Consider the following 71918-nt stretch of genomic DNA (forward strand, 5'->3'; position numbering starts at 1 on the left):
TTGTCCCCTCTCAGTCCTTTCAAGCACTAGATTGAAATGAAATATCGAATCATCCTTCATCCCAAAACCGGATGGAAGTATAGGTTATTTTGGGTAGAAATTATTTGAAAAAGAAAGGCATAAAAATTGGTCACCACTCATCCGGAATCGTTAGCTCTCTTTGTTTGATTATTTATTTTCACCAACCCTTTCTGACCGGAATAAGACGTGGACATCGGACTAAGACGAGAATTCGGACGCATAGGCGTAGTTGAGGCGGAAAATGACCCAAAACGGAAATGAACCATCCTGTTGCAGATGGTAGACCGTCCCGAGAATGAGGGTGTGTGGGTGCGCTTTCAGTGTGTGCAAGGATCGTTTTCCCCGTCCTCAAATGAAAACCCGATGGGAGGTGAGTGTCGAAGCGAAAATGGTTTCTTGCTGATAGAAAAAAACAATCTGAAGACATAAATAAATGGAAAATGCAAGTGGGAAGAAAAAGACTTCCTTCTTCCCGAACGGTACGAACACGAGGGTACGGAATGAAATCTTCAGGCACGTTCCGCAGCATTTCGGGGCGCTCGAGAGGATCGCATGTTGGGACCGGCCTGTTCGTTTCCTTGTCGTTCGTTCAGAGCAATAAGGACGCACAGAAAAACTGAAACTGCTAGGAAGGGAAGGTGACGTTGGTGGACACGCTTTTCTTCGAAGGTTCCTTTCGTCCTTCTGCCGGAGCTTGTACGTTCTCAAGGTTTTTCTTTGCTTAATTTAAATTAATTGCTATAAATGTGGTGGTGTCAAGGAGTGGTAAAGGGAGGCGCAAGAAGGAAAAGGACTTGTTTTTTGGAGTTCAGACTGGTAATATACATTAGCCCGGAATTTAAGATAGAACCATTTTTTCACCATGTTATTTCAGACTGTAGCCCATGGTTTCGGCTCAGAAATGTTTTCTAAGAAAAAGGTAAATTTATAAAATAGAATTTATAAATTTGACACTGAAAGCAGAAAAGAGTGTGTTGGAAAATTGAAATCGAATCATGGTTTTAAAATTTGTAATAGCAGCAATCACAACACACAGCCCTTCCCATTCATCCAAGAAAATCGAATTTTCTTTAATCGTACTACCATCTGTTGTCTGTACGACTTTCCACGACAAAATAACTTCATTCTAGCATTAAACGGGCGCCTACGGCTACCTTCCGTAAGCTCGCGTGGTCTCCCGGTGCCGGGGAAAACCCGTCCTTCGGCAAGGAAAATTTATGTACAGTGCACAATGTATCTAATTTTCCACTTTTCATTTCTTTCCCTTTCGTTGCTCGTCGCAACGTGTGTCGTGGATGGAGCAAAGCGCCAACACGGTGGGAGCAACTGGGTGGGTCGTATTTTTTCCAACGGTTTCGCCTACTTTTCCCTCCCGAAAAGACCCAAACAACCTCCGTGTATCGGGTGTTTTCCATCGGGGTCGCAGTAAATAGCCTCGGCCTGGAGTGCTTTTTCTGATCAACGGGAAGCGAAAGATAAACGGTTTCGGTGTTTGAAAGCGAAGGATAGACGGAGAGGGAGAGATAGAGAGGGAGGCTAGAAGTGGGTCGAAAGGGAGCTCTCTCTGCCGTTCGGGTGAAAATGAAAACGGTGCACACTGGGAATGCTTGTGGTTCAAGAAAAGCGAACGAAAAAGTCGAGGGACCCGGGCCCGGGATATGTATAAGCTTTTCCACCAGTTCGGAGCAATCGGAAAAGTACATTCGAATGAGCAGCCGGTGGAAAGAACTAAAATCAGGATCCCCTGGAAAGTGGGTTTCTTTCCCGGACGAAGAAAAAGGACGGAAGTAGAGTGTATCCTTTTTTCGCTTGCAGAAAGTCATCCTTCGTTCCGCGAAGAGGAAAAGGGGGGAAAAAAGGTTTCCGACGCACACACCATCCCATCGTCTTCGTTCGGTGGTGAAGAATTTCCCCCAGAATGTCGCATTCGTGTGGGCCGGGGCTGTTTGCTGCCAACGGATTGCCCTGGCCGGAAAGGATCAGCATCGGTGAAGCATTTCGCTGCAGCTTACCATCGGACGCGATGAAGGAGGGAGGGAGGAACCCCGTGGAAAGCCCACGAAGGGCAGACTTGCAAGGCACCGAACGAATTTCGCTTGCTCCCTCCCGAAGACCGGAGTAGCTTTTCTCCGGGGCAAAGAAACGGGTCCTTTTTCCGAACTTTTCTCCCATTCGCAGGTCACCCGTGCGAGTTTTCCTTAGCATTGATTCTACCCCGTTTCGTTTGCGTTTCATCCCGGGCTACGCTGTCATTGTGTGTTGTTTTTCTGTGTTTCAGCATTTTTTCCGAAAATTAAAAGACCCGTACAACACCCGGGCGTTCCAGGGTTCCGGAAGGACGGAGAAAGATTAAGCCAAACCCACGATCCCAAAACCGTACCGAAGCGAAGAACCAGCGTGTTCTGATATTAAGCATTCCAGCCGCTTTCTCCACGACGGGGGGACAGAATGGGCGGAAAAACAAAATGCAACGACGGACTGCCTGCAGTTGCTTTTTTTTTGCTGGTTCATCCAATCCCACCCTTTGCTTAGGAGATCCGACTTGTGCGGGCAGGCGGAGAAACGCGCGGATGAAGAAAAACTTGTCCCATTCGGAAGCGCAAAGCATTCGCCTCCGGAAAATGTGCACACTTTTTCGCCCGACAAACAGGAACACTCCCACGTTGCGGAGGATGTTCTAAACAGACGAGTTGTGCATTGTTTCATGTGGAGTGTTCGGAATGGAAATTGTTTTTACTACCTTTCCCAAACCGTGCTGGTTTCCCTTTTACCCGCTTGCGAAGCGTTCGGGAGTGTTCACTTCTAACGACAATCTAAACATTGCAAAAGTAAATGCAAAAATATCTTTCGGCTTCGTATTGCTGCCTGCTACCCTTGTGCGTTGATGGTTTTACGTAATGAATGTAAAGAGCATCCACACTGGACTGCAATTTACTCTTGTGTAGGGTCTCGCCCATACTTTCGTATTAGAAGTTTTACACTTTACAAACAGAATTAGAATTTTCACTTTCGTTTTTCGTTTAGAAGTGGTCCCTCTTTGAATAATTTAGATTTGATTGGAGCGCTTCCATTCACAACTTTAACCTGACAGAAACGTGAACGCCAGTTTTAAAAAATTTCTTCCAACTTTACTCTTTGCTCATCGCTTTGCCCTTTTCATTGCCTTTATTTATGCTCCCCTCAGTAATGCATCGACACGTTGTCGGATCGATTGATTATTGATAAACAAAACTGGCTAATCGATTGCTTTCTTTCTACCATTTTGGTCAGAGGAAACAGCAACACCTAGATATCGTTGGAAGGAAGTACGATGTTAAAGGGCACTAAACTGGCATTAAAAAAAGATTAGAATAGTTTTCCCTGGCGACCTCGTTCTGTATTTCCATTTAACGTTTTTCTGCTCACTCGGTTTAAAGATTTACCTTGGTATTCACTCCGACATTGCCAAGGATTCAATTACCTATTAGCCATAGCATGTACGATCAAAACCGGGTTTTGTTCAAATTGATTTGGATCAACTGCATTACTTAAAAATATTACTTAGAATATAATCTTCTTGCTAGTTTAGATTGCTCTACAAAACTGCTGGTTGAAGTGTAAGGAATTTGATTATTAAGACTGACTGAAAACGAAACTTTGATAGCCTGGATCCGTACAAAAAGCACCACCACCATAACGAACAAATCAAATAATAACATGCATTTACCGAAATTTAATTCAGCCATTAATTTCTTAATTGTACATTAATTTAATTATTTCACATTTCATCTCTTGTTTTCTTTTCAGGTGAGCTGACATCAGTTGTTCGAACACATTCATCCCAGATGATACTCAAGGTTTCTCCAAATTCTCTGGTATGAGGTTTAATATGACATTTTCGTATTATAAATAAGTTTAGTTGCACAATTCTTTGCATAGACCGATCATTACTCGCTTGATGGGGGTTTAATGTAAACAACTCGTTCCTTGTGAGGTAAACAACAGCCCCACGACAGAAATTCGCATTCCGATTGTATGCAAAAATGAAAAACCTTCGCGCTGATCGGAGACAGAAGCAGATTCAAAACGATTTCGATCCGAGCACCGTGACAGTTCCACCTTCTCGTTCAAGTTGAGGGCACCCGAAAAAAAAACAAACTCTCGTGTCATGTCACTTGCCATCGAAAACATGTCGTGTGGATTGCGGTGTTCATTGTGGCCATTTCGTAATTATGCGAACGAAAGGTTTTCTCCCTTCGCTCGCTGTTGATCCTCATTTCTTCACGCCCCGATCCAATGTTCCGCCCCGCTGGTGGAATGATGAATATCGCTCTCTGTTCCATCGCTTGACCTGACCATTTTGCGGCGTTTTCTGCCGGTCGGTTTGCTTTGATTTTACTACTCTGCTCTGCCACTGGTTGGCTACTTGCGATTTGCGAACTTCACTTTGGTGCGCTCACAAGATTGCACGGTATATTAACTTGCCAGCCGAAAGGTGAAAGGTGGACGGAGTTGATGCGGGTGAAGCGATTTTGCTTTGGGGCAAAACAGAAAGATAAATCCTTGTTACGTGTGTTTTTTCACAATGGAGATTCTCAATAAATCGTGCGGTTGCGTGTATGTATTCATGTATCAAACTTTAAAAGATTTTTTATAATTACACTATAATTGCATCAATTGCAAAGAAAAATGGATGGTGAAGGGTCGAATGTTGTAGATCCACCACCGATTTAAATGTGTTTTTATTAAGTTTTTCTTATCATTCCTCAATCGAAGCACCGGATCCCAATTGCAACATCGAAGCACTTTGATTGCAGCACGACTATCAAAGTTGACTTTATCAGCCCACTTTGGACAAAGTGGAAAGGTAAAACATCAAGCGGGGTGGTAAAAGCAACAAAATTCCCCATTGAAAACCACCCCAGCGTGACTAATCGTGTGGGGTTGCTTTTTGGGGTTGTTCTCCGTTGCGGTTCGGTACCAAATTTTTCGCCACGCGAGCCAATCTACTACCAGCACGAATGTGTTTGTCTGCGCTCGTGCTTGGTTTTTTCAATCGTTAAACTATCACGACTGTAGCGCTCACACCCACCCCACAACCGGGTGAAGGGGTGGGGGCGAATGCCTGAAACCACTAACTTCCGATAGCCTCCAAAATGAATCACCTTATAGCCGGTTGACTTCTATGACCTTTTTTCATATGTGTGATGTTTGGTATACACAGCTGCAGGGTGATGCAAGGGGTTATCATTTTGCGTTTCTTTCTTATATCTTCGTTTTTTACTTGCCAAATTAGTTCTTGAATTTAAACGAATGAAAGCCTTCTTCATGGTTTCATTATTTCTACTTTGATCTGTTTATTTCCTCGGTACACTACTGATTAAATTCAAAATATGTTACATCTTGTTGTTATAACCTAAAGTGCAATTGTGTTTATTCTGTTGTTCATTTTACTTCTGTTTGACCATGAAATTCGAATCAAGTCCCGTGAGCCGATCTTGAGTTTAAAAAAAACCGAGTGATTATTTCTAAAGATACTTTTACTAATCTGATCTGTTTCTCTTTATAGTCTGATAATTTTGATCACCACAATCTGGATTAGTTTTTACGATGTAAAATTTAAATACCTAAACGATTCAAAGCGCGTGACGAGAGATATCAAATGAAGTAGAGTGCAATGTATGCTTAAAATCAATTTATCGTTTATGTTTAAATCAAAACTATAAAAAAAGATGTGTTTATTATGCCATGAATGAACACGATATGGTTTTGATGATGTTTAAACTTCAAGGCGTACAAATTTCACTTATTTGTGGGGAGTTGAATCTTCTGCTAATTAAACCATTTGGGAAGATTTTTGGAAGTCAATTAAAAGGGAACTCAGGAAAAAAAACTTTTGACCCTTGTAATGGTTAGGTTGCGTGCCATCAAGATGTGTGTCTGTGCTGTTCGGCAGATCAGTATCACCCAAAGTTGGAAGCAAGCTTTTTCTTTTTTTGTTTTATTCTAAACAGAACTTCAGGACAATGGTTGACTGGATGATTTGATGAATTCAATCTTTTTCGAACGATACTTTTCGTGAAGGTTGCCCTTCTTTCAGAAAATGTTCGTTTCTGTCAACTCAACGATTTTCCGGTTCTGCCTCATTTCCCCAAAATTATGCGTTGGTCAGAAAAAAGGATACCCAAGAAAACTGGACTTGTGACGACCCAACCAGCCTGGATTTGGGTTCCATTTGAAAATTGAGCATCGCGGAGAAAACTCCATACAAAAAAAAACAGCTCTCTCGGACTTAGCCGATTTTTGCGATGCCACTCTAGACGATTGCCGTCCGCAGATGCCGCGATAGTGGCGGAGACCCGTCGCTCGCGGACTTAACCAAATTTTTCGGTCCCGCTCTCGAACATAACCCGCCGCAGATGCCGCGATAGCAAAGGAGTGTCCTTTTTGTGCGATCGAACGAGCGCGACGATGTGCGTGCGGATGTTTTTTCCCGTTCGTACGGCGCATCTCACACGCAGAGTGATTTTGACACATCGAAGTAAACAAAGCAGCACGGTAAGTTCGCTAAAGTTTTTCGCTGATAATTACATATTATTTATACATTTCAGCTGGTAAAGGGTAATATTTCACTTCATCAATCAACATTCAACCGATCAACATACGATTCTGACCAGTTCGCGACGTCATTCTACCGTCGGACGATACTGCATCAGGTCGACGCGCGCCTGCGTTTCCTTGCAATGGAACCTTAGCAGTGAAAAAGTAAACAATGAAGTAAGCTGTGAAGTGTTGTGTTTCATTTGAAGTAGTTGACTTTTTTTAAAAACTCTTTTCTGTTCGTACAGCATCGTGAATTTTATATGCGTATAAGGTGAGGTTTTTCCTTTTTGATTGCATCAAAGCACACCGTCCAGCTAACATGTACAAGGTACAGTTTTGCGAAGAAGCCAAGTCGTGTGTTTCGTTGTCAGATCGACACGCGCATCGACCTGTTAGTTAGCAGATTAGCAGAGGAAACATCGGAAACAATCGGGTAAGCTTTGAAGTGAAAGTCTTCTTAACTGAAATACTCTAACATTACATCGTTGCAATTGTCTTCTGTGTTTCTAGCTTTATGGCCGGTACAAAATCTCCTATATTACTAGCGTTTTGCGTTGGTACATCCAGCGGTTCAACACATACGCACGATAGATCGCGTAGCGTTAGATATTTAACAACGGAACCTTCCGGAAATATACAGGTGAGTCGTAAAGCGAAAGTTTGTTCGTTTTCATAATGTTGCTATTGTTATGTGTATTGTGTTCTTACAGTTCAACTGAATGTTTTCGAATGGTGCTTGCAGGCAGCTAAACGTAATGAACGTACTCATTCTCAATCGAAAAGGAAAACAAGATATCCACCGTATTGTGAGTTTGGTGACAAGGCGATAAAGCTAATTCAGCTCGTGAATCTAGCAGTTCTACGTGTCGGAGGATCAACTATGCAATAAGGTGAGCAATGAAAAAAAATTATCGAACCACATTATTTGATGGTGTTTCCTTTGTCACGGCTTTAGAAAAAATGTATCAAACCCACAATACTTGTTGGTTTAAATCGGAGAATTGTGCTGCAGTGGTGACGAGATGAACATTGCAACACGTGTTCTTACAATGCATGAATATTTTTGAAAAGTTCTCGGTTCAAATAACTCGGTTTTCATTATTACAGGTGATGTTGCATTAAAGCGGAAGTACTGGGCGCAAAAAAAGCGATACTGTGGAAATATTTGTTGAGGTATGTTATGCTATTTATCAAAGATAATCTTGATTTGTTAAGTCAATGTTACTTACACACTGCTATGATTTCAATTTCATTTTAGGTTCTTCTTCTATCAGGTTATCAACAGGAATGATCACGTTGGTCATAATATTTGTAGGGTTACGTGTCCAATTACAACCCGTAAACATATGATGAATCAATCTAAACCTTATCTTATATATTTTTTCAATCATTTTAGGTCTCTTGGGCATCGTTCAGACGTTATTTCTTCGGGCAGCTAACAGGGTGGCATACTTACTTAAAACGTATGTTTTTAACGTGTGTGAATAAGTTTTACTTGATGTGCTGCGTGCAACAATCAGGTTAGTTATATTTCATATTTTTATATTATCTTAAATAAATAGTACTACGCATCTTGGAACATAACTAAGCTATTCTTCGTTCAAATTTAGATCATCCACCGTGTATTACATCAACTCATGTACGATGTACCTGGAATGTTTGACCTAGTAGACAAAACCACATACGATTCGAACGATACGATAAGTATAGTAAACGAACGTGACGGGGAGATCTATGGGTAAGCTATAATTTTATCGCTTGTTTAAACTACGATTAAGAAACGGATCACTGTCTTAATCCACTCTAATTCATAATAGCTTTGCAACCATCACATACGCCTTTGATTATATGATCCAACCACTTAGAGCCTAAAGTTTTTTTTTCCAAATAAGATGCATATTGTTTTATTTTAATTGATATTAACTTTATCATTATCTTTATATTATAAACTTAATAAACCAATTAGACTTGCCACAAACAATTTATCTGAGATGGTTGGAATATCAATGGGCCGTGATAGTATCGGAAAGGTATTGCATTGATATTTATTGAAATGTTATTCTTTTCTTTAAGTTAAATGCTATAAGACAAATTGAATTGGGTAAAACTTTATTTGGTAACTAATATATTCGAAACTTTCTAGATAATTTCTTCATCGGTGCGCGTTTGAAATTTTGGGAATGACCTAATGTCTGGTACTTTCAACAGCACCACTTGGTGATCCTCAACATCATCATAGCGGATGGACGGGCAGATCATATGGTAAGCTATTTCTTATATTTACTATCATAGTAATAAGGATCATACCCCTAAGCTAAGCTTTATAAATTTTAAAGCACCAATTTGCTAACACATTGCTTTCTTTTCACGGGTAAACAGTTTTCATTATAAATAATTAAGTCCGTGAAATTTATGTTGAATAATATTAAAATAGTGGTATTGTATGAAAAGATCAATTAACAAATCGTTAATATCCGATACTACAGGTGATTTCGTGTATCAACTGTGTTTAGTTGATATCGTAAATAATCAATAACAACTCTGCTGGCGTTAATTTATAATATCAACTCAATGACGATTTTTACAGATAAACATTTATTAATCCATTTTTTTTTTTTTTTTCGTTTCAGATTTACCATTGGATGCCGAAGATCGCGTAATACAACTGTAAGCAACCAAAAAATCGGTAAATAAATTGTAAAAAAGGAAATAATTTTCGTTCAGCGTATTTATTCGGCGCACGGGCTAGCCCGTCACAGCTGTGACGTCACAGCCAAGCGTCGGAGTGAAAGAAACAAATACACCGCGGGGAAAAGTAACTCAAGGCCCTGGGGTGCTCGCGCGCTCACCACTGAAATAGCCCGCGAAGACGCTGCTATCGCGGGGAGTTGTCGCTGCCGGCTATTATTTGCCGATAGCCGGCTAGATCCCGCTCAACTCGAGTTTATCGCATTCAAATGGGTAGTTGGGGAGGAGTGGGTGCTCCAATCCATCCGTAAAACAAAGAGAGGTAAATCGTGTGCCTTCATCACCGCGGCAGTATCGATGCTTCGGTGAGCTTTTCCCGTTCACAACGCAAAGCTTGATGATGCGAGGAAAATGGCCCACGCGGACGACCAAGACCACGGGGTGTGCCGTTGGACGGAAACGGGGTACAAATAATGCCTTTCGTTCCCACTTCCCTCAACACCGGCCAACACGATGAGGAAGCTCCAAAAATCGGCCACTACAGGCGGAATGGAAGCGCGCGTGAAGAATAAATTCGCACAATAAAGCAAAACACTCACACAATCCCAATTCCCCGGCCCACGCTGCTCCCATGGGTGGCGGAGGGGGAGGGATTAAAGGGGCGTGTGGCGGCAAACCTCGGGGCCGTTATTGATTGCCACCGACAACGTCGAGCGCAAGCGGGGGAAAATGGGAAACATTACTTCCCCAAAATGCGGACACTTGGCGGTAAGGACGACAGCGGGGCAAGGGGGTGCAAAAGATGATCCGGTGGAAGAAAAAGGAAACGTGCTACCGGAGTCCGGTGCAGGTGAAAGGAAGTTCGTGGGTGTGGAACATGCCGGATAGGAAAAGGACGATTTTCCTCTCCTCGCTCCCTTCTTCGGGCCCACCCCGGTCTAAGATCAAGTGTTGGGGAGGGTGAACGGATGGGGCGCCTTTGTCGGAACGGATTTTGGCCGAGGAGTTTCGGTTGGGAGGATAGGGAGGGGGGGAGGGGGGGGGGCTGCTTTCTCAATTTCATGTTGGCGTGTTTCCTTTTCATGTTTTTTCTTCCTTGCTTTGTTTTTTGCATGACGAAGTTTGGTAGTGGTGAAAGTGGTGGCGGTGTGCAATCATAAATCCTGACTGTATGCATACAGGCACAAACAAACATACACACACACACACACACACACTTTACCACACCTCATTGTGGAAAGGACCGGAACGACAGAAAGGGATGGTGATATGAAATAAGCGTCGCAGAAAGGTATGGCCAAATCCGTCGCACCGTTCGCTTGTTTTTTTTCTGTCGATGTGTGTTTGATTTACGTCGAAGGCCAGAGGAGAGTCGAACAAGGGAAATAAAAGGAAAATAAAGGACACAACCGGGAGGAGAACATGCGAAAGGGCTCACGGAGAGGGCAAGCAGATGCTGCCACTGTCTTCTTTATTTTGTGCTGCTTTTGCTTCGGTTTACTTTTGAGCAATTGGTGTGGTGCCACCGTCGTCATCATCGTGATCGTGGTGGTGGAGGAGAAAAGTAGGAAAAAGGGTCTTCGATGTAGTTAGATGTAACCAACATTGCCCGTATGGAGACGCTACTGAAGAGGATTAACTTGAAGGATATCCTTATTAGATTTTTTAGAACTGTAGTCAAACGGTTGTTGGTGATAATGAGACATTTGTACGTATTGATGAGACACAGACGAAAACCAACGCCTAACGTAAAAGCAAAATTCAGTTGGTTTAAATGCGTCAGCAAATTATTGCCAAATAAATTTATGACCAGAGCGCGAACGAAGAGAAAGGTGTCGCCCCTGTTTTGTTGTTTATTTTTCTCTCTTACACATCGTTCCTGCTTGCGTTTTTGATGTAAAACATTCCATAAAGCTCCACAGCACAAATGGTTGATTGATTCTAATTTCTTTCATTCCATTCCACCTTCACCGTCTCTTCACTGGAAGGCGCTTAGGGGGGAACTGTTATTTTTTGGCGTGTTTGTTTTCAACTGATTTTCGGTCACCCCCATCGAGAATGGTTGTTGATTCCGGGTACAGAGGCACCTCCGTTTTATCATACCTCTTGGAGTTCTGCCGAGAAGGTGGTGGCACTAGAACAATGAATAAAGCAAAACAAAACTAGTTCGGTAGAAACCATTCTGGGCGCCACAAGAATGGACGGCGTTGGGGATTGAAATTACCAATTACTAAGGCGAATGTAAACGGTAATCGGTAAACGGTAATTGGATAATTGGTGTGTTGGACAGTAAAACACAAAATGAATGGGATGGATCACCCCTATTCCTGGGCAACTGTAGACGCCATTCTAGAAACAAAGCAATCGGGCAATGTATTGTGGGATCCATTTGTTTTACGATATTCTCGTACCGCAGGAGGCCTTGGAGTTATGAATCACTTGTAACCATGGAGACCGCTTAGCTAGGCATAAAAGATCGACAAAGATCGCAATGAAAGATTGAATTAGAATCTATGCTAAATCGATTGGTTTTGCCGTTAGTTAATTTGATAAGCGCGGATTATCGAGTCTTTTGAGTATGAGTTGGCGTTTCGTCTTGAGGCCAAGGATGAAAGGTTCAACTGGATCTCCTTGAGACAAAAATACTAAAAACAAAATCACTCAGGTGACTGTTTCGATCGGATTGTCGATTTCTTGTCCCTCAGTCCACCAGCGGTTTGTCGGCAGGGTGTACGAGACTGAGCCAGATAGGGACAGGTGTACTGCATCCAGTGGCAACCCAAGGGGCCAAGCAAGGGGAGCACCAATCAGTTCACAATCACGAGAAAAAAACCCCAACATATCCACCCTCCGATCTGTGCTGTGATCCGCGGGCGCTGGAGCGATTGACGAACTTTTCCTACTCGCCCCGGTCGTTGGAAACCTTTTTTTTCCTTCCTTTCTTTCTGCGCGTTGCTGCCGGTGGTGTGTGGTTGTTCATTTACCGGCCGTGCTGCGCGCAAAAAGCAAAAAAAAAATTAGAAAAAACCGGGGCGAACACCGGCGCACCAGCGTCTTCTGGTGGTGTGTCTCGGGCTATAAATCGAGAATGGACAACGAAACTGAACGGGCGGGCGAACCGGGACGGAGAAAAAAGGTAAAATAATGGGGCAGGCATTTGGGGGCTGGGGGGGAGACGGCGGCCAAAAGAAACAAAACCCAGGCGAAAAGTGCGGACGGAGAAGAAAAAGAACCGCATCGCGCGTTCTCGCCAGCGCGGATGAGGAAGGCAAGGCGGCGGCGGTGACGGTAAAGGAGAATGCGGAGCGATCGAATGGAAAAGCTTGGTGTGAAACGGAACGAAAGGCGAGGGCAGGGAAGCACGCGGGAACGAACGGTCGAGCGAGGCTGATGAGGGAATTGTATGTGTCGCTTCTTTCGGGATGGAAATGGGACGGACGGATGTGAATGTGAAGCTGGGCCACGCCGCCCCGGTTGGTGGGTTGGGAGCTGGTGGATGCGCGAGCATAAACGAACGGAGTGGTGGCGGCGGTGGAAAAGCTGTGGGGAGAAAAATAGACGATCTCTTGAGCCACCCCGGGTTAGCGCTCGCACACACCGGGTAAGGTAGGAGAGAATGATTTTTTATATAATTTTGCCTCTTTTTTCGCGCACGCAGGGTGGAAAAAGGCTGTGCTGTGCCCCGGAGGGTTCCGAAGTGGAATTTATAATGCCAAAACAGGAACATGAAAAAAGCGACATCGTTGTGAGTGAGTGTGTGTGTGTGTGTGTGTCTGTGTGCGTTAGCAGTGTGGCCAGCAGCAGCAATGCGACGAGGGGTAGTGAGACAAAAAGAAAATAAACCACACACAACATCTGCACACCAGGATGGCGGTTGCATGGGCAGGAAGGCAGAGAGCAGCGAGGAGTAAGGGATGATCGGGGTCGTGTCATGTTGGTTGAAGGAAGGCACGGTTGCATGGCGAGTGCGTCGTCGTCGCCGTCGCCGTCGCCCGATGAAGTTCGAGATAGTGACCTAACGTTACGGCAATCGATCCTCCTCTCTCGTTCTCTCCCTTTGTCGTGCAGATGGCAAACCAGCGAACCAGATGCTAGCCGGTTACAGAGAAAGAGAGGGATGGAACGTAATCAAGCGGGTGTAAAGTATGTATAGACCTACCTACAGGAATAAGTATGTTGATTACTCTCTTTCTGCTCTTGACTCGCGTCGGAGCGCACGGCCGGGGGAAAAAGAATAAAGAAAATCGCCCCAAAAGAAGCAGCTAATTGTTTCCCATGAATCGGCCCAATACTTTTCAAGACGATGTGTCATCCGACAAATAAAAACGCGTTCGGTGCAGCATTGATAGAGGGTAGGATTTCGATTGCAAAGTAAACAGTGCTTCCAGTGGCACCCCCACACACACACACACACCCACGCGGTGGGGAAATAAATCGATTCGTCGTAGCAAGCCGATGCTTTTTCATTGTCACGGTTTAGATATTGGACTGCTTGGGTTTTCGCATCGCGTATGTCATCAAGCTTAGCGGGGAATATTTCATTCATTCTCAACACAAGCCGATTGATGTCGTAGATGACATCCGGCGCTCTTGTAACCCTCGGCACAAGTATGGCGGTCAGAAGAATTGGCACACGCATGGTTTTTCGCCGATTATTTCATGGAATCCACAAACGGGCCAAGAAATGGTAACAAAAACAGCACTCTTTGAGGAAAAGGAATGCGCGTTTCTTGCCTTGCGAACGACAATCCGAACGCTCGCTCTCTCGGTCGCGTCCGAAAAAGCGCGTGAGAGAGGATGATGTACATCACACAAAAGGTACGTACCATGCGATATTTCTCGCGCACACACCGCACAAAAGAAAACCCGTACCGGCCCGCTTTGGATCAAAGCCTCCGTTGGAACAACAGCGACCGCGTATTTGCTCTCGTGCGTCACGGGTCCCGGTAGTCCTACATACACAATATAAGTTCCGAGAGGATTTCGATCTCGATAGCGACCGAGAGCAGAAATGGAGAGCGTGCGCGATGCAACACCGCGAGCTCGCCCTTTTGCCAGCAGCAGCAGGTAATACGGCAACACCGGTCGGGTGACAGGGAAAGCAGTAAAAATCGTCCGAAAATTGTTGTTTTGTGTGTTCCACCGTCGTCGTCGTCGTCGTCGTCGCGGCGGCGCTTGGTCAATCCGGTACGGCTGTTTTAGTGAGTGATGAGTGTTGATCGCGTTCAGACGCATATCCCGTCCAGTTCGCCGTACTTCTCTGGGGGTATAAAAACGCGCTTTACTCATCCGCCGGTTCTTCTATTTCACATTACCGTGACACACACACACATAAACGTATAGTGAAAAGGTGCGTGAGTTCGTGCAGCATGCGCCGCTGTTTTCCTTTTAGTTTGGTGTAGGATTTGTTTACCATTTCGCTTCGTTTCGTGCGTGTGCTATTTGTATGCTGGTGGATGCACAGTGAAAAGAAAAGGAAGCGTCAGTGAGCAACGCTGACGCGACGGTGCATTTAGTGAGACGAAATCTTTGTTTCCTCACGCAGTGAGATGCTTCGCCGCGCTGTCTTCAATGGACAGCGAAAGCCGCAAGCAAGACGGGAAGAAGACGGGCAGCAAAGGCTGTTGTAAATTAATTTTTCGTCATTTGCAAACTGCATCTGCCAAGAGCGAGTGTTGGTATTGTTGTTGTGTTGTTGGTGAAGCAGATGAACACAGGAGGCAGCACGGCGTCGCAAACCCCCAAAAGCGAACGCACACAACGCACACACCTTCGATGGTCGTTGGTGGCATTAATGGTTGCTACGTGACGCGCGCTGGTTTGGCGATCGGTTGCAATGCGCTTCTAGTAGAAGGAGGCAAATAAAAGTGCGAATTTCGTGAAAGTTTGTGCCGAACGAGTGCAGAGTAGCTTGCGAGCACATACGGGTGGACAACAATGGTGGCTCGGTCCAGCGCGCGTGGTGGAGGGGGACCAGCACACAGTGTAAACATACGATTGAAAGTTTTTCGTTAATTATCTCAACCTGCCTTGTGTGTCTCCAACCTACGCTAACTGAATCGCCGATTTTTGGTGTGTAAGACGCGCGCACTCTTCGCGTTTTGTGAGGTGCTGGTCCGTTCCGTTCCGTTCCATCGACGTATCATCGTCACCAGTCGAAGACGATGCCTGCCTGGGTCGCTTTTGCTGTTGCTGGTCCTGCTGCTGCTGCTGCTGCTGCTGTTGCCGCCGCCATTACTGTCGTTCGATATATATATTTTTTCTCCCCTGTCCCTTTCGGCTGCTTCCACTCGGCGAACCTGCCGCCCGTCCCGCCCAGCCGTGTGTTCCGTTCCGTTTTGGGTTCGATTTGATGGTGACGCTCTGCTCAGCGACGCTCGGTTCGATTTTGTTCGGTGCTTGGTGCTCGCTGCGCCGCTTTGCTGCCCTTGGTCCGGGTCGTCCCGCGGTGTGTGGTGCGTGTTGAGCCCAGGGTACGTGTGTATATGTGTGTCCTGCATGCGAATGGCAAGCAGGAGAAGAGGGTGCGGTGTTTGAAAGGCCGCAACGAACGCCGCGCCGGTGCTTTAGCCTTTTTGGCGGAAGAAGAAGGTACCCCCGTATGTATATGCTGCACGTACGGTTTCCCGGTTTCCCACACTGCCGTTCTTTGTCTCACCTCTTCGTACGCCCTTTTTCGCTCCTCGCTGCTTCCCTGCGCCCCCGTTGTTGGACCGAAGAAAAGTTGGTCTTCTCATGCTCGCACGGCAAGAAGTCCACCAGCCGAACGTCGTCGACGACGACGACGACGATGGACCGACACCGCCGCGCGCGGCGATGGATCCGTTGATGATCCAGCTATCGAGCGAGACGGGTTGCGAACGTGCCCACTGGGCGTACGCCAGAAAGGGGCCGCAAAATGTTTGTTACTGATGATGTGCGCTGCCAACCGCCAACCACCGGTCCCTCTTGCCTCCGCGCCTTTCTACGGTGCCATTCCATTCGGGGTGGAGCAGCAAACACAGCAACAACGGCACGGAAAGACGTGAACTCTCGAAACGCGAAAGGGGAATACGAAGGGTGCTGCGCGTGGCCCGTGGACACGCGTGTAAATGAACGGCCCTCTGTGTGTGTGTGCGCGCGTGGATTGTGAGATTGCCGTACATAATACGGCAGCAGCAGCGGCAAAAAGCCCACCACATCACACACCGGTGCGGAAGAGGTCGTCGCGCGACGTGGGTTCGGCTGGGGAGGAGACGAAGACGAAGGGGGCAAATAAAAATTGGTTTTCATTTCGCATCTCTCGAGCAAAGCAGGCGGTGGCGGCGGCGGCGGCATCAGAGAAGCCAAGAAGCAGTGCCAAGGGGCGCAAGACGGGCGAAAACGGTAACGCAGGCCAGACCCCCCGCGACCACACACCACCTTCTTCATCGTTATTCGCTCGTGCCAACTCTAGGCGAGAGAACTAAAGACAATGGCGGCGCTGCTGGTGTTGTGTGTGGAAGGGATCAACAACGCCAAGAGTCCGAGCGCAAGAAAAGACAAAAGTTGCACCGTGTCACTCCCCCCCCCCCCTTCCTCCCCTTCTCTTCGACCTCCCTTGCTACGTGTTCTGCCTTTCCGTTTGACTTCCGTCCCGGCCTTCCCTTTTTTCGATGGGTAAAAGGGACCGCTTACATTTATCCGTAATCGTTTCGGGGTGATTTTATACTTGGCATGTATTTTTTTCGTTGTTTTCGCTTCCTTCCTCCTCAGTACAACACACAACCATAGGCATCGTGCGGGCAGTGTGTTGGTGTTTGTGTGGAAAATTGTCAGGGAAAAGGGAAATGAAGCGAATGTTGTGTCCCTTGAGCTTCAGCCGAGGAGTTTTTTGGGCCATGGCAAAACGGTTCAATCACGATTAATTTTTCACGTCACTTTGTGCCATGGAAGAGTCCCATCGTGTGTCAATGTCTCCTGGTTTCGGTTTGTTAGTGCTGCTATATCGTTTGTTCTGGGGTTTCATTCGATTTAAACCCAACATCGAAGCTGGTTTGTTTTGCTAACATTCATTCATTGACGGTCGCATTCCGAGGAGATTGTCGAAGCCGCTTTCCTTATCACGCAGAATTATGTCTGTTGATGTGGGATCGCGTGCAAGATAGCAATAGGATCCTATTATTGTAGGCCGACGGTGTAAACAAGCCTGCAGCTGTTTGTTTATCGTTTGGAGATTTTTTCTTTTAAATATCGCTTCTGAACCGTTCTTTGTTCCCGTGATTTTTAAATTCAAGATTGCAAGATCTCGATTTTAAAATTCATCGATTAGCCATTAACAAGTGATGCGTCGCTCGTCCCGATGGATATTTTCCATTTGACATGCCAAAACGATGCTGGTCCGCTATCGGAAACGTGACACTCGTGAAGAACGCGGGTGGCTCAACACCATTTTGTGCGTTCGGAGAATCTCGTTGCTCCTTTTTCCACTTTTAAATGACACACGGAGAAAAGTCTCCCAAAGGATGGGATAACGCCGCAGCCCCGTTTGTCGATATCCAGGCAGAGGCAAGTGCGAACGTTTGAGAAAAGATGTCTTCTCATTATTGCTCCGGCTGCTGGATGGATCCGATGCGCCCCGGTGTGTGGAAGCAGCTGCGGGTTTTCGTTCGTCGGTGGCGGGGGTGTGGTGTCTGCGTGAACCCCGGGCAAGGAGATCTGACATTTTGGATTTTTTCATCTTCCACACACACACACGCACACCCGCGGCGCCCTGCTGCTGTCCGGTTCAATCATCCCGTTCCGACTCGCAGAAAAACCTTCGTTCTTTCTCAGTCCCCTTTCGCTCTCGCGCTTCTGGCAATCGGTGGTTCATCGATGCCTACTCTACTGCCTCGCCTCTGCTCGACTGCTTTGCGCTTACCTGTACCTTTTTGCACCTTCCGCGCCGCCACTGCCCAGCATCATTCAACCTTCGATCGACCGACGTTCGACGGACTCGCTTCGAATCGAACCGTTCGAATGCTGCTATCCGAGTGCTCACCTGTGACGGATGGGCAACGTTGGGACGGAAAGGAAATGGATCCACCGGAATCGCGGTAGGAAGGACACGACGGTGTCAACGGAAGATGGGGGGGCAGGGCAGAATATTTCTCGATCCGCCACCTGCCCGTTTCGTCTTACCTGCGTGTGCGCGCGCGAACTTACTCTCTGCGGTACGACACGATGTCGTCTCTCGGGTTTCCCCCGGCCGCTGGCCTCACAGCTTCCGCCTCGATTGCTGCGATGAACGACAGAAGCAGCACCGCGATGGACGACGTGCATTACTTTTACCGCCCGGGTAAGTGAAGGAACGAATGGAGGAATAAATAAAAAAAAAACTATCACCGCCTAACCAGGAAACGACTGCGACCGACGACGCCAACTACGATGACGATGAGCTGCTGTACGTTCCGCGTTCGTACATTCCGCCCAACGGTTCGGAGAAATACATACACAACTACACACACACACACACACACACACAAACGCACATAGACGGTCAGAGGAAAACCGGCAGCTGTGCGGGGAAGGAAAACTGCCGCCCTGCGTTTCCCTTATTGACCTCGCGAAACTCAGGCTCCACCGTGTCACCCCCGTGGGGCTATCGTTTCCCCGTGCTTCAATAATATCTCTCGACACTCTTTTCTCCCCGCTTGCCCACCCGCTGTCCACTTTTGCACACTTCGTCGCATGGTCGCCTTTTTCCCACCTTTCCCTCCATTGCCTCCCCCTGTCCCGCGCACCTTTCATTCCGGGAATAATCATCATCTTCAGGCTTCAGTTTTCAGTCACACTTGCACACTTTATGGCCATCGGGACGGTTGTTACCATTTCATCATCCCCATCCGCAGATGACATCCCGTCCCGGGTGCATCGTCGGTAGTTGATTTGGAGCGAGTGTAAAGTTTGCTTTCTCTGGCAAATGCGTCGCCCACTGCGCGATAGATGGAACTCCTGCACGCGAATACAATTTGTCGAACAGTAGTCGACGTGCGCGGGTGAGATACTATTTTCGGACACATAATTAACTGGCCACCCCGAGGGCTAGACTTCGTGCCTGAGGTACACGACTATCCATAAATGGATCGCATTCTATTTACTTTACCTCCTGGTCGTGTTGGTGGCAAGAAAAAAGTTTCGCTTTTCCAGGCAATGAAAAGTTTTGAAATTTTTTACCATCCATCCGAGAAATGACTGATTTTCCCTGAGGGCACCCTTTCCCGAACAATAGTTCCGTTTAGTTTCATTGCCTTCCTTCCGCCATAACGCCGAGTTGATATTTAATCTGAAAATCTGCAAATGATTTCTCGTGGCGATAGTTTTCGCCCATTTTTCCATGTCCCGTTTATCGTTATTCTACTGTGTTTCCAGTTTTGTTTTGTCCTGCTCCGTTGCAGCGGTTGCGAGGAATTTCGAGGGTGAACCACGGTCTCCCGTCGACGGCGCATATTCCGAAAATATTCCATCGGAACACCAAACATTTTTGATTGATGATTCGTTTGTGCGGCGAAACCCGGAGCACATTTAGTAGGCTTTTTTTTATAAATATAAAATGTTGTTTCATTTTGTTCTTGTTGCTGTTCAGGTGACTTTTATTTGTGAGTTGCATCTTTCTGCCAGCATGTTCAAAGAACGATCCAGGAGAGGATGGATGGCGGCTCGCTTGGAAGCAGCACTACGCTCGCTCGTTCTGCTCGTTATATATCCTTGCGGGTGCCTTTTTTTCCTACTCCCAATCCATTTGCGATGCCTTTCCACTTCGCCAAAAACCGACCGACTGGCCGGGTGGGTGTTTGCCGTTGGAGTATTGTTTGTCCCTCTTGCTCGAGCTGCATCAGAAAACCAATTTATCCTTTTTTTTCTTCTTCAAATTTTCGTTTTCCGCCGGGCTTGTTGCCCTCTGCCATCGGGTTGGATCGGTGGCCGTGCACACGCAGGGTTTCTGGATCTGGGAGTTTGGAAAATAACCGGGGGGACACAAAAAACTAGCGAGCGAAAATTCGCCCCGTTCAAGGCGGAGAGATAGTGCGGCCAACCCTGGCCCCGCCTCTCCTTGCCCATGTCCCAGCTACCGCACGAGCTGCTCTGCCGAAGCTCTCTCATGGTGGTGGTTTGTGCAGCGCAATTATCGTTGGGCGTTCGTGCCTTTTTTGTGTACGTTTGCCACTTTTCCCTACAACTAAACCCGGTGCCGCTACTTCTCCATGCGAAAGGGTTCAAAACTATCTCCTTCCCGCTTTTGAGAGAGAAAGGGAAAACCTATAGAGAAAATGGTTTTGCTGTAGCCAAGTTTATCGTTTGCTGCCCGTCGTACTTTTCGGGCGTTGGGATAGTGGAAAGGATCAAATAATTTTTATTGCGGGGCTTTCCTTTATGCTTGCTGCCTGTGTGTCCTGCAGCGCATGCTGTGAATCACTCAGCATTGCAAGGAACCATTGACAAAAAGTGTTCTCCGTAGAACGACGAGTATCCATCCAAGCAACCAACATGATCTTCCAGGAGAAAAGTATGACCTGAGGTTTTTATGTAGAAAATAAGGCAGAACTTTTTTTTCCTGAAGTTATAATGTGTTTGACAAACTTTACCTAAAATAAAAAAATAGATTTGTACATGAACTGCTTAAAAATAGTGCGTTAGTCATAGAAATGGGCCAGACTTACTGGACACTACTCTTTTCAGCATCAACTTGTAATTTAAAGGTACTCTTCTGTTTAATGTCTTCTCGTTCAAGTGGCATATTTTAATTTCCAATATTTCTGTGACAAGTTTTCTTCTAGTATCACCTTCCATTTTGTGGAAAATTAAACAAACATCCAGTGAGGGGCTCTTTCTGTTTTGCACTCCATGCTGCTTATTTTCAATCGAAGTACCATCGATTTCTCGTTGGAAGCTCAAGTGGTTTATGCTGGGAAAGCAGGATGAGGCACAATTTTCTCCGCATGCCCTCCGTCAGACATTTCAATTTTCCAATATGATTATTATTATTATTATATGCCGTTTCGTCGTTGCAGCAGCCATCCCGAGGCGCTGAAGCAAAGGCAAAGTTTTGTGTTAAATGGAAGGACTGGTTTCTGGTATTCAGAGCGGTCGGAACACGGTTGGTGGAAAGGATTTTCTGATTCGCTCCGAATCAGCATCGCCTTCTGACCCGCGAACGGGAAGACCGCGTGTACTGTCACACACATATGCACACACACAAACAAATATGACCATATTCATGCTCGCGATGTAGGGGATAAATGTTCTCTCGCAGGCGCCTCCAAAAATCCCCGTCAGCTTCCATCCAGAGGTCTGGGCATGGGTTAGTTGCTGGTTCTTCAGGCTTTGGTAGATCTCGAATGCCACGCATCTCGTCACGTGTGTATGCGTGTGTGTGTGTGTGTTTAGGCTAGTGCGGGAGGGAAGACTGTGGGTTGGGGGATTGCGAGCGAACAACGCGAGCGAACGACTGAAGCGCGTCCATCGTTAATCTCACCCCGCGCCGCGAGGGAGTAGCAATCGGATGGGAGAGGGGATGGTGGCCGGTGAGAGGTAATACGTGAACGACGCGGCCCCCAAAGCATGCGAAGGGGTCAATCCCAGCAGCAAAAGGGAACGCGCGAGATGGGAGCAGCGCGTTGGAAGAATGCGTGCTAACGAAAACCGACCACGACAACGACAACGACGACGACGACAACGACGCGATGTGATGCGATGCGATGGAGTCAGCAGCAGCAGCAGCAAAAGCGGGCAGCAGCAAATCGATCGTACAGTCAGATATATCCGCGCGATGACGACAACGACGCCAGCGACTACTACGACCACGACGACGACGACGGTTCCACGGTACACCGCTGTCCATATATTTTGCTGCTGCTGCTGCTGCTGCCGTTGATGATGATGCTTCACTTCTGCTACACGGACCCTTCCCTACCTGCTGTCCGTTGCTTTCATCTCACCTTCTTTTCATTTCCATCACCATGCCTACCGCCATTTAGCGCAGAAACGCTACCCGTTCGGTGCACAGTGGGTCACGTGCTGCACTTATTTGCACATTCACTTCAATTTTATTTGTTTCAAACTCGGAGCAATCGATGTGTGTTCGAGCGAACAACGTCTAACGATTAGCAATTGGTACATTTTAAATGATGTAAACTTCTTTGAGGATGTCCTTTTATCCCTTTCACATATCGTTCGACCATAGTCCCTTATTTTGTCCCTACCATACCGACGAACCCTGTATGGCAAAAGTGTGCAAGTGAAACAGTGGTTGAAATAGTCCTTTCGTTGAGGTCACATCTCATCGTTTCGGCCTTCGGTTGTGCCCAGCGATGGCAGTTGAGTTTTGACCGAATTGATGTTCGTGTGTGGATGTGTGTTTATGGCGACATAGGGGTAGACAAAATGTTCTTCATTTGCTAGGTACAAAATGCTAAGAGAACCGAAAAACCGATTCATATTGATTGAATGTTAGATGATTTGAAACTAGTTGTTTGGAGAATGATTATATTTTCTTGTATGACATATTTTCAGTAGTTTCGCACTCAAATAAATCTATCTTTCTAAAAGTCACTAATAGAATTATTGATTCTGTACGCTTTTTCTCTATTTCTGTGATACCATTTTATAGACAGGGCATTTCATAAGGTACAGTTTCTATATCGGAAAAAAAGGTTTCCAGTCTTGGACTGCGCCCAAGTGCCCTTTTCTCTACTGGACTTCGGTCATAGTTGCACCGTCATTTATCCCGCTATTTATTGCAATTGTAATCAATACTTGACGTTCTCGCTCGTTGTCCACTCTGTACGACGGACTTCTCACCTGTCAAAATTCCATACTTCCATCACCGTTCGACGCGTTCCATTCGTTACCGGTAGGACCAGCAGCCCGCGGGACATTTTAACCAGCCTTTTCCCCCACAACCGTTTTTCCTTAAAACCGCGTATCCCATCATTTGACTCCATAGTCCAATCGTTTTCGGGGCGGCATCCAATCCTCGTTTTGGTATTTTACCTTCTAAAATGACACACACGCCCCGGATGCTGGGAGAGCTACTTCTCTGGCAGGGTGTATGTGTGTGTGTGTGGTTTTTTGTTGTACTGTTTGTTTTTCGCTCGCATTGCGGGGGGGACGCGATGTGGAATGCAGAAAAAGAAAGGCACACCACGACTCCAGTAGTGACGACGGGGGGTGGTGAGGTGGTCCATTTGCGGATCTGTGTTTTTTTCTTTTAATGTTTTTTTCTTCACAACCACCATCAATTGCTTTTCTTTTGCGCGTACGTGTGCACGAACGCCGCGGACTCTCCACCGGTGGACGCGGTTGTTTCCCGTTTGTTTTCTTTTTTCGGTGGACATCCATTCGCTCTCGTTCGTGTTCACTCCATTCCCGGCCCTAACGCCGCTCTTCGGCGTGCCATTTCGGTCGCACCACTTTATGTCCGACACCCCGGCCGCGCCCTTTCGTTCACCCCCCGCTTGCCCAAGCAAACACAAAACTCAGTTGGACACGAAGAGATACGCCAGGGAGGTGGCGGGTGGGTTGGGAGGGGTTCGGTGCTCTACCTTTGCGGCTGCTTGCCCGTAATTGCTCAACACGACCCCAGCGCCGTTTTTCTAGCCACCCCCCAAACCACCGCCAGCTTGATGTGACCTCCTCCTCCCTTTAGAGTTGGTTCAGCTCCACCCTGCTGCTGCTCACCTCTTGGCTTTCGTTGGCGTTGCTCACCCATCACGCACCAGTTCACCTTCCATGTCACGTCCTGCAATCCCGTTTGCCGCGTGGTCCCCGGGAGACGCAGCATAAGGAGGAAGGTGCAATCAATATTGGAACACGATTGTTTGTGGACAAGGCGGCAGGAGTCAAGAGGATGGATAGAAGCAGGAAGAGTATCTGTACACCTGTGTGTATGAGTGACACGAACGAAATAAGGGAATATGCACACTTTCTCATGGTGATAGGAGTGAAGAAAGTGTTTTAAAATATTCCCATGTTGACTTGTTAATCAAACAAATGTGAAAAATACCGTACCTTAAACGCGACAGCATATGAGACAGAAGATGTTCCGGGAGTCGAACAACAAAAAATCGATAAAACAATCAGACGCTGGTTTCGGTGAGAGGGTTATGGTTTTATTTTAATCCCTGATTAGACACCATGATCGGTGAAGATTAGTGTATAAGTCGCAAATCAGATTATCAACCATTTAATCAGCTGATAAGAGCCGATTATAGATTGCCTGATATGAGTGTTGATTTACAGGATAATTTCTTTTCCTCCCCGTCATCCCACCCTAGCAGATGTTTGAGGACGTTGGCTCTTGATGATGGCATAAACAGTTCCGTTTGGTATGAGTAATGTTTATGTTTTGTGTGTGCGTCTGTGTGTATTGTTTTGTGTTTAATTCATTTCGTAATGGATTCGCATCCTTATCCATCTGTCGCACGGTGACAGTATGAACAAGTATTGCTATGACATTTCGTCATCGCCCACTCGACCCGAGCTCGATAGATTGCCCACAGACAAGTGCATAGCATCTAAAGCACGGGTGGAAACGGTGACATGGGTTTTTCTTTCTTCCACCGGTGGAAATGCCTGATTTGCATCATCTCCACTCCCCTTTGCCAGCTGAGCTCGACTGCTGGATCCTCAGTTCCACGGAGGAACGCTAGCATCATCTGTCGTTGCGAGTGGTTCAACGGATCGAAAGCGAACTGAAAAACTCCGAACATTCACCGCAGCATTCGGGGTGCTTCCATTTTCCCATCCTACCAAAAATCGCGTGAAAATCATCATCCTCGAAAACTTCGGGGTCTGGGTTCGGTTGCATATTTGCATTCTTCCCTGCGTCCACGGGAACGGTGGTGGATAAGTGAGAAAAAAAAAGGAAAACAACACTCACACACGGCACACGGCTTTTATGTCATCAGCAAGCGTGGATTTGGTTGCAATGCCATTAACGAATGCGTGCTGTCCCGGGGTCCGGGACGTAATCTGATCAACCATCTGTGCGCCTACTTTGTGCTTTTTCTCATTATTCCGGCAGATTCACATACACGCACACAATTTTCGTATACACTGAGGGGGTTATCCCATAAATCAATTTTACCGGCCTATTTTATGGAACAATTTTTCCCCGAGGTGTTGTGGCTGCCGGTTGGTGGGGATTGAAATAATTAAATTTATTCTGAACCTTCCTAGTGTATGATTTGTACGATAATTGTGTCGTCATAGGTCATGCAATTCTTTTCTATCCACTTAGTTGTTGTTTGTCTAAAATATAAATTTTTCACACCTTTTTGACACGACCCTTTGACGTTTTGTGACGTTTATTTAGATCCAAAAATCAGGGGACCAAATTGTATCTGGTTGTCATCTCATCTCATCTCAACACGTTGCGTCCATTTTGGAAGCTCTTTGAGATTTTCTCGTTTTAAAAAACCATCTCCCACCGTTTGGAATTTGCATAAACCCTCGGGTGGAGTACGGGGTTTCGGTTTTTTTGTTCCTACTGCTGCTAAATTTGTTCGTCTCCTTCTCGCCCTCCCGGCGAGTTCGCGTCGATTTCGCGAGTAGAATCGATCGTTTGTCGGTTCACGGTTTTATTTGCTCACTTCCATTTCACCCCGCAGCGGCAAACCACCGTCCTGTTCACCCTTACCCTGCGGTGCCCCTCCTCTACTGCAACCATTTTGTACCCCTCCGAAAAGGGATGATGGCGGTGGGGGTAATTTTCCACAGCCAGCACACGACGACTGCGCGCAATGCGAGCGGGCGACCCCTTCCCGAGGGTGGGGTGTGGGTGAGAAAATACTTTGTGTGTCATCCCGGGGGTAACAAACCACCTCCGGCCATATCTGCATTTTATTTCTTCTCGTCGGTGAAGGTTTGCTTGCTGCGTCGTTGGAGGATGGCCTGTCATCCGTTCCTTCTTCTCCGCTGGGAATGGAAGCTCACCAGCAGTTTCATTTCTCTTAATTGCTGAGCGAACAAATGGCGACGGTTCGATATGTGTTCGATATTTTTTTAGTCTTCCGCTAGACTCGAGTTTTCGTTTGGGATTGCTCCAAATGGAGAAAAAAGGATTTCCTCAAACCATCATCCTGAGCAGTTGATTTTGCTTGATTGTAGAGAGCAGATTGAATCATTGGAACGAGACGGAGAATTACCATATTTGATGAAAAAAAAAAAACAAATAAAAACTGAGCATCATCGATTTTTCTTTAATTCTAACGGATTGGAAAATGTAAACGAAATTAAATGATATTTTATTTTTCGAATATGGTACGGGTTAGGGTTCTCTTATAGTTGTATGTATAGAAAATCAGAGTTTTTGTGATTCATCTTAGCATGCTAGGTTTCCTTCCTTCATATGAAAGACTAAAAATGATTTCTTGTGAGTAATCTTGGCCTCCCCTTTTATGAGCATCGCTGCCTGTCGGTCATTGCTCGGGCTCTATTTTCTCATGACGAGGCGTTTCATAAGACTCTCAGACAAGAATATTGACGAGACATTATACAAAAAAAAAAAAACACAAAAATTGCCCGCTTCCCAGCAGACCGCTAATGCCGTCTAATGACAGCTTAACAATTTTAGCCCAATATTAATCGTTTTTATCTTCGTTCTCTTTTTCTTCGGCAGAGTTGGCAGCAGGTCATCTCTCTCCAACGAATCCCCAGCTCTGGCTGTGTGGCAAATGGTGCAGTAAAACGGATCACCAAGTAGCACTAACAGCAGCAACAGCGCCATCACAGCATCAGCAGTCAGCAACATCGGTTTTGAAAAAAGGGGGAAAAAATGGCGATCACGTTCACACGACCCACCGAGATGATGGAATGATGGCTACGGAAATGGACGTTGTCATACGTGGGGCTTGAAAGATGTGCCTCGATGTGCGATCCGAAGAAGACGAAGCGATTAATCTGATCAACCTCGCGGACCCCCGAACAGCGGCTCGGAGGCGCTTCTGATACGCTAGCAATTATTACTCACGAAGGGCACAGCAAACATTCCCATACACCCGTTCGAACTCCAACAATTATGGGCCGAGGCTTTTGGTTTTTTTTGTGTCATCGCAAAACAATGCTTCCTTACGTATCGCTTGTTCAAAAATAATATTAAATTTTTATACTGGATGAATGAATCAGCAAAGAGGAATGAGAAAAAACGGTTAGGCCAAGCGTGAGTTTCGGTCCTTTCGGCTAGAACATGGTGATCTAAAGCACACGGAAAAGTTTATTTTAAGCACGCCTGTGCAACGGCAGAAGTTAAAGACACAACATTGATAACACACTGCACAGAAGTTGTGTTAGAATGTTGCTTTAAAACACATCCCTAGTTGATTGATAAGAGACAGCTGTACCGCTGAAAATTTCCAGTTCGCTCGAACGAAATGAATCAGCATGTGCTTTCAATTCGCTTTCTTTACACATTCCCCGTTATTAATGTATTATTTTTTCCCTCTCGTTTCCGCAGTGCAGTGACCAACAAATCAGATAATGTACGTTAAGTGTTGACAAAAAGGAACTAGGACACCCAAAGTCCTGTCCTTGCGTGTGTGCGCGAGTGTGTTTTAGTGTGCATCGGAAGTAAATGCATCGGGTCCAAAAAAAAAAGGGAAAAGAAAATCCGATGCTCGTGTGTGCAATTGTGTGATTTTATCGTGTAGTCACCCCCGCCAAGCGAAAAGTAATCAATACAACAGAAAATAAAAGTGTATAGTTGAAGTAAAAAATTGCCATGCCCAAGTTGGTTGGCTGGTGAAAGCGCAAGGCGCAACGGGGGGGGAGGTAGTGGAGAGTGACGTGTGCGCCACCAATCATGTCCATGATCCGTTTCGTACGCCGTAAATGTTACGACGCCGCGCGTTGCGTAAGAAGTGCAGGAAGCCGTGATGGGTGGAAGTGCAGCAAAAGGTTATTGTAAAGCGAAGTGATTTTCAGTTCGGAGAAGCAAAGGAAAAGATCGCATCGAATCTCTCTCCCCGCGCCGCCGCGGCCATGGAGGAGGCCGTGTTGTAAAAAAAGTGTAATATAGGATCCAAAAACCGCCGCAGACTCGTCGCAGTGGTGGGAAGCAGGCAGTAGTAGTGTGTGTGTTGATCGTGCGATGAGTGTGAATCTGTTTCGCGGGTTCAATAAATGTGTATATTCACTACGTAGGCAAGTGGTAATAATCTTATAATCCAACTGTTGTTCACCAGTATCGATCGCACTCGCCCCCGCACGACGTATGCTAAGAATCAACAGTGATCAACAGTGATCTCTATAACCTCACGAAGAACGGCTACAGCGGAGTTTTGAGGTGTTGAGATAAAGTGTACAAAAAAGTTTAAAACTACGTTCGAAAAATTGCTCGGTGGCGCAGTGCAAACGAAGCGCATTCGCGGAGAAAAGACGCGAGCAAAGATCGGCCCCGAGCTTTCTTCCTCCTCGCCATCGAGCCCTAGAGCGGGCTTGATTGCGCTTTTTATTTTGCGGCGCACCGGGAAACACACACAGCCGTCAAAATTGGAAGAATGGATAAGGAGGGCGACAAGAAGGGCGGCGAGAAGAAGGGTGGTGGCGGCGGGCAGTCGGGAACCGGTCTGGGAGGCGCAGCCGGTGTCAACGATCCGGCCGCGCTGCTAGATGCCGCCTCGCTTTTCGGTAAGTTCGATCGCGTCAAACCGAATGTTTAGGTCCGTGAAATGGTCATTTTCGTTAAGTTAATTTTTAAAAGTTCTTTTTCCTGCAGGAAACACTATCTCATTAGTCAACGCTACTTATGTAACACTGAAGTTGAACATAAACTGAAAATGAATGTGTCATAATCCAATGAGGCTCAGGCGTCATAGAAAAATATCTTGCCTTTACTAACGCTCGCCTTGACGCCATTGACCGGCTTTATCAACCCAGTTAACCAATCGTTTAACATTGTTCACGTTATCTGGCCATCGTCGTCTCGCTAAAAGCCCGGATGGCAAAGTGCAACAACACCAGCGCATGGTTGAATGTTTCGCAGTACAATTTAAATGATGCAACCCTCATCCGATCTTTGCAATGGGTTGAATTCATGCTTTCTTTGGGGGCTGACATTACTCCAGACCGTTAATCACCCGTTCGTGTTACTCGCGCTTGTCGAAATGTGCGCGTTTTATCACATTTTTCCTCATCAATTTGCCATTCATCAGTTGTTGTTGAGGGTGGCATAGTTGTACAGCGTTATCAGGAGAAGATCCGGTGCTAGGGGCCCGTTTAAGTTTGTTTGCTGTTTTTATTAAAAGTTTTGCTTCATGTTGCTTGTTTCTTGGTAAATGTTAAAATGCCATACAAAATTGACCGCTAGAAGAAATGTGTGACTGTTTTATAAAAGTATAACCACAAACGATTTCAACCGTTAAAGAAAAAAATAAAGAGTTCGTTGTAAAATTGATTGAGTATTAGTTTATGTAATGCTTATCTCGTGACTAATTCGAATTGTTGGTCGGGTCGAGAAGATGGTATCATGTTTTTTAAAAGCATAAGACATGGTACAAAGTGGATTTATTTTATGTCAACAAATTTAGTGAAATGAATGTCTCGAAGAGGTTGCTTCCATGCTGGACGTATTTTGTTATTCATTTGTGTATATCATGTAGGGAGGCAGTCTTTCGTTAGAAGTGTTTTATCTTGTTTGACAGTTTTATCTCATCACTAGCTACCCTTTCCTTCTTTGTTTGCAAGAGGACAAGTTTTTCACGAGTTCCTAGCTGATACACATCTGCGTACATTGTGCGCCACCCATTTGCACTGATTCATCTGCCCTTATCTGCCACTGTTTTTCTCACTTTCTCTCTTTCCTCTTTCCACCCAACACAGCTTACTGGGGACGCGACCCCTCGGCCATGGCAGCCGCGGCCGCCTCGAACCCGCTGTTCGGTTCGCAGTTCGGCATGCCCGGTGGCCTCGGCGGGCTGATGCCGAACGCCGGCACCGGCTCCGGCAACGGAAACGACCGCTTCGCGATGTCCCACCACAACCAGAACACGATGGCCGTGGCCGCGTCCCAGGCCGCCTCGCTGGCCGGTTTGCACAACAGTAAGTACTGTACCGAGCGTTTTATATTACCCCCGTTTTAATCATCACACCTTATTGGACGGCACTGTTTAAAGGGTTTTTCTTCTCAGGAAAAATCATAGTCATGTTTTATTCAAGTTTATGTTTTTCTCTATCAAAGAATTTTTATTTAATGTAAGTAGATTAAAAAGAATGTAAACAGCAAACAAACAGATTCGTGAAGAAAAAGTTTACAAATACTGCAAAGGTACACAAAGATGCAACAACTGTCGATCAAATTGTAACTGCACAAAGTGTAAATGAGCAAGAATAACAACTTCTTATCAAGTCGCTCAATTAATAGGCAGGAAATGATAACAAGTGAACTCTAGAAAATGGAAAAATAACATTCAACTTAATCACAACCAGTCCATCTGTTTAACGTTGATTGATTATAGCAGAATTAATATAACAAACTCACCCCCGGCTTTGCCACCAAATATCGATGCTTTTCCGACACCGTGTGTCCAATTGGGTGGAAAATTTGGACGGGTCGACACAACAAAGAAGCTGCTCTCCCGGTTTGGTCTAGCAAGGGTGGGAGGGTGCATAGGCTGCCAACCATTTCATACTTGCCACGCCAGTATCAATTGCATTCCGCCAAATTGATCGCATTTGGAAATGTCTGTGCCATTGTGTGTGTGTGTGTGTAGTTTGTCGATGTTTGGCATCGAAAGTCAACGATGCATAATATCGGCAGTTCAATCTCTGCCGGGGTGCATTTTGTATAGGAAGTGCATCGCGGCGGTGGGTAGCTAGCACTATTTTAGTGGCTGTTTGATTTAGTGGGGGTTGTAGTGGTAGTATTAGTAGAAGTGGTCGTAGTTTGAGCATTAAAGTGCACGCTTCCACTTTTTAACTAGCTTCGCTTCGTATTAAAGTGTTGTTGGTGACGTTGAGTTTGTTCCAATAATTTGGTTTCCTTTGAATCATGGTGTCGGTTATTGGTATTTAAAGCAGTTGAAAATTTGAACTAATTTAAAAACCTTGCACAATATTTTCTCACTTGAAAGTACTGTATCAAAATTAGGTAGCAAACATATTTACAACATTCCTTTCTCAATCTAGTTGTTTCATTTATTCGTTGCAAACAATTTGAAGAACATTTTGCTTGGTATGATGAGTATTTACAACCTACCACCCCAATTCCCTTCGGTTCAGTATTCAAAGTTCCTTACATTTTTGCAATAAAACTTTTTTTGCAACACCCCCGCGCTCACCATGGCTTTCCTTCGGCCCATTTAACACCTACCTCCCTTCGGCCCTTCGCGTGCCGAATGAGCGACAAGCGATGCGGAGAGTGTGGAGTGCTTTAAAGTGGAATGTTAAACATGTTGCACCTGTTGCCCGCCGACTCAGCGGCGGTAACATTTGATTCAATTAACGACCATAAGTCCGCATTCACACCGACGCAACCGTTCGGTGGTTAACGCAGCCCGCCGATTTATGGAGTTGGTGGAGGTTCGCGGAATGATATTGAATTCGCCACCCCGGAATGCTAGAGCATTTCATTCCAGCATCATCATCCTGCCGATGGAGGTTGTAAAAATATAAATAGTTACAACCCATCCGGATCGTAATAATCGTAAACAATTGATTCTGCTGCGACTGCTGTAAACAGTGGCGTTTATAGGGCAGCGGAATTTGTTTTTCTTCTTCTTGAGAAGCAAAGAAGCGAGCACTTTACGTGCAGAAAGAGGTCTAGAACGAAGGAAGCATGATTGCCTTTGATTATGTTTAAAAATCTACACCAACGCCATCTAAAGCCAACGCTCGCCCTCCTGGGATGAGTTGTGCAGTGTTTGTCTTTCACTCGCAAAAGCCAACATAATTTGCATACCTTTTAAAGTAAACATAACTTTTTGTACACCTTTGCCTTGGCTGCCCGAGGCCACAGCAGCCTGGCTGCCTTGTTTATGAGCGAACATTCATCCCATCACCCGTTGGCGATTTTAAAGAACAGCTTTCGCATTAGCATAATCAGACAAACGGCCAAAATGGGGCAACATTTATGTCCACCTTTTGACAACTTCATTATTTGATTTGCGAAAGTGTTACGCGCGTGTGTGTGTGTGTGTATGTGTTGGGCGTGGGTTTATGAATGATTAAAGCGGTGGTGTGTTCTAAAGGTCAGTAGGACACCTATTTCGCTCCATTTAATCCGCCACTACTTGCATTGTGCATGATGTTGAGAATTGAGATGAAAGTTTGTGCAGCAATATGCGGCTACGGTTATTACTATTGTTTTACTTCATTCATATTGGCGTGGCAAAATCAGCTTGAAAACCGCTGGGGGTGGTGATAGTGGGTGGTGTGGTGTAGTCAAGGAGATAGTCAGCTGGTCTAAGCGATTGCTGTTGTAACACAACCCGGTCGAGTTAATGTTGAGTTGCGCCAAGTTCAAGGTCACGCTGTTGGTATTTTTGTGGTCGAAACTTGTGTGCGTGTGTTGCCTTTTGTGGTACGATTTAATATGTCTAACCATACAAAATGGTCCGTCTGGTCGATCGTTTATGTTGTGTTTGTTAGCTGAACTAACATATTTGCATCAAAGCAAGCCATGGCATATAACATCTTTGATTGTACTGCGTGTTTGAAAATGTTAACATTGTTTTCTTTTTAGCTAGAAATAGAAAGTGAATGTTACGTTTAGTTGATCCAAAATTGTAGGTTGATCTGGATTCATACCGAACTTCGCTTCAAGTTAACTACTTTAGCCGAAGAATCGTTCGTATTAATCAAGTTAATCTTTTTAGAAGAGCTCCATTTCGGAAACACCAATGCGAGAATCAGGAGCACATTCCGTAATCCCATTTGCTTACCAACGCCCCACGCCCGTGGAGGATGCTGATGCGGTCCTTCTGCGAACGTAATGCGGGGAACATTGTCGGGCATCGCGGGGTCGGCAGCTGCGAGGAAAAGAAAATGTCTGCCAAACGGGGTTCGAGTGTGTACGGCGTGTGCATCCGAGGAATCTAAAACGCGACATGTCGGGTTACGCGGGCGCCCTCTTGCGGGGGGTCTCGGGATCTTCGGAAAAGGAAAAGAATCCCTCGCTTCGATTTTATCGCGCTGCGTCTCCCGTGCGCGCCATCTTTCAGCTTTTGTTGCCGGTCCGACGTGGATGTCGCGGAAGAAAGGGCACGGATGTTAGGAAGGGTGGAATTGTACGAGGGAGAAATTCGAGAGAACAAAGAACCATGATATTCCTAGTGAAGAGAATCAGGTTGTCTTGGTTATCTTTTTATTGCAATGTCCTGCTTGAACACCAGCAGGGAGCAGACGTAGGATAGATTTTGTTGAGCCTCATTGTTTTAGAAAAAAAAGGATATGGTATAAAAATCCTTCAGTACGCGAGAGAAAATGAAACATCCACCGAACACTTACAACCGGCATCTCGCGGTTCTCGCGAAGTGAGAAGCATCTTTTTCGCGAGAATGAAGTGAGATGACGCGGTGAGCAGTTTTTGTTTCTCTTCTCACCGTGACATTCTCTCAGGATTCTCGCTTCCTTCGCGTGAGAGAGCGTTGTGGTGTTTTGTCTCACACATACTACTCCACTTTAAAATACGCTCAAGGTACGTAGAAAGCAGGTTGTACGAGTGCTGTTTTGATGAATCAGGCGAGTTGCAGCACGTGCAATGATTAATGCATGTATTTAAACGAAATCCATTGCACGAGTCCATTTCCATTTAACATACCGGAGAAACAATTGAAACAGAAGTACAGATCATCATCAAATGAAAACGATTTGTGTGTCTGTTTGATCTGTTCTTTCCGTCGGTTGTTAAACGCAATTATGTTGATTATCAGTACGGATTAAATGCTTTCTAGCAAAAAGAGCAATTTGCCGGTTGTGTTGATGATAAGCGGCAATGATTAATAAGTTATCGTTGGCGCTAAAATAGTTTACCTTTGAAGATTTAATATGGCGCTGCGTTTGCTTGGGAAACGGAGAGACATAAAATGAATTTGATTGATTTCTACATGAGGTTGTCATGCTTTTCTATTGAATGCTCATGTATTTCCATCTCTTGCACATAATAATAGTTCCATCTGTTTGTTTTGTCGGTTATTTTTCCACAACTAATTCTACTTTTTCCTTCTTTCTCCAGGTTGGTGGTCGATGGCTCAGCTGGCGGCCCAGGACTACTTCGCCCGCCTGCAAGCCTCCGGTATGGCCTCCCAGCTGCCCTTCTCGCACGACCTGGCCGGAGCGTTCCCGGGGCTGGGGCTCGGCGCGATGAATGCCGCAGCCGCCGCTGCCGCCGCCGCAGCCTCGGGCGGTGGCAGTGGGTCGCCGGGTGGTGGAGGCGGCGGTGGAGGAGGTGGTGCCGGCGGTGGCAACTCTGGCAAGGGTGGATCGGGCGGTGGAAAGGGCAAAAAGCGCGACCGCAGCAGCAACAGCAACAGTAGCAACGCCAGCAATTCCGGTGCCGGCGGTGGAGGCTCGTCTGGTGGCATGTCCGGAGGCGGTATGGGTGGCGGAGGGGGCGGTGGTGGCAACAATTCGTCTTACAAGGTGCGTAAGGGCAATGAATCTAACAACGAAGTGACAGTTAGATGTAAACAAATGTTTCTTAAAAGGAAATGATTTGTTGTTTAATTGTAGACGTGTATAAGTTGATAGAAAAAGACTTCTCGTCATGTAACTCCGTGCTCTTTTCTTATATATCAAGAGGTGTTGCGTAATCAACCTACCCAAAAACTCATCCCAGCACTAACTGAAAATGCCGCGTCTAGTTGAAAATAGCACGCTCATAAAACAATGTTTGCTCGCGTCTCCTCGCTTGGTGCAAAAGATGGCGGACGAAAGTCATTTACCTCGGCAAACGTTGCCGAATTTTCTCTCGTTGTACTTTCGGGACACTCTTGTGTGTGGAGGCTGCGAAAGTGTCTAATGTATATTTGTCATCCGTCCTTTGGCGAGCCCGAGGTACGAAGAGACTGCGGTGTATGTATGTGTGTGCTTGTGCTCTACCGGGAAAGGACTTTTACGCACGGAAAACCTTCGTCAGGGGGCACTACCATGCGCCGCTTGTGCCGTGATGGAAGGGATTCTGATTACGCCAACCACAAGCAACACATTCACCGCTTTCCTTGGGCGTCCCTTTTTCGCTACCCTTCCCCAGGGATGTCCCTTTACCCGCTTCCAGTTTTTCACCAATCGTCACGCAAAAGCAAATCCTCTCAAAAAGTATGGATCAACCGGGTGCCGAAACCGGATGTGGGGTTGGTGGATACCTGATTGCAACTTTGTGCCGACCAAACTTTTCGTCCCTTTTTTAACGGAACACTTTTTCCGTGGCACGTCCCCGTGCTCTCCCATCTTTGTTGGGTGGGCTTTGTTTTCTTCTTTGGCGCATAACTCCCAGCGATTCGACAGCTTTGCAAATTTGATTTGAACCTTCAGACCCTTGAAGGAAGGAAGGAAGGTTCGGGGTTTTCCATTTGGCAGCATTTTCCTTTTCGATGAGGGTAAAAAAAAGAAACCCGGATCTATTCTTCAACCTTTTGCGAACCTACCGGAACGACTTATGCCGGAGCGATCGGTGGGATGCCGGGGGGAAAATAATCTCTCCTACCGGCGAAACATCCCAATTCCTTGATTGGAAATCGTTCTCTTTTTGTCCAATTTGTTCATTATCGAAAAAGAAGCGTTTCCCCCTTGGTGGAATAACACGACGCTATTGATTAGACGCGCTCGAAATTTGGAGGTTTTGGTGATGAAGTTAAATCCCCTTATTTTCGCGATGTCGGCTTGTTGTACTAATTTGCATTTGCGTAAGAAACTGATTGTTGACTTTGAAGGAAGCGCGGGTGCATAAGAAAGTCATTCAATGTTTCTTAAGTACCTATTTTAAGAAACCTGCATAAATGAATTTTTGAAAGAAGTTGCTAAATTTTTATTATCCTTGTTTCCATCATACTAATAAAAACATTTTCAGAAGCTCTATACTAAATAATACGGTTTCGAAAAGCTTTTCTGCTTTGAAAATGAAATATTTTACTAACGAATGCAAAAGGACGAAAAAGCAACGTTCGATCAGAAGCAGCAGGATGGAAAATTAATTTATGAAAAATGTCCTTCGAGGCACGAACGAACCGTCGTGCCACTGGCGGCGGTCCTGACGGGGAAAACCTCAACATCACCGAATTCCATTTCTCGCTGCTTTTTCCTGACCTTTTTTTGGGTTTTGGATAAAATAACTCGCTTTTCCCTTCGGCAAACCTTTTTTTTATTTTATTTTTTTTGGAACGATGCTTTCGGGTAACGAAACGGGGGTATATGGTGTGTTTCCCTGCTTTTTATCCGCGTGTCGTGACATCCTCTCCACCTCCTTCACATTACCAAAAACACAATTATTTGTCCACCGCGATGGGAAGTATGTGTCACACGAATTCGTTGGTGGCAAACATGAAACGAAAAAATAAAAAAAAAGTTCCAGCCATGACCGGCAGAGCTCCATCTCGCTTTCGGATGGAGAAAGGTGTGTATGTAAATTTAATTAGCGTCAGCTTCAGGCCAAAAGGGCTTCTGGCCGGGGGTTTGAACCTGACCGAAAAGCGGGAAACTGTGCACCCGCCGCCTGGTCGGTGCTTTTGGGATGGCTTTTCCGAGTTCAACTTTTTTGCGGTGGAAAAAGGGTACGGATGCAGTGTTATCCTTTCACTCAAGCACGCATATGACGGAAACGGGCCGCTTGTTTTAGATAATTTTATTTATCTGTTTATTAAACTAACTAGTGTTTCATGCTGTTCCAAATATCCTCTTTTCTTTTGAACGTTTTTATTTAAAATATTTCGGAAACATCTACCACGTTCATTTCCAGCCACACGAGAACCATGGTATTGATATTAGTTTTTTCTTCTTCTCCCTTTGCTCATATAGAACTCCTCCTCGCCGTCTGCATCACAAGCCGCAGCCGCAGCCGCCTACAAGCAATCCCTCTACAGTCAAGCCACACTGCACAAGGAGCTGATGGCCATAACGGCGGCCGCCGCAGCCGCCCAGAACCAACAGTCCGGTGGCAATAGCGGCGGAGGTGGAAGTGGCAGCAGTCAGCAGCAGCAACAACAGCAGCAACTCCAACACCACCACCAGCAGCAGCAGCAACAGCAACAACAACAGCAGCAGCAACAACAACTGCAGCAACATCAACAGCATCAGCTCGCCAGCTTGGGCATGTTGAGCGGCCTTGGTGGCTCCGGTTCGATGGGTGGTGTTGGTGGGATGGGCGGTGGCGGAAGTGGCGGTGGTGGATCATCAAAGCAAAAGTCATCCGGTGGTGGCGGCGGCTCGTCCGGTGGAGGAGCAAACTCGTCCTCCTCGTCGATGACTTCCTCGTCGCCGCACGGTGCCAGCCGGTTGATCGGGAACGATTCCATTTCCATCACACGCGGCTCCAGTTCGCCCTCGGTGAACGCCAGCAAGCAGCAGCCGACGCCCAGCGTTACCATCAGTGCCAGCCACGGAGGTCCCGGTTCCTCCCAGCAGAACCATCTGCAAGGCCTCTCGTCCTCTCGCTCTTCGAAGGATGGTGGAGGAGGGGGAGGGAAGGGTGGCAACAGTAACGCCAACAGTGGACCGAGTGCGGCCGATTTGGGTAGGTTCTCGCCAGTGTAATTTAAAATTCTTCTTTCTTCTGAATGATTTGCTGATTAGAAGTTGTTGAAGTTTTACATTTCCATTAAAATATTTACGTTAGAATGAAGCATTAGAATCGTGAATAGAATATTTATGTTATATTGTCCAGTCATATTGATATTGTCCAGTCCATTGACCCTTTTTAAAATAAAATAACACTAATTTTCGCCTCCTTTACTTCATTTTAGGTCTAAGCGCTTCCATGAATGCGCTCAGCACGCTGTCCCAGTTCAACAATCTCGACCTAACGTCGCAGCAGAACGTGACGGCAACGATGAACGCACTAGTCGCGAGCCAGGCCAAGGGAAAAGATTACATTTCGTCCGGAATACTGAGGTTAGTGGTCCAGAGCGAGGTGTATCCAATTTTTCCAAAAGCAGAAACCGAAACTATCGATCGACGATTGGTTCCTGAAGTGAAATGTATCCTCGGTGAAGTCCTGGAACTAGTTCTGTTAGTCCTGGAATGCGTAAAATGAGCAGCAATGTGGATTGATTAGATACCGACTGAATCGAGCCGACTGATTTAAGGCGACGCACGGCCAAGCACGGGATCGATGGGAGGGCCGACTTGTCTAAAGAATTATTTTGTGCAACTATTTGTTCATATGGAAAAATGCCATTTCGTTACATATGGGAAAAACAGAGCCATTTTATTGGCCACTGTCCAGCATTCAGTGCTACTGTAAATGGTTTGGCAGCGGAAATATCGGAGAGTCTGTGTCAATCCTTCTTCCTGGAGACATTTTCCAACCCGCGCAGAGTGGATGGCTCGGGGCTTCCGAGTTCGAGCTGCATCGAAAACAGGTCGCCTTATATTGTCGCCGAACAAAATTGCATTCCACATAAATCGGGGACAAAAAGCAAAGCATAACCATTGCAGTTGCGCCATAACGTCACCTAAATTGGTGGTGATTGGAGTTATGTTCCCAGATCCGTTCCTAAGGCTTTGTGTACGTGGGTTAGGACCGTGCTGGTTTTCCCAGCAAGGGCCTTTTTTGTCTTTCTCCCTGTGAGTGACAAGCAATCAGTAAACTGAATGTAAAAAATCTCCCTTTAAAAAACTACTCGCTGTTCTCTACAAGCATGGCACGTTTTGTTCCAAGCCACGTGAGAAGTCTCCCTTGTTTCCTTGGGTTTTATGACTAGAGCCCAAAATGACCGACCTCGCCGAGGGATGTATTTCGTAAGAGACGACCATATGCTTGTTTTTGGAGGTTGTTAAACGGGGACGGGGAAAAGGACATTAAAACGGGAAGAAAGTTTCTTCTACCAACGCTACAGGAAAGACTACTGCCGGGTGGACGAAAAACTGACTGAGGTGCACGAGTGTTCCTGCCATTTTCTTCCTGCTCGCTATAGCAGATGCGGAAAACCGGAGAAAGACCATCCAGCATTTAAAGCGGAAGAGTGTTTTATGTGTGTCTTTACACGACACGGCTGGTGGGTTGCTGGTGGAGGATACACGGGTTGCCGTTGGTTGTACGCTGCTGCTTACTGGTCTGTAAATCACCGTCCCCCTTGCGACCGTTGCCTCGGTCTCCTCTCTTTTAGTTTGGGAAGGACGAAAAAACACCATAGGCGTGTTCTTCCAGTTCGAACTCGCGCAGAAACAGCTCACCTCCGTACTCCGTACGTCGGTGGGCGGGTGGCCACCAACACCAACTGATCCGCAGCGAAAGGATATATAGAAATGTAAACGAATAAATTATCCCAGCCGTGGGGGCAGCAGCATAGGGTTCGCAATAGCAGCACGGACTTCCCGGAAAGTGGGGGAGAGTATCATCATTGGAAAATTTGGATCAAGGTGGAGATAGGAAGCTGACATAGGGAAGGGTGTACAGCATCCTGCGCCGGGCTTCGCAAACGTTTGGCTGAACACTACACGGCATATTTGATGGACCCAAAAGCCCTGAGCAGCAGCGCTTCCAACTTCGGGTTGGTTTGGAACCGAGACTCGCAGCACGCTCTGCACACTGTCTCCAACATCATCCTCCAGCCATTTATGCCTCATTTGTTACCCTTCTGGTGGCTGGAACTAGTGTGGGTGTAGTGATTGGGAACTCGCGCTCCACTTGTGTGCCCACCGTTTCGTCTCGTCTGCCAGCTCGTTGGCTTCTTCAAAGAATCGGGGGGAGGGAATGAGAATCCCATTCGCGTTACCATCGGACAGGGGGAAAACCGATCTACGTGCGTGTTTGTGTGTTTGCTCGGAAAGTTTCTGTTTTCCACATCTCTGGCAAACGTTACCGCCGTGTTATTCTCTCCCTTCCCCCATGCCACCCTTGTTTAGCTTCAACGAAGTACAGGAATCGCTTGTCCGCAAAATCGATGGATGGAAGCAAGCTTTCCTATCTTTCTCTCTCTCTCTCTCCTCTTCTGGCATGGAAAATATGTGGGAAAAACGGATGCTCCTCATTGGGGTAGCATCGAAGAGGGATAACGGGCCGGGAATGGATTTACTTTTTCCCTAACCCGATGGAAAACGTCCATCGTGTGCCTCGCTTCGTCCTCTTGTGCCTTCCTGGGGTGGTTTTCTCCTCGTGGCCAGGATAGGATCGCTTGCTTGTCTGTGCTTTTCTTTTGCCAGGGTTCTTTTACCGCATGCTAGGAGGTTGTTTTTTCCCCTAGTTGACATTTCGCAAACCACTGGCAGTAGTATGCGGTAGATGGAAAACAAGCAAGAGCATAAGCGAACACCCCATAGCCTGGCGAGTATTTGGTGTTCGATGTGCACTGCGTTGCACTTCCGGAAAGGAGTGCCTAAGGGGAGGGGGGGAGGGGGGTACGCCCAACTGGTGCTTGTGAACTGTGGCAGAGTACTGCTAATGAATGTGAACTTTCGTTCCTGTTGGAATGTCATCCCTGAAATCTTTTTTCCAACCTTCTATTTTCTCCACCCTTAGGGATAACTACGCTTATGTGTATGTGTCTGGCAAATGGTTAGTTTACATCTGCACATAGTTAGTTTTTACGTTGGAAGCCATGGCTCCACCACGGACACACGGTCGGTTCTTTTCTTAGCTTCTTTCTGCGGGTTTTAGAGCCTCTACCGCTCTACCGCTCCGTTTGTCGCTTTCCATTTGGCACTAAAAACCCCGAAAGTTGAGCCTTTCGTGGAACAACAATTTTACCATTACACAACTCTTCGTTTCCAGAGTTGCCGCAACGATTCGTATTTAGTGATGCAATTTTTTTGGACACCCGAAAGGATAGCGTGATTGTTGTTTTGGAGTGTACCATACTGCAATTGTGTTTGTACTGGCTACTGGACCGTTCGGCACAACGGAGGCATCGCGGGAAATGGTTCAATCGATGGATACCCCTTACAAGAAGGAGTAAGGAATGGATTTACTTCCTTTTTTAAGTGACGTTGACTGGGAGGTCGCCATTAAAACAAGGAAAGAGTGTCCAGTGTACTCTTCCCTTCCGAATCTTACGTAGTATTTACGACACAATATCCATGGTGTGTCCCGCAGGACAATCTGCAATCGGGAAGAGTTTTTGGGACAACTCGTTCGTGGACACTGCAATCCCGGTTTGGATTGTTGCCAACAAGACAAACCATTTCGCCGTTTGCACCAACAACAGCCTGTCCGGCGTTTTGGCCTGGGGATTTTGTTGCGTAGCACTGCAATTTCTGTCCATTACCAAAAAGGGCGATGCTTTGTGTGTGTGTGTTTTTAATTTCGTAAGAATGTGCCAGTTATATGGGATCAGGAAAAAAGGCAAATCCGGGGAAATTATAATCATAGTCAATTTAAAAACGTATATTTATTTCATGAAAATATAGTTTAAGAATCAATTAAGAACAAAATTATGTCTAAATTTGGTTTTGGATTTGGAAATAAATTGGACATACATATACGAATCAATGTGATTTTTTTCTCCATGTTTTGCTAATTTTAATCGACTTTTTCTCTCTTTCTCAATTTTCATGTACACGTGCGTTTTTCCGCTGCTGTTCCTGTATTCTCTGTGAAATCGTGCGGTGGTGTAGTGATCCTTCGTCGCTGCTCGGCGTACGGTTGCCGCCGGATACGGAGATCATCAAGTACACCTCCTCCATCGTGGGACCGAAAGCGCCGGGCACGGGCGGTCGCGGACGTAAGCAAACCACCATTTCACTAGAAGACAATTCCATTTTTGCTCACACGAATGGTTTAAGTGCAGCCAAGCGCCAGCGACTGGAACAGAACGAGTTTGGTGGCGGAAGCGGCGGTGGAAGCGGTGGAAACAGTGGCGCATCTCATCTCGGTTCTTCGTTGGGCATGACCTCGGGTGGATCCGTCTCGAGTGGCGGTGGTGGACTGCTTCCTCCCGGTCTTTCCCATCACCATCAGGTCGGGAGCAACGGTGGAATTGGAGGACTCGGGCCATCCGGTGGTGGTGGTGGTAGTGGTGCATCGAACGATCGGATAGAGGTCATCAAGCTACCACCGACGATAACCTCGAACGGGGTGTACAGTGCCGGCAAGGGTAGTGGTGGTGGTAAGTTTAAGGGCATACGCTTGTCGAAGCAGAAACTTGATAAACTAAACTTAACACTTGCTGCTCGTCAACAGGAAAAGACTCCATGGTGGACCACATGAACGAATGGGCCGGATTGAATCTCAGTGCGAAGGGGGGCTCGTCGGGTGGTGGTGGATCATCGTCTGCGGCGGCCTCGATCGTGTCGTCGCTTACCGCGGCGGCCGGCATGAACAGTGGCGGCTCCAATCAATCGTCATCGATGCTTGAGCAGGACGATGCTCCGTTGAATCTGTCGATGAAACCATCGAAGGGTGGATCGTCCAACGATGGTGCTGGTCGAGGTGATTCTACCTCATCCTCACCGGCCATTTCCGGCGCAAGTGCGAACAGTCTGCAGAGCCTGAGCACCATTACGGCCGCGCTCGGAGGATCGGGCGGTGGTAGCGACTCTTCGCGATGTAAGTATATGATTGTGTAGTGTTGGGTTGATTAGTTTAATTACGAAAATGGTCAGGATTAAATTGTCCATAAGGGGTATTTTTCAATTCGATTGTTAGGAAATAAAATAAGGGATGTTGGGTATGAATAAAATTATTCTGGCGTGAAGCACACATGCTGTACACTTAAAAACTGATATGCATTCTGGTAAAATTCGGATTTCGTTTGCGTAGTGAAAAATGTTTTTGATTTAAACTTTTTTGTTTAGTTTTAATGAAGAATTATTTTTCAATTAAAAATAATAATTTCTATTGTAATTTTCATTTAAATGCAGGGAAGGGGAGAGTATATATTTGTTATATAGCTTGTACAAGATAGGAATCATATGTAAAGCAAATAATTGATGCAAGGAAAGCCTTTAATATAAGAAAAGATAGTCGAGCAGGTTTGTTTAATAGAAACAACAAATGCTTAAACTCATTCAAACCCAAGCAAAAAAAGAGTATAAATCTTTCAGGCACTGTTTTAATATTAGAAGAAATTGCCATAAGTTATTTGCAGTAAATTTACTGTTTTACGAGGAGAAATTATAAATCTTTGCTCTTCTTGTGTCACTCGTGTTGTTATATATTGTCTTTTTTGCATCTGCGCCTTTGTTTCTTCCATTCTTTGATACATTTTATTATCGGCAATCAAATCACCTACTTGTCATGCCTTGTGCAATCCCAACTTTTAGCCCGTCGAAAAGCGGAAGGCAAGAACCGTCGCAATGCGGCCGCGGCGGCTGCAGCAGCGGCGGCAGCTGCGGCCTCATCGCTGATGACCCCAGCCGGTGCTGCCGCTGCCCTCGGTGCTGTCGGCGCCAATACGGCGGGTTCCCTCAGCGGTCTGGACGGCATGAGCCTTGCGTCGGCCGCCGCCGCCTACGCCGCGGCCTCCCCGGTCTCGACGGGGGCGAGCACCAGCACCCTGAACTCGCTGCTGATGGCTTCGGTCGGGACGAGCATCACCAGCCCGGTCAATACCATCACCACTAGTAGCAGCAGCAGCGGCGGCGGCGGTGGCGGCACCGGCACCGGCAACACCGGTGTCAGTAGCAGCAGTAGCACAAGCAGCTCCGCCGCCAATGCGGCCAATCATCAGCTGATGGCGGCCCAGCTCGGCTTCAACAGCTCACTGTCGGAGCTCTTGAAAATCTCCAACTACGAGGAGTACGACTACTCGTCGCTCACCGGTGGTTGTTAGTATTGCCCGTTGTTTTTACTTCTTGATTGTTTTCGTTTTCTTCGCGAGTCAACACTTTTGCTTCCCTCTGTCATGCCCGTCTGCCTGCCAGCTTGCCATCCTGCCTGCCTTGCCTTGCCTTCCAAATATCCCTTTCACTACCAAAGTTTTACCCAATCCTTCAGAAAAACCGAATCAAGAGTTTAGTGGTTGGGAAGTGGTTGTTGAAGCAGTGATTATTATCCTTTTTTCTCGCGAAACTGAGTCCTTTGCCACCGCATTGCACGATAATGTGACAAAGCAATTGAAATTTAGCATAAGCTTACGAGCTTGAACGGAGAAGGGAATCGAAACACGATTGTTGTTCGATACACTTTGACCAAATCATTGCAAATGCTACCGAATCCTGCTTGATAGATAGAAACGTAGTTATGCATAACAAGTTTAACAATCTCCCCGAGAAAAAAATACCATCAGATGTACAATGCGAAGGATTAAAAATGCACCTATACTTCGTGAACTAATGCTTACACGATTGTGTGTCGCTTTGTTGATAGAATTGTTTAATAATAGCATTTTAAGGAAGCACGCCACTAAATGTTATTTTACCTTTTCTTTTCTCTCTCCCACATACAGCTCAGTTCAAGGAAGGTCGTCCACGTAACCTAGGCCGTGGGGTTTCGAAACCGAAGAAGAACACGGTTGCCTCGCTGTTGGCGCAAAGTCGAGCCGTCGGTTCGAAGCCTCTCACTGCTCAGCAGCTTCTCACGCAGGAAGCGGAAATTGTAAGTTTCCTTTGGCGAGCCAATTTTTGAAGTGTTCGTTGTCTGACCAAGAAAATCACTATTTCGCGCAGGAAAAACTTCGCCAGGCCATGATCGAAGCGAGTCGAAACCAATCGATGGACAATAGCACCTCGAACACGAACACCGATACGGAGAGCATCTCCGAGAGCGGAATGTCCGAGTCGGAGGGCGAGGAACACATCAACGTGAAGGACCTCCGGGTGCCGCTGGAGAAGGGTTGGCGGCGGGAGACGGTTATCCGTGGGCTAACGAAGAACGGTCACATTAAGGGCGATGTGTTCTACTATCCACCGCAGAGTGTTAACAAGATGAAGGGAATGAATCAGATTCAGTTGGTAAGTGTTGACCCGAGACACATTAATGTTGTTTGTCTTTCGTAAGGATCACTAATGCTAATGCTTTCCTCGTTTTCCACAGTACCTGGATCAGTTCAAACCGAAAGACCTGAACCGGGACAACTTCAGCTTCTCGGCGAAAGCGATCGTCGGCACGTTCCTACAGCCTGCCCCGCCCCCGTACGCCACCGACGGGGAGTTCATCAAGATGACCGACGTGGAGGTTGGCCGTCGGTTGGAGGAGCTAAAGATGTTCACCCGACATGCCGCGCTTGGCGTTGAACAGCGGATCGAAATAGCCAAGCAGCAGCAAGCCCTCCGGGACGCGAAAAAGCTCGCCAAGGAGGAGATGAACAAGAACAAAGAGAAGGTAATAGGGGAGGAAGAATGATAAATAACGGCAGGAATCGTTGGCTAATGGTTTTTGTACGTTTCTTTTTTCAGGCAAGACAAGCCAAGGAAGCTGAAAGAAATGAACGCTTGGAGCAGCAGCGCAAGGAACGGGAGCTGAAAAATCAGCAAGCTCTCGAGGTATGTTTGAAACAAACGTTCGTGCGATATCGCTGATCTTGTGCGTGGGGACACTAATTGTTTTTTATTTGTTATTCGTTTCATTGCAGGCGAAAAAGAAGCGCGAGGAAGAACTAGCTCGTCAGAAGGCAGAGGAAGCCGCACGGAAGGCTCAGGTACACGCTCTTTCCTTTGTAACTCTTTCGCTTTACTATATATATATTTTTCAGACGAGGGAAAACAGAATTCTATCGTAGACTATTTCATGGTATCTCTAAGTTAAAGGATCTAATTCGTTAATTTTTGATTTCTTCTTTCATTTCTTATCACTATGGTTTAACACACTCTTTTTGCTCCGGGAAATAACCTCGTGGTGGTTTAAAAACAAAATATCTCGTTTGCTTCAAAACAACAAAATACAAAACACCTGAACTGAATTGGATTGAAATACACTACTTCGTTCGAATACGGCAGGAAAAAGAACAGAAACGGCAGCAGGCCCTACTGCAAAAGGAACAGGTACACAAGCCTTAGGCCAGTCACAGTCGTCTTCTAGTCGAATTCCACTTTCCTCCCCCGATCCCTACGTTGTGTGTTTTGTGTCTGTTGTGTTCGTCGTGTGTGTGTGTATGATAGCCATCTTTCATTAGAAGTCAATTGAATCGTGCTTGGTAAAATACACGGAATCCTTGCCAAAATAGAATAGACCCCCACTGTCACCGATATCGTCTGTACTATTATCTCTGTCCATGATCAATATTCCGCGTGCTCGTCGCCCCTTATGTCGTGGTAGAGGTATAAGGTTTTGGTTCAATCTGTTCCTTAATCCATGGTTTATTTGCTTTTCTAGTATTGTTTTGTACATCGGTATGACGATAATTATTTGCTTGTTTTCTTTCCCATGTGTCCTTTAACAATCTGTGCATTTTCCCCTGTACTTTTCTTTTACTCCATTTTACTTACACTGGTAAACGCATTAGGAATTAACCGTCTTAGAATAGGAGTTTCTGTACTGCACATCCCCTTGTTTCCTCTAAAACGTGTTATGTTAAAATTTCATTCAAATTGGTTGTGGTTTTCCGGCCAAACGGATAACAAAAACCGGTAAAATAATGTTTTCCTTCCTTTTTTAAGGAACTGGCCAAGCAGAAGGAACTAATGTACGCAATGGAAATGGTAAGTTTAGATAGAAAAGTTTGTTTTATGCATTTCCTTCTTATTGGAATATTTTTTTTCCAATTTCTTCAATGTCTCTTTAGGAACGTGAAAGAAGAAGGCAGCATATGGCACTGATTAAGCAGTTGGAACTGAGACGCAAGTTCGAAGAGAAGGAAAAGAAGAAGCATCAGGTAAGATGATCCAGGGAGAATGCCATTTTTTTTGTCAGTTCCTCAACGGTACGATCGTATTTCAACCAATTTCGTTGCAGGTGATATTGGACAAGTTAATTCAACGGGAGAAGAAACTGGTGATGCGCAAGCGTGACACAAACATATTGGCTGAGTTGAGGTACGTTTCGGCAGTGTCCATCAAGTGTCAGACCGTGACCGTGAGCCTTGTTTTCCTCTCTTCCACAGAAAACCACAAGAAGATTCGGAGATCGTCGATCAAACGGAGCTTCCTGGTTTCTCGCGTATCCCTGGCCTGAAGCTGACCGGCACCGGGTACGCCGATCTGCTGATGGTGTTCGAATTTTTGCACAACTTTGGCGAAACACTTGGTTTCGGTGAGTCAACAGGTAAAAAAAGGAACGGAGCAGTAGGAGCTTTTGCTTTTGGTTTGTGTTTTGATTTTCTTTCGTCAATATGACGTGCTTAAGTTGTTGGGAAAGAAATTTCAAAATACACTCGAACGATGTTCGCAAAGAATGTTCTTCTTAAGTTCCGTTTCTTTTTTTGTGCAAAATGAAAAATCCTATATGATAAACGACCCATAACTAACCGGTATTGAATTGTTTACTTTTAGACATGGAATCACTGCCCAATCTGCAATCACTCCACCTAGCGCTCACGTCGGAAAATGCGATCGACGCGGAGGAAGAGTTGCTGTCAGTGATGACACACCTTCTGGTGTGCGCCATCGAAGACCCCGGCATTCCGAACCCCGGCCGTCACACGACACTGCTTGGCCAAACACTTCGGCAAGCGGACATCACGCACACGAACGTGTCGGAAATACTGCGCATCTATCTATACGCCGTCGCTACGGGTGAGGTGAAGCTTCAGTCCGGCATCAACCTCGAACGAGACCGGGACGCACCTTCCAAACATCACTTAGTCAATGATGAAGACTTCAAGATGTGTAGCACGAAAAACTCCCAGTTCTACGAGCTACTTGCCGAAAACGCGCGCTACAAGCTGTCGGAGTTGCTGAAGGACAAACCGTTCGTGGCGCTCAACCCAACGACCAAGACGGAAATCCTGGCGATGCTGTGCAACGATTTGCTGATGAACAAGGCCGTTTGCAAGCAGATCGATAGCAGCCTAGAGGCACAGGCACAACTGAAGAAGGAGCGCTACCTGTTGGACAACAAGATTCGCAAGTATAAGATGCTGGTAGCCCGCAAGCAACGGTTGGAGCAGTACGAGAAAGCACAACAGGCCGCACTAGAGAAGTCACTTTCGATGAAAGCGGCGGAAGAGGCGAAGCGAGCGGAGGAAGCAGCAGCAGCAATGGCTGCTGCATCGGCAGCGGCTGCAGCTGCGGCGGCAACGTCGGCAACCTCGGAGCAACAAGAAGACGCGTCTACGAGTGGAGATCCAAAAGCGACAGACTCGGAGGGTGGCAATGCGATAAACGGTGAAGAAAGGGGAGGAGAAGGTGGAGTTGTTGTCGAAAATGGCCCTTCTGTCGAAGGTAGTAATGAATTGCCGGATGAGACGGGTGATGCACCGGTGGTGCAACCTCCAACCTTAGAGGGAAGTCGTTCTGGAGAGCTTGAGGAAGGTGAAATTGTAAACAAAACCGATGGAGAAGTTAGTACCAGGGGTCCTTCAGAAGCTAATGAGGATGGAAATAAGACTGACGACGATGACGACGATGATGATGATGATGATAATGATGTGGTTGAGATTGTTCCAATGCCTGTTACGTGCACCGTCACGGAAGACTCTTGCCCCAACACAATTCCACCTTCGGCGGAAGATGAGGAGCAGCAGGCAATGACCAATGCTGTCGTTTCGGCAATGAACGAAGCGGATCATCCTTTAGCGGCTACAACAGAATCGGCCTTACCACCGGCAGACAACAACCAGCATCCGGAACCGATGAACGGTATCGAAAGTATTGGGGAAAGCCCGTCGATTCAAACGGACGAGAATGGCACCGGTATGGCGAGTATTGTGCCACAAGAAAATCACAACAATCATTCACATACCACGAATGAGAACCAATCATCAGTGGCACCGGTAACGTCACCACATACAAATTTCCCTCCAATGGTGCAGCAACATAAACCGATGATGCAGCTGGAACCGGGTGAAATTCCTCCTCCAGGGATGGATATATCGGCGCTGGGTGGAGCATATCACCATCAACATCCTGCAGCAGCTACGACGGAAATACCGACCATTTCTGTACCCTCGACCCCGGAGGAAAGCCCAGTCAAAATGGGAGACCATCATCAGCTCCATCAGCAAGTGGATGGGACTAATGGTGAGGCGAACCTGAAACCTCTAATTCCCACTTGTGATCTAACGGGCAGTGGTGAGCAACCGCAACCGGGTCAGGTGGGCCAACCAGGAGTGACACCACTGCACGCCAACAATTCGTCCGCCTCCGAGTTGGACTTGCTCTCGAAGTCGATGATTAACGATCATGCGACGTGCGGTGACCGTGCGGATGAGGACAACAGTGACCTGGAGAGTGAAGGAACACAGCTGGAAGAGGACGAAGACGCACACCTGACGGCGGAGGAAGCTCAGCGAAAGTACGACAAAATACTGGAAACATCCTTCCAGAACAAACAACAGCTGGAGAATGCGCTCAATCAGCTACGGGTAAAGTGTTTCGGGCAGGATCGCTACTGGCGGCGGTACTGGAACCTCGGCAAGTGTGGCGGTATCTACGTGGAAGCGATGGAATCGACCCAGCCCGATATGTACCGTTACGAGAATGCGCTCGAGGAGGTACAAAGCCGTCCAGATTACGTGCCAAAGTACGCTCCGGCCATCAAAGCGGACACAAGCAGTGAGCAGCAGGTGAAGCAGGATCCCGATGTAAAACCCGGAACCAACTGTAAGCAGGAGGAAGGTGATGGGCAAGGTGTGAAAAAGGAAGAAGAAGGTACCGGTACAGAGGAGAGCACAGTGGATGATCGTAAGCGGAAACGCTGCTCTTCGGTATCGTTGAAGAAGTTGAAGAAGAAGAAAAAGAAGCCGAGAACCACCTCGGAGGGTGGAACGTTCGGAGGCCATGAGACGACGGGTTACAATGATGGCGGTGGTGCTGCTGACGAAGACGACGGTGACGACGAGGGCGAAGAAGGAGAGGAAGATGAGGACGATTGCTCGAGAACTAGCTACAGTAATGGGCCCGCACTGGAGGATGGTCGTACGGCGGATTCTCAGTCGGACGATTGTAAGATTATCGACGAGCCGGAAGTGGTACTGACAGAGGGTGGTGGTGGTAGTGAGGGTGCACCAACGGGTAGTGTCGCGGAAGATCAGGCACGAGCGGGATTAGTAGAAAACCCACCCGTGTCGGAATCGGTTGAATCTGAGCAACAAAAATCGATCGATGAAAATCGGTTGGAAAATCATCAATCATCGCTCGGACACGGCGGTGATGCTTCATCCCGCCCACAGATGGAATCGGTTCCACAGAACGCCACTCCCCTTCCTAGAAAACCAGACGATCAGCTTATGGACATCGAGGATTCGATCCCGACGGCGATCCTCGTGCAGAAGGGGAACGATCACGATCAAACGAAGACGGTCGAGGTTAACAACCAGATCGGTGGTGTGAATGTGTCCCCCGGGGGACAACCACAGTCTCAACCGAAGCCTCAACAAGACGACGATGATGACGATGTGACGATGGTGCAGGAGGAAACGCCAACGATCACGATCCCCGACGACGACACGGACAGTGGCGATCGTATGGAAGGTTCTGGAGGCAAGGCTTCCGACCTAACGGAAGCTGGCCCGCGGACAGGGGCGGACGGTGGAAGCAGCAGCAGCAGCAGCATGAACTGTGATATGAAGCCAAAATTGGTGGAGAATGGTGTGGTGGAGCTGCGCGATCCGGGTGAGCTGGTCGAGTGTCAGCTGCAGGAAATGGACGACGATGAGGAGATCGTACCGCCCGGGTCGGGATGTCGCACGAACGGTGCCGATTGTAAACCGAACGTTGGAAGCGAAAGCAACGGTGGTGGAGGTGTTGATCGTAAGCCACCGAAGACGACAACGTCGTCCGTGATTTCGTACGGTAGCGATGTAGAGATGATCGAGGTGAAGGACGAGGATAGCAATGCGGGAGTACCATCCATCCCAGCACCTATCATGCCCGGAAGCTACCTGTATCTGCGCAATACGGACACCAAGCAGGAGAAGGAATTTAGCGATCAGCTACTGAACCGTTGGTTTTCGATTGTGGACAAGGAGCTACCACTGTCGAGTACCGAATGTCCACTTCCGACGATTAACGGCAGCACTCCGGCATCGATGGCGCGTCAAATTTTCACCAACATTACGTGTCGTGAAATCTGTCAAATTCAAGGCAACCGATGGGACATTGGGAACAACATTCAATTCTTCAGCGTTCCGCTTGAGAAGGGTGTCGAAATTCACTTTCCCAACGAGTCGATCCTCTCGCTATCCGGGCTGGACGATGACGAGATGCACGAGGTGATCGCAAAAAAGTCTCGCCCGGAACCGCTGCAGCTGTCCGACATGAAGCCAGCATTCAAGCGTGAAACGATCGAATATTCGTACAGCACAAACCATCCGAACCAGATTCGGTTGCGTGCGGAACTGGCGGAGGAGCCGGCCGACCCGGAAGAGTACGGTCACTTCTCGCTGCCAGCGTACATGACGCTGACGCTCTCGAACCTAACCGCGTACGTGCAGTGCGATCAGTTTCAACCGCTCCAGATGACACCGGAAGAAGAAAAACAACTGGAGGACATCAAGATACACGGAGCACCACGCAAGACGGACCCGAAAGTGGTGCCACGGGAGTTCCGCTACGGTTGGTGGAAAATCAACGACATCGAGGAGCTGAACGAGCTAATCAAAGCACTCAATCCACGCGGGGTTCGAGAACGACTGCTGCGTCAAAGTTTGCTCGAGTCACTGGCGGAAAGTGTCAACCTTTCGACGCCGCACCACGTTTCGCATCCACGCGCCCCACCCCCACCGAGCGGTTACATCGAACCGGAAGCGTGGAACGCCTGGAACCCATCGATCGCACGCCGTGTCGAGGTAGCGCTACTCGATCAGATCGAAGCGATGGAGGACAAGGTGGCGAGCGCCTCGATGCAGGTGAAAGGCTGGCAGATGCCGCAGCGCGAAGGTGACAGTGAGAATGGTGCCCCGGAAGACGTCACGATTGAGATGCTACGCGAACGCATCCTCGGACTTGAGGCGGCCATCGAACGACGCTACCTAAAGCCACCGTTGGGAATCAAGTGAGTATGATCTAAAGTGTGAACGGTGGGATGGGGATACCCGGTTGGCACCCGTGGGCACACGTGATTGTGTCACTTTTGTTTACGATATGTTTTTAACTCTCGTGAATATCCTTCTTTGGGTCTCCCATATACAGCACCACCGAGGCGCAGATGGCGGTTATTGCGCAACAAGAGGCGCAGCACCATCAAAACAATTCGAACGTGTCCAACCTGTCCAACTGCTCGAACAGTTCCGCCGAGGATGAGAATCTCCCGAAGGGTAAGTTAGCAATGGGAAACGACTAATGCATGAGAGAATGAAATGCAATTTGTTTTTCGTTCTAGGTCTCCTGTCATGGCGCGACGCAGTAGAACGATCCGTCACTACCGCCCAACTTTCGATGGCACTGTACGTGTTGGAATCGTGCGTCGCCTGGGACAAGAGCATCATGAAGGCGGTAAGTAGATCCCTCCCCAGCCACTGGAGTTGGAGTGTGACGTTTCTTATGTTTTCCTGTTTGAATCACGGTTAAGTTTTGTTGTAAAGTTCTGTCCAACTGTTAGCGTTCCCCATGTGCTCGTAAGAGAAGACTCTTTATCAGTCTGCTTCTTTCGTCCCATAGTATCTTTCGTGCTAAACATGAGTTTCGTATTTATGTTGAAACGTCTTAATCTATTCTGCACCACCCCTTGTGTAGAGCAAAATTAAGGGGGAGATGTTATTTGAATAGATTTTTCCTAGCCTTTCCTCCACCGCAAACCGGCCACAAATCGTCGTTGTCGTTGTCGTCGTCGAAGCACTGGATGCCCGATGGATGATCGCATTTTATAGTCTACGACTAGATTAAAATAATACACTATCTCTCTTTCTCTCTCGCTCTCTACTCCTCGATCTTGAAGCGTGCTGCATGATCTTTTTATTAGTAATTTGTTTGTTCCTAGAGCTCACACATTCTTTTTGAAGTGTCAGATATTTACGTTTATTGTTTTCTGCTTTTATATTAGTTTGTTATCTCACGGCACATCCATTTATCTTAATCGGATTTGTGTTTTCACTTTTTTCATCTTTGTTTCGTGTGTTGCGTGCTACTATTTTGTACTTGTTTCAATTTCCATTAGTTTTTCCTTTGGTTTCGTATCGTTTTTTAGTGTTGCATGTGCATTCTTATCTCCTGCTACTTTGCAGCAGCCCACTTTGCTTTGATACTGATTGTTGTTTTTCTTTCTTTATCATTTTCTTTCTTTTTCGATTCGATGTTTTCATCGTGAAATATGTATCTTTTTTGTGATGATGTTTTCGGTATCGTTTGCCGTATGCGGTTTATAATCCAACCAATCGAACGCGCGCGCACACACACATAAATACGAATACATATAAACTTGCTGTGAATGCTTTTTTCTGCTATGTTGTGTACAATCCGATGATAAATTTGGTATTATCTTGGGAATGGATGAATGACCAATCTGGGCATCATCATATCGGGTGTATTTTCAATGTGTCCTTCTGCGATTGATTGCAAAAATAAATCAAATGCGCATGTGTAGCAGCAGCGGCAGGGTAAAAAGCAAAACACTGCAACCAATAGTGGCAACAAGTCGAGCAAGAAGAAGAACGGTACAGTGCAGGGTGCCACTAACAAGCAGCACGGTTCGCCAGCGGGCAAGAAAAGCAATGCTACCTCTAATAACCATGCTACTACTACTACTACCACTTCCACTACTATTACTAACATTGCGCCAACGACGACGATGACGACGGCGACGGCAACTACGGCGGAAGCGACAGCGGGACCGGGAACGACCAACAAACAGAAGAAGAAAGTCATCTCGAAATCCAAACTATCTTCCCTTCTATTGCAGAATTGTCAGTTCTGTCAATCGGGAGAGTCCGAGGACAAGCTGCTGCTGTGCGACGGTTGCGACCGGGGTTATCACACCTACTGCTTCAAGCCCCGCATGGACAAGATACCGGATGGTGATTGGTAAGTGAATGACTGCTTCGCAAAAACCAATGGTTCGTAAGTTTATAACCGATTGATTTAATTCGTTTTATCCTTCAGGTACTGCTTCGAGTGTAAAAACAAAGCTACCGGCGATCGAAAGTGTATTGTTTGTGGTGGTTTGAGGCCACCACCACTCGGCAAGATGGTCTACTGTGAACTGTGCCCCCGAGCATATCATCAGGATTGTTACATCCCACCCATGTTGAAGGTACGAATAGAATCATCATTTGTAGAGCAGCCACCTACTTGCTTCGTACATGGTTTTGCTTCAAGTATCATTAATTGTTTGTTACCTTTATTTATTGTCTAGTATCCACGGGGCAAATGGTACTGCCAGAATTGCGTCGCAAAGGCACCACCGAAGAAGAAACCCCAGCGAAAGCCGAAGGAGCGCACCACCAACAATAGCTCGCAGTCGATGCTAAACTCATCGCTGAACAGCTCGCAAAACCAGTCGTTGAACTCGTCCCACGAGGATATCGCAACGACGCCGTTAAGGTAGCTATTGTTGTCGTCTGCTTGCATGCACTAATCTAAAAAAACTGCGCTTTCATTCTCAAAATTAAAAACAAAAAATGAACGAAACAAAACATATGAAAACTTACCATTGAACATGAGCATTAAAACAACACGAACACTTACACATCATTGAACCATTCGATTCTCTCTTTATGATTTCACTTCGTAACTGTTTCACTGTTTCTGTGCCGTTTGTCGGACGCAATTAATCCCCCGCTTGCTTCTCACATCTGCATCCGTGCCTACGCGGAATCTAATACATAATCGTTGTTGTAAAGAAGAGAACAATTTAGAAGATATTAAAGAGAACCCAATTAATACAGTCCAGCACATTCAATAGCGTCCACGAGTCATGAAGAATCGTCGGCGCCACAACATCTACAGCAACATCCGCACATGCAGGGAGTGCCAACGGCAGCAATGGTACCACCACCGTACCACCAACAACAACCAGTCCATCCACACCAGCAGCCGTACAGTAGTGTCTCATCCGTCGGTGGTGTAGTACCGAATTATTCCGTGTGTCATCCGCCTCCACCTCCACCGCCTGCGCTGACCACGCAAACACTTCCACCACCGCCACCAGTGGACCAAAACATAGCGGCCATGTACAGCCAGCAGCAGCAGCAACAGTACTATCAACAAATTTATCAGCAATCCGGGCAGCCCATGGTCGACAGTACGGTGCTTCCACCACCGCCAGCACCGGCAACCCAACAGCAACCACAGTATTACCCAACACCTACTGGGGAATATAATGCCGCTTATGCGCAGCATCATGCTCAACAGGCCACTGCCATGGAAGGTGAACAGATGGTACCACACGGTGAAGGTGGCCAACAGGGAAATCAAGCTACTTCAATGGAAGGTTATGCTGGAGTAATACCCTCTGGTGTAGAAACTCCGCACCCAGGTGTTGGAGAGAATTTGGGCAGCCAACAAATGTCTTTGGAAGGCAATCTATCCTTAGCACAGCACGATACACCCGCCGAGGCATCCGCTGCCACGTCAGCTAGCTCTGCGTTAGCATCGCCTTCTTCGATGCAGACTGGCGGTGAGTACTGTCTCTCCGGCAACAGTGCAGCAGTCGCCTGTGGAAGCTCATCGGTGGGCTACTTGGATAGTGAACGACAAGGCACAAGTGGTGGTTCGGCAGTCTCCGGTACCGACGGCAGCAGCAGCGTCGGCGGCGATGACTCGTCGGAGGAATATCAACCGCGGCCATCTCCGGCAAAGGAAGCGGGCAGTAGCAGCAGCAGTAGTAGTAGCAGTAGTAGCAGTAGTAGTAGCAGCAGCAGTGGCAGCAGCGAGCATCGGAAGGAGCGTTCGAAAGAACGGGACGAAGCGAAGGAACGCGCCAGACAGGAGAAGAAGGCAACGAAAAAGCTGCTCAAAGAGTTGGCCGTTTGCAAAACGATCCTGGAGGAAATGGAGGTAAATCGCGTTGAATCCTTCTGAACTTATCAACTTGACCAGGTCCGAATGTTTTTAGCGCTGATTTTGACCGGCATTTTCGAAGATTTTCTAATCTGTGAACAGCTATTTTTTAGTAAGTTTGTTTACTATTTTTTGGCGTTTTTGGTTTGTTGATCATATTCCGCTAGCTTGGTGTAAAGCAAAAAAGTCGGTTTGGGATGGTTTTACCTTTTATACTTTTAAAATGTTATGAAAATTCAGAAAAAAGTTTGCGCTAGAAAGCAAATACCTTTAAAAAAGCTTGCGGTCAGAAAAACCGCTACAAGGCATTCGGGCAAGATCAAAGAAATGCATTCTATTATTAAAGTGTTATAGGCCGTTGTTATCCAATATTAACGCATCGACTTGTTTCGTTCACAGCTTCATGAAGATTCGTGGCCATTCTTGCTACCGGTGAACACGAAGCAGTTTCCAACGTATCGCAAGGTCATCAAATGTCCGATGGATCTTTCGACGATCAAAAAACGCCTCCAGGATTTGGTGTAAGTCTATTCTCAACCAGATTGCACAGATGGGTAAAAATCTGTGGTATCCGCTCATAGCATGCCTTGGTTTTGGTAAAAAATTGGTTGCTAACGAGCCCTCCTTCGCTTCTAGGTATAAATCACGCGAAGAATTTATCGCAGACGTGCGGCAAATTTTCGACAACTGTGAAGTTTTCAACGAAGATGACTCACCCGTCGGTATAGCCGGGCACGGCATGCGTAAATTTTTCGAGCAACGCTGGACCGACTTAACGGATAAACACTCCTCCTGATATCATCAGCAGCATCCGAATCCATCTGCCACACTAGCCGCACCATCCGTTGGACCGGATCCGGTTGGGAAACCAGCCGAGGGAACATCTGGTGGTATATTCCTTTCACCACCACCTCCTCCAGCACCACAAACATCATCGGCAATGGTGATGGCACCACCGCAACAGTATTTAAACGAACAGTGCTCTTCGGAGTCTCACAGTTCTATAGCGTCGGACGTTTTACCGTTGGAAAAATCCTGCACGTACGAAGTCGGCAGCTCGATGGCGACTATTGACTAGGCTTGAGGATGCTGGAAAAAGCCCTTCACAAACGTACTGTTCGATACGACGAGCAAACCGGAGCAACCGCTAGTATTAAAACGAACAATACACAATATGCACTGATTTGGTTGGCCAGCGCACGGGAGAGTCACAGAGAAACAATTAACGCACGTGATAAAGAGAAAAAACGAAACAGACATTTTGAACCAGAGAAAAAAGACTGTACCGAGTAGGTAGCAGCAGGTGGCGCGTGTGTTTCGAGTGTGTGTTGGCTACGGAACTGGTCATTATTTTGAAAGTAACTGAAGGTACATCGAAAAAAGGTAACCAAACCTGTAGGCAACTGAATATAAAAAGAAAAAAAGTATGATTTCACTGGTAAATTGTTTACCGGTGGTGATATTGTTTTAGTGGATGGATCCTCGAAGACCTCCTTCGAACCAGGATCGTTGGATCCGTACTGATAAATAATATACTACTGTCAATCACAGAAACAGCACATCACAAAAACAAAAAAAAACAATTCGATAGCAATCATCGTATATGAACCCAAGGATAGGGTAAATAATTCGAACCGTGGAATGTACGAAGCGCAGTTATTTGTGTATTTGTAGACAAATGAAAGTAATAGGCTTAGAACAAGACGGACAAGAATCAGAGAGAGAGAGAGAGAGAGAGTTGGTACGGGAAGACTTTAGAAAATATGGATGAGACTCATTTTATTTTACGTTCAAATGCGCCGCCCTCCCAATTAATAATTGTACATACTAGAAGAATAGAGTAGTTTAGGTTTTTCTTTTGGTTTTACGTCAGTGTCGTCATCACAAAGTGTGTGGGACATGTTTTGCGCCATGATAATTAAAAAGTGTCGAGTCGAGGGATGGGTTGGGTCGGTTGGGACCTTTAAGTGAATTATTATTTAAGTCAAATGACACACAACAAATAGATTCCTACAAATAATAGAAGATTTCTCACTCTAGGAGCGTTTCCAAGATTCATTTTGTGTGCGTGTTTATTTTATCCGTGCAAGTCGCAGTAAGACATTGCTATTTGCTGGAAAGAAGTCGATTTTCAGTTTCTTTTCCATAACAAAAGATAATACAAAAGTGAACCATAAGGTAGGGAGACGTTTAGTGTTCGTTTAGGAAACGATTGAAAGGGAGTTGAACAACAGGCCGAGGTAAGTATTATTCTAGTTTGAGATATGAACCGGCAGGAGAGGGTTACTCAAAATTTCGTGATTATAAGTAGTGTACGAAACAAAGTCATGTAGAACTCATTTCATACTGTTCTACGTCCCTTTGTGGTTGTGTTTAGGCACAAAAAGAGGGTGTGTGTGTGTTTTGAAGGGAATTTTGAATTAGATCCCACATAAGAAAAAAAAAGCATGATTTGCATCTTCAAAATGCATCACGAAAAGAGGACAGTAAACAAAGAGCAATGAAACGATAAAAGCACAAAAACTCCCTAAAAATAAGGAAAAAGGACAACACGCGATTATGGCAAATTTTAGTCCCGATGGAAACCCCAATACGAATGAATATTTATTGAAACAAAAACGTGAACAACGTATTGTCCTGCGACTTAAGGCAGCGTGAATTAAATGACTGAGATACTTGCGAGTTAAAATGATTCCACGGACAACGCACGAACCCGGAACACACAGAACCGACCCCCGGTGTTCGGGTTGGATTAACTTAGGTGAACCTTGAAGATATTGCACCGAACAGAAGAGAAAGTATTTTTTACATATACCTATATATACATATATACAGAGCAAAAGCCGGATTGATTTCGCAGGAACCAGATTACTTTTAGCGGAAGTTTCCAACACGCAGTGGGAGTGTTTTTATTCTCTCTAATATAAATAAAAGGAAGTATATTTTTTTTACGTTCTCACAATTCCACAGGAATATTGCGGGATGAAGTTAATCGGCAGAATCGACGGGGATCGTAAGAAGATGACCTTCTTTGCCTGTCATATGCTGGGTGGATCAGTATCGGTTGTGTGTGTGTATATTTGGCATCACGTGATGATACAATAAGTTGCTTTATATCTGGCAATAAAGGAAGAAGTTCGTTAGAAATCGTAAGATTGGGAAATTAAAAGATCACTGGTAGTTGATGGTTTGGATCAAGCATAATAATGATTAGTCAACTTCTTTGGATGTGCGCTAATGTCGCTAAAAATAACGTAAACGAACAAAAGTAAAGGAACGGAAAAAACAGTCGATATTGCATTTAGAGTACCGGAGTAAAATGAAACAAATGTAATAATTGTATAAGTAGCAACGCTGAGAAGAACAAAACTATCTCCGTAACAAATGAACATAATGGAGAAGCAGAATGCAGCCATTCCTTCTGCATAGAAAAAAACAGAGGAAGGAGAACAAATAATTAATAAAAAAGGATTTAAAAACAAACACGAACGCCATCGCGGTTTTAGTGCTTACATGTGGTGCAGCAAAGCGATCCTTTACTCCTCGGGCAAATATTTCGGCCGAAAGAAACTGTAACGTTACATTTCAAAACAACACGATGGCACTTGATGTACTGACGAGAGGTAGATTTTCCTTAGGAAGTGCTTATTGTGTGACCCCTTTTTGATCAGCGCGTGATGATGAATGTAAAAACCTATGGTCTCTTATCTATTGCGTTGCATTGATGGTAGTTTTCGTTTAGTATACTTTATTTTTTCCATTTGATCGAATGACGAAAAATATTTCATAGTCTGTAGGGTTATCTTTGCATAATTATCTGGATGTTTTTGGCCATTAAAATTTATTTTATTTCCCCACCCCGTGGTTCTGCGGAATGCATTATTTAATAATTAGTCATACGGTAAACCGCGCAGGAAGTGCAGGATGGTAAACCTAAACATGATGTCATGACGGTAGGGCAGCAAATGCAGAAAAGGCGAGTTTTTCCTTTTCCATGTGTTAATATAGCTTGTACATAGGAAGGCGAATCAGTTTATATATTAAAAAAAGTTAAACGAAGGAAACAAACAACAAGCAACAGCAGAACAAAAGCATAGTTTGGTTCTGAAGGATAAGCATAATAAACTAAGGTCTATGATATTGAAATATAACTGATAAATTAGTGAAAAAATCTAGCGTCATGGTGGTTATTTAAAATTATATAATTTTCCGAAAGAAACTATCGTTCTAAGTTTATTACAATCGGTAAAATCAATTCTTGAGTTCATTTGTAAATCCAACAACTATTTGTACGCATTGATAAGTTATGATACAAATGATTGAATCTTCATCGAAAATACTTACGGAATCTTCGATTTTCGATCAAAGATTTCAGCAGATTGTAACAGAGCAGAACAGTGGATTGGAACCATTTGTAGTTCAGTTCAGTCACGTAGTTTACGTTTGCGTTCATATTTACGGCATTATTGATATGTGATATTGTTAAGATTATTATTTAACTATCATTTTTAAATAATAAATTGTAATCCTAGTTATTTTACTTGACGCATATCACGTTACACCAACAAACGAGTTATTTTGAAATTTGCGGCATTCGATGACCTCTATCGTACAGGCTCGAGAAAATCAATGTCAACTTTCCCGGTTCGTTACCGGTTGCTTGGCCAAGATTGCTTGAGAAAGATATACCAGGTGACCGAGGTTTAGATAGATGGTTCTGAAAAAACGGTTACTAGAACAAAGCTGTGTTGTTTTAGTCACCTTGACTTAACGAAACTAGCGTTTCGTTAATCATTCAACAAATGGCGCTGCACAAACTCGTTCAAATCAATGTCGTTGATCGTCTCGAATAAATCAACATGATTTTTTATAGCTAAACTTAAAGTAAAATCAACAAAAACAGCAGCAAAATATCTCGGTTTGAATACGGTACTTCGATTTGAACGCATTTGATCAATTGATTCTGACGCCATCACTTAAGCTACCCTAACACATCCTGTTGTATTGTTTAATTACATCCTTGATCGTTAGAGGACAGTTTATTACGCACTGACGATGACCACGACCGAGCACAGCATAAATATTAAATGCAAACCAACAAGACGCTTCCCGCCTGAGGAAGAATACCAAGCACAACGACTGCTCCATTTGCCATATGGCTGAGTTCGGATGTGAAAAACGTGTCGAGAGCATCTTTCGACTGTTTGTCATACTGAACTGTATGTGGAAGGTATCCTTCCGACCACAACGAAGGTCCTTAACATTGGGAAAACGATCCCGTTCTATGGCTAAATGTGTCTTAAAAAGCGGTTATTGCGTAATAATTTATGGTTGCGTTGCCTTTCTTTTCTGGTGGCCAACGGGACATCCGGGTATCCTTTCAGTTCCTCATGGATAAATATTTACATACTATAGTTTCTTGAAGGGAAGCTCATAACCGCAACGTTGTTATCGTTCGCGTTCGATCGTGCTGGGGAAGCGTTTAACTGACAAACAAAATTATCATGCGATCGAATAAGACAAAAGCGAGTCAAGTCGATAGTTTCAAGCATTGATAACATAAATTTGTCGCCCGAAAGTTCACTGCACGGTTGTAAAATCACTTCTGTTTAGCTCCGAGAAATATTTGAAGCTTTAACGATCATACTTTTTCCAACATTTAACGACCTTTGCTTTGGAAGTCTGACATGCCCCTTGCGGTCCAATTAATTTCCGATGCATAGAGCAACCGATACGCAAACTGTGATGGTTTTTTCTCCCGATTTAGTTCCCCGGTCAGTGTTGAGGCCAATGATGGACACGCGTAGGAACTGATCGCTAATTGGCTCCAAAACTCCTCGCACGATCGCAGGTGGGTTCGATTCCGCGTGCCGTGGGCCTATTAATTATCCACCGCCGATAACGAAGGCTAACGAAACGATAACGGCACCAGTCGGGATGGTAGGTGAAGACTATAACCAAACAAAAAAAAAAAGGAAACCACGTTAACTGCGATCGAAAACGAACCGAAAAGCTATAGAAAATTAATGGCGCCTAGACCCCATGATGATAAACATATCGACCCGGGTGGAATATGGAATAATAATTTGCCTGTTTCTAGTGTTTCCTTTCGTTCCGTCCCGCAACGAATTTAAAAAAAAAATCGTGGCTCTAATGGGGAGAGGAAAAAACACGACGATGAAATGTGTGCTTCATCGCGGAATCATAACGATCGCCAGAGAGTTACCGTATGCTTTCGGTTATAGTTAACCACCATTTCATTTCGAGCGGAAAATGCGTGTGAACGAGGTACGACCGGGAAGGGAGAGGGGGCAACGGAGGATCAATAAATTTCAATCCGATCTGACCGGCTCGATAATGACATCCGATCGGGGCGGATTCCGATTGGTCGTGGGACAAATTTCGAAAGCCTTCGAAAAATTGTCTTCCATCCCACCGGCCTCGATGAGGAAAATGGCCGATTTTTGGGCCTGTTTTCATCGCCGGAACAAGTAAATGGAACCGAAGGGTGTGCCAATGGGCCAAGTAAAAGCGATCTAGTTCTTCAAGCTTCCCGTCCGAGTGTTTCCGAAAGGGCTTGCGTTGATTTTGGAGTTGATTAAACTTTGGTTAGCTTTACTGCGCAACCCTTTTCAATGCAGGTTCCCTGGGGGTGTCTTCTTTCGAACAAAAAAAAAAACGAACCTCCATCGTTATCGCACCCAATTTTCCTCTCGAAAACGAGATCGCGCTAGGGCACACCCATTTGAGGCAAGGGTTTTGGTTTGCCGATCGAGAAATGAAAAAGGTTACCGGTCGGATAACAGTAAATCTGGGCTGTCATCATCACAGCCGCCAAGCGCGCTCCTCATCATCATCATCATGGCGACCATCCGGTACGGGACAACATTTCCTGTCGGCGGCTTTTTAAACCTGCGAGGTTGCGCTTTTGATGCTGGTTTTCGTTCGTCCGACCACTGACGAAACAATTTCCGTCCCAAATTCCCACCGAGCATTGTGCTGTGAGGGTTGTAATCATGTTTCCGAAACCGGGTGATTATGTTAGACGATGGAGCATGGTTTTAGGAGATGATGATGTGACATGCCCAGTTGGGTAAAAGTTGGCATTTGGAAAGCTTCATTGAAAATGTAACAATATGGCAGAGGCATTATGTATGCAGCATCAGCGAGGATAACAACACGTAATTGACTTAAGTGATTAATCATGTTAGATTATTGTTTGATCTAGTCAAAACAAGCGAAAGAAGAAAATTAGCATTGTAATAAAAAAATAAATTGTGACACTCATATAAGAAGTCGGGTTCCTTGCTAACAGATTCACCTTTTACGATTTCCTTATCGTTACTTCTCTCAAAACTTGTTATCCTATACAAAACATATTCTATTCATCATAAAGTTATAGTAATAACAAATCTCTTTAATGCTTCGTTGGGAAAATTATTCCTTCCTTGGGTTTTGCAAACGGTTGGTTTGTTCAATTTTACTAGCAAACCATTACAACATTATTGTTTTGAAGAAATTTTCAAAAAACGCTTGGCAGTCAAAGCGTTAATCTATCCTTTCACACATGTACAATTAAACTATCTTTGCTTTAACACATTGTAGGTGAAGGTAATACGGATTTTGATAACCTATTAGGCACGATTTAGTATTGCACTAATAAAGTAGTAGCTAATAGTAATTGTAAAAAACACATGTTTGGGGAAATTGAGTCTATTTGTTATTTCTTTTATAAAAATATTCTCAAAAATAAATCCTCCAAAAGAAATATTCTAGAAAGCGTTAAACGCCTTTTGCTCGTTATGATCCAACTCACATACATAAAGCGGTAAATTAGTCAAAAAATATTAAAATAAGTAATTATTATTGATAGTCCAAGCAGTAAATGCAAAGCATAAATGAATGTTGGCAGTTCTTTTTGGTTGATCTTTAGCAAAATTAGCCAAATGTGTTTTTGTTGTTCTTTATTTGTGATTGAAATATCATAAACAAACATTTAATCACATGCTCTGGTTTTAGTATTTCGTATTTCGTTTTAGGGGGATTTTTATATTAAGGGTTTATGTTTACTTCGAAAAAAATCCCACTTGAAAGGGGAACAAATTATACCATAAGCACTGCCTACCTTACCAGCCAGTATTGTTTATCGTTTCCAGCTTCATTTTCCATGCGCTCAGATTGCTATCAGCTTGTTAAACAATCTGGTGGTATGCGGCGAGTTATTTGAATTCTTGCAATCGATCGATCGGTCGAACCACGCTCTGCTTGCTCATTAAGTAAAAACTTCGACTCGCCGGGAAAGGAAAAAGGTGATCTGTTGTCAGAACGAATTCTCCCCATTCCTGGCGCGATGGGGGTTCCACAGGGGCCGGGAAAAGCTTCCCGCCCACTTTCACCCCACTTCCCGGTTGAGGGAGGGTTGGGGGAATAGAGTACAGCACTCGAGGACGGTACTTCTGCGAGTGCCATTTTTCCAAACCCTCACACACTCGCTCGCTCGCCCGCTCTACGATTGATTGAGTTTTCGGATTGGAGCGTGCGATAAACGCGCCCATTTGACAGGAATCTGCCATATTTTTGTCCCCACGGAGGACGACGTTCCCGCCCCGATGCAGCCAGCCATTTCCGTTGGCCTGAAGTGCTTGAAAGAACTTTTCGCCGGAGCCTCAAGGGGAGAAGTGAAAACGAAAGACATCAATCGGTGCGATGCGGGCAAGCGACGAACCCGGGATGGTCGCTAATTTTTCCCTTTTCCGTGTCGCGTTGCGTTCAATTCCCCGAAGGTGGATTGAGGGGGACGATCGCTGTCTCCGTGGTGGTCCGTCCGTGCTGGGAAATGGCATCGGCGATCGATTCGATGTGGGGTTTGGTTTGTTTTTTCTTCTCTCTTTCTCGCTCTCTCGCTTTGGGATCGATCGAAGCAAAAAAGGATCTAGTGCAGTTTTTGTTCACCCTCGCCACATATCGATCGGGCAATTTTCCATATCGCTGCAGATCGGTTCCACTTTGGGGTGCACGGGATCGACGGTGCGTGCATCCGCGTCCGTCCGGGCCAGACTTGATTAATTGAGAGTCTATTACGGTGCGAGCGAGCGAACGAGGCGCGCAGTTTTGGGCCGGCTGCCGATAAAAACACCATAACAACCTAATCACAGCTCCCTTCTGGGCCGTCGTTGGGTGGTTGGGGGTTGGGAGAGGGTTTGGAGGGATGGGTTTGGTGCTTTGCGATCCGAACGCCAAACGCAAAAGGGGCCAGCGCGTGCCAGCTCTGAGTCGACTAAGGAATCGACGGTGCGGAATGTTCGATAAGGCGATCGTTCACTACCGCTCGGGCTTCCTTCCATATTCGGAGAAAAATACACACACACACACACACGCGCGAATACACAAACCAGGCCCACATACCACCTCTCCACCCTTCCCCCGCTAGCAGCGTAGCGAAAAGGCATCTTACTACAGCTACATCGATGGAAGAAAATGTCACCAAACGCACATTTCCCTTCCCCCACGGGAGGCGGGGAAAAGCTCCAAGGAGGCGTACATTTCCTCCGCCGGGCGAGTCATTTGATAATGAGCTTCCTTGTGGCGTGCAGATAACGATCACCGACCGACCGGGAAGGATCGGGACCGCTGATGATGATATTTTTACGAACGATCTTCCTCGGTTACGATGCGTATGGTTTTTCGTCGTGCAAATGCGCGCGTGCGCGCTAGAAAAAATGTGAAATTTGTAGCATTATTTCGTATCATTACTTCCACATCACTTACCGGGCAGCATGGCCATATTGATATATTAATTAGGAATATTTCTGCCCATCGAAGTCTTCCAGTTCCTGGGGCATGGCTTTTTGCTGGAAGAATCAGAAGTAAAAGGCTATACGGAGTTTAATTATATATGGGTTAATTTTTATAATTACAGTATATTTGGTGAAAGTTATTTTATAGTAATGTTTTTCATGGTTAGTGTAAAAATGAAATTAAACAGGGGATACAAATAAAACTGACCCTGGTTTTACTATAATTTAACCACTAGCTTCTTTGACAAATGTGTAATATATTGAATCTAGTCATTCCGGTCGCTTCGCCAATCTACGTATTACTATGTAGTTAAGTTTATATTATACCTTTGTTAGTTTTAAGATATATTTGCACAGCTCTATAAGCAAGCAACGAGTAACCAATAAACAATTCAACAATTGAACATTCTTAACGCTCCGTCCCACGTATGAGAAGGAACGCGTGTGAAGAAATCTACTTTTCTTTCTTTGTAACTTTCATCGGAGTAAAACAGATATTGTTTAAAATGGCATCTTCACATGACAATATAAGAACAAAATTAAACTGATAGTTTTAGTAGATAGCTTGCACAATTTTTCGAAAATTTTTGAATGCCATTTCATGAGTGCTTTTCTATCTATTTACCATACATTTTGTAACATACCCCATAGCACTGTTAAGTATTTCCTTACATTAAGTTGATTATTTTTATTTGACTTCATTTGAGAATGCAATATGAGATTTGAATACACTTTTCAACGATTGGCGCTTACACTAAAATTTGAATATATCATACACAATTATCCATTATTTTAGCATCTATGAGTGTGTATGAGTAATCTCATTAGCTGTATTCTTAGCTTATTTCGTTAATAAAAATAATCGTAGTGTTGTACAATATGGAGACTTGAAAAAAAACGTTTAACGTTTTAAACAAATGTTTTGTTTGATTTAAAACAAAAATGTTTTTTCTGTAAATGAAAATTTTGTTATTTTATTGTGGTCTCAAGCAGCTGTTTAGTTTGTATTCCAAACCACCGTAATGTTCTGTTGTACAATAAATCAAGCTATAGTTCTTAGGGAGTATTCAAATTACGCGTGTTTTACATCTATAGAGACCAATTTTCTCCGTTACATTGTAAACTACCCGGTTTCGACTCGCGTTACTTTTGATTTGCCAACCCACGGAAGCCTTTCTCGTCCCAAGACAACCTCAGCCGGGAAACCCTGCAACACCGTTCGCAGACACAACATTTACAGACAAGTTGTTAACAGCGTTCCCTATTCGAGCCCCCTGGATGACGACAAAACGGCGACAACCACCGCCGACTTCAGGTTTGCCGTGGTGCATCTACATGTCCGTTCGCCACTTCTTGTTTTCCACCCCGAAAGAGGGGTGAGAAAAAAAGGGAACCATTGTCGTGGAGTCGCTGTCTCCGTTGCTCGCCAAAGGAAGATGATGTTATTTAAATTGATTAAAGGTGTGCCCCGTGTCTGCCCGCGAGTCGTTCCCCGTGTCTTCCTCAAGGCCTCGTCACGCAATTGCATATCGCGAGCCGCTTTTCCCTCAATCGCAAATCAATAAAACGATGGCCTTCGCTGGGTGGCCGCGAGCCAATATTTTATGGAAATCGATACCGGTACCGATGGAAAAACGGTACTCGCCCGGTTCGATGGTGTCCGAGTGTGTCCTTTTAAGGGAGCCGGTGTGAATCACGCTCGCCGAAATTCGAACGGAAGAAATCTCGAGCAAATCGGCGTTCGTTCGGCGAAATTCCTCGCACGAAACTTTATTTAAATTGAGCAAAAATTAACCCAACTGCCCGCGAGTGTCGTGACAAAATGCTGCATAAGTGCAGTTCGATTAACAAATTAAAGCAACTCAGTTCGCTATCCCAGTTTTTTTTGTTTCCGCCGCATCGGTGTTTTTCTTCGTAAGAAGCCCGCTTGGCACGAGTGTTATTTTCCATCCATCTTTGCCACATTTTCCTTTCCATCGCGCGCGCACATGACGATCGTGCACCAATTCATCATGCGAACCGAACCGAAGACGACATGCGACGGGCTCGAAGCGTCCAGTCCGCACCATTTGCATAATGATCTCCTTCTTTGGGAGTTTTATCTAAAACCCGTCGCACGTCACGCGCGACTCTGTTATGAGTTGAAGGCTTATGTGTGTGTGCTTTTTTTTGTATTGCCTTTCCTGACACACGGTTGCTGCTTTTTTCGCCTTCATTTCCATGTCGATGCCGTCGTTGAATGATCCAATTCATATTAGGATAGACCTCCTTCTACTCCCTACTCCTTCGCTCTCTTTGGAGGCTCAATTATGGATGCGGCGAGGCTTCTGGTTGGTGACCAGAAAACATGATGAAACTGTTGCATTTGTCGCATTTGCAAACGCATTTGAAGGGTTTCGCTCGCGATCACGATCGACCGATCCGGTCGGTAGCATGTCAGTTATGACGTTCTCGTTCTCGAGCTAATCTAATTTCCATACCGCTACTGGCCGCCGTCGCGTACTGGAGATCCTTTTTCGGAGTGGATCAACGACGGACCTTGGCTCGGTTGTCACGCTAATGAGGAGAATGTTTGCCCTTCGCTTGACAATAATAGCCGCCATGTTTGAAGGAAGATGAAGGCTGATAGATCCACGAGCGAGCCACAAATCAAGTCACCGGACAAGGCTTCTACTTCGATGGCTGCCAACGGATGGTGTCGTTTGTCTCCGCCAGCGTTTGTTTATCGAAGAATTGATGGGTGAAGATCTTACTTTTGTTTTGCCATTGGCTTTGTTCAAAGTGAACTAAGTTGAAGGGTATCTTTTGCTGATAACATGGACGAAGCAGACAATAAATGTATATGTGGCTTGTGAAGCCTAAAATAATCAGGATTTGATCAAAATCATTTTTTGTTTTATGACATCAGGATTTTTACGGATTAGCGAAAACTTTCATTTGGTTTTTATTGAATTAAATTTCAATTAAAGAATTAAATTATGAAACGTAAACATTATCCTTTCAGACTGATAGACATATTTTCACATACTTAAACTCGTTCAAGCTGGAATGCTTCATTTAACGATTTGTTTTTCTACCGAAAAAGGATAAATTAATTTATTTGTTCATCGTTTGACGAATGCGCAACCTCGCGAATTACGAATGATCTAATTTACCTAATGTGTGGACCAAACCAAACGTCTCAAAAGATGCACCTTCTCCCGGGTTCAGTGAACATTTCGGATCGCCCGACTCGTTGGCATTCATTACGCGATCGGAGAGCCCCGAAAAAGGGCATGCCGCAGCTTCTGCTTTTGCGTTCGGTTCTGCCGCTCATCTAAATTGTTTCGCTCGTCCTATGCACTTATGCGCTGGGCGCATAACGACGCATCCGAGGGTGCCTGCCCCGAATAAGGATGCGTCCCGGTCGCGGTTGCGTTAATTGTGCCGGATCCGGATCGGTTCCACCAAACAATCGCCTTACGGTTTTTTTATTCCCTTCTACTAATTAAAATGCAAACCTCGACCGAGCGGTCGGTGTTAGGAAAGCATCTCGACAATCCCGAAACTCGTCCGTCGTCCATGTTTCCACCACGGCTTCTTCCGAGCCGACCACCGAACCGGCACCGGTGCTCTCTAATGGAAGTCCTTTTACGACGCGAGTCCCCTTGAGACGCGAATGGTATGGAGGGATGCCCGCTGTGATGAGCGCTGTCCGAGCCCAATTTCGTCCATTTGCGGGAAACCTTCGAATTACGTGATGATATTCGTCTACAAAATGGTGCGCAATGCAAAGCTTGCGTCGCTAATGTACGCGCCAGGTTTTGCGCTCACACTGCCGGGCGTATGTTTGGGTTTATCTTCGATTAAATGTAGCTTCCTTCTGCACCATAACTTGTATTAGTATCAAATAAAAATAAATTAATTTATTTTGTAATGATATTTCTAACTGTTTTTCTGTTTCTAAATCGAACGTCGTTACCTATTTTTATTTATTTATTGTAGATAAATAAATGCGGTGAGTTTTAAGTCGAATTAAGTATCGAATTTATTATGTGTCTACACGTTCATAAAACCCTACCACGGCACTGTTCGATAAACACCACCGGCCGATTGGCACAGCGTGAAACCATAGATGCATCTGCATTCGCTCGCATAGATACGGTACGCAATTTAGCTTCCCCCCGTCGTTACAAACGATGGCACCCAATGGTGCAGCCCGGAGGCACGAAGCAGAAGAAGAAAACGAAGAAAATATTGGTCCCAACTCCGGGCAAAAGAGAAACACATGCACCAAACGCTGCGTACCGAGCGCGTGTTTCCTTTAATGTAAATTGTTGATGAAGTAATTAGCGTAATGGCGTCGTCGTCGTCGTCGTCGTGGAGCATTTCCTTTCGCCTTCCTTGTGGGGTGGCGATCGAGAGAAACTAAACCAATTCCCAATCCGTCAAAGCCTTGGAGGGATGGGGTGTTTTTTTTCTGCTTAAAAATATGCTTCATTTTCTTGCCTTCAATATTTCACCCCATAAAGACGCTTGTCACGCTCGCTTTCCCAAACTTACCGGGTGAGGTAAGGCAGCGGGCAGGGCAGGGCAGGGTGCGTGCAACAAAAACAAGATGGCGGCGCCAAACGGGGGTGCATAACGTGCGTACGCGGACGGCTGCACCCATTATCGTAATGAGCGGAGCAATAGGAAAATTGAAAACCTCTCGCTATGACAATTCATTCGTTCGTCCGGTGGCCAATTTGGTCTCCCTTGAACTTTGCGAAGACAATCGATCGAACTCGGCACAATACCGTCCCCGGCCGTGGTCGTCCGCTTGTTGATGCATTTTTCATCGTCAACCGTGACTGCATAATGCGGAGGTTTCGGTGCTCGTTGCGGGTCTGGACGGAATGGGCAACGATTGTCCCACACAATTCCGGGTGGATGCATTTTCCGACTTTCCACATCTGGGTAGGTGGTTGTTTTCTTCCCTACGTTGTACTTATTCTTTGGTTGCAATAGGTAGTACGATTACGGTAGGAGATGCAATTTTCTACTCCAATTGTGATTATTCAATTACGGCACAACTTCGACACGAACAAGGAACAAGCGAAGGAAAGAAAACACTTTGAGGAACAATCATTGCCAACCCTTTTGGTTGCCAGTTTTGGTTCGTCAAAACCATTCTCTCGATCTCTCTCGGTGCAACCGCCCACCTACACGACCATCGAAGTGCATCGAAACGGGCCAGATCTATTTATTTATTGTGCTTCAATTTACCGTATAAATTAGCCTTATTTAGCCTCCAGGCGATGGTTCTGTGCGAGTGTGTGCGCTTGTGTGGTTTGTTTCCTACTTGTCGTACAACATCTGTCGAAACGAAACCGTTTCCCAGGAGCGTAATCCGCCTCGGGGGATGAAAATACTCGGCGAGGAAGTGGTCGCTTTTATGAAAATTTCACTCCACATGTATGCAAAACAATATCATTAGTGAATGCCACACCGTTGAAAGCCGCCGGTGGAAGCGGCGATGTGCGGATCGGATTGGCGATGGGGCCGGCGGGAAATTGTCATCGAGCATATGTTTATGGTAATCGGTGCTGATCGCTTTCGGTTGCGTTTGCTCGTATGTTTCGTTGGGCTACCCTCACCCTCCCCTCCAGCGTCGGCGGTGTCCAGTTGAGGGGGGGCAAAGTATTATGGAAATCTTGCAACAAGTCTATCGATCAACGGGAATGGAACTCCTGAAAAGGATTCCGTTGTTCAGCGGCCTGCCGGTGGAATAACGGGTTGACAATTTTAGCTTGA

At 45.9% G+C, this 71918-nt stretch overlaps 1 protein-coding gene across 1 annotated transcript; it reads left to right on the forward strand.

The window, feature by feature from the left end:
• The first annotated feature begins 28767 nt into the window (after positions 1-28767).
• LOC131293147 (uncharacterized) lies at positions 28768-57854 on the forward strand. The gene is made up of 27 exons (XM_058321225.1): positions 28768-28917; positions 30109-30327; positions 34460-34866; positions 37237-37951; positions 38181-38328; positions 41992-42476; positions 42557-42922; positions 43639-44142; positions 44763-44911; positions 44983-45267; positions 45350-45637; positions 45712-45798; positions 45888-45953; positions 46252-46296; positions 46912-46953; positions 47037-47126; positions 47207-47286; positions 47355-47503; positions 47743-52405; positions 52543-52667; positions 52733-52845; positions 53933-54369; positions 54448-54598; positions 54701-54888; positions 55233-56343; positions 56746-56867; positions 56983-57854. The coding sequence occupies exons 1-27, from the start codon at positions 28788-28790 to the stop codon at positions 57140-57142; spliced, it is 11325 nt and encodes a 3774-aa protein (XP_058177208.1). The 5' UTR covers positions 28768-28787; the 3' UTR covers positions 57143-57854.
• The last annotated feature ends 14064 nt before the right edge of the window (positions 57855-71918 follow it).

The sequence above is a fragment of the Anopheles ziemanni genome, chromosome 2 (assembly GCF_943734765.1).
Source record: "Anopheles ziemanni chromosome 2, idAnoZiCoDA_A2_x.2, whole genome shotgun sequence".
NCBI lineage: Eukaryota > Metazoa > Arthropoda > Insecta > Diptera > Culicidae > Anopheles > Anopheles ziemanni.

Bases quoted from the DNA above. Each gene is read 5' to 3' on its own strand.
- LOC131293147 (XM_058321225.1), top strand. From the start codon at position 28,788: ATGGATAAGGAGGGCGACAAGAAGGGCGGCGAGAAGAAGGGTGGTGGC. The intron at 42,923-43,638 runs GTAAGTATATGA...CCCAACTTTTAG, and splicing joins TGGTAGCGACTCTTCGCGAT to CCCGTCGAAAAGCGGAAGGC. The intron at 44,912-44,982 runs GTAAGTTTCCTT...TATTTCGCGCAG, and splicing joins TCACGCAGGAAGCGGAAATT to GAAAAACTTCGCCAGGCCAT.